Source organism: Biomphalaria glabrata, chromosome 11, assembly GCF_947242115.1.
Source record: "Biomphalaria glabrata chromosome 11, xgBioGlab47.1, whole genome shotgun sequence".
Lineage (NCBI taxonomy): Eukaryota > Metazoa > Mollusca > Gastropoda > Planorbidae > Biomphalaria > Biomphalaria glabrata.
The window spans coordinates 982568-1054656 of NC_074721.1; the positions used below are offsets into that span (position 1 = coordinate 982568).

At 37.2% G+C, this 72089-nt stretch overlaps 1 protein-coding gene and 1 non-coding gene across 2 annotated transcripts; one reads left to right on the plus strand and one right to left on the minus strand.

The window, feature by feature from the left end:
• Positions 1–4479: 4479 nt before the first annotated feature.
• LOC129929004 (paired box protein Pax-6-like) lies at positions 4480–60483 on the minus strand. Its single transcript, XM_056045697.1, has 3 exons — positions 60292–60483; positions 15780–17272; positions 4480–4795 (listed from the first exon to the last, which is right to left on the minus strand). Exons 2-3 carry the CDS (start codon positions 17173–17175, stop codon positions 4560–4562), a joined length of 1632 nt encoding a protein of 543 aa, XP_055901672.1. The 5' UTR covers positions 17176–17272; positions 60292–60483; the 3' UTR covers positions 4480–4559.
• Trnaa-agc (transfer RNA alanine (anticodon AGC)) lies at positions 33075–33147 on the plus strand. Its single transcript has one exon. It is a non-coding gene; the product is annotated as a tRNA-Ala (tRNA).
• Positions 60484–72089: the final 11606 nt, after the last annotated feature.

Sequence of the window (72089 nt, forward strand, 5' to 3'; positions counted from 1 at the left end):
CCCTGCCCGCTCCCATCCCCCGTCGTCCTTCGGGAGGTTTGGACTAGGAAGTAATTATCTTCAACTCTGAAGGAACATCCGAAACATGTAAAACATTTTACAAACAAACAAACAAACATTTTAGAGGCCGAACTATCCTTTTATGTTATCTAGCCAGGTTTTCTAAGGACGATGCTTTCTTAGTGCTTTCTCCACTGTAACTTGAAGAATGACTTCTGATAGTGAGTCATGTCTTACAATAGGACCAAACCAGCTCATGTTTCATCTCTTCCCAGTATTAGGTTCTTTCATTTTGCAAACGAGAGAGTTGACTTTTAAAGTATTGTTACGATCTTCTCTATCCAGGCCTTCTGCAAACATTGCTAAACACAATCAGCACATCTAATACAACAACTTGACAACAAGAGTTTCAATAAACAATGTGGCGTTTTAATTACAATTACATCGACAGCCAATTCAACACAATTGGCTACACTAACTTCAAATGCTTTCTTGTACTTAACAGCATTGCCTAACTAAACACTACAAGTCTCTCTAGCTCGTACAGCTACATTCTCGAGGACTCTCAAGGTACTGCACAGTCCTTACTTGTCCTTACTGGCTGCCTGGTCGTGCGGTTTGCGCGCTGGACTGTCGTTCGGATTTATCGACGGTCGAGGGTTCAAACCCTGCCCGCTCCCATCCCCCGTCGTCCTGCGGGAGGTTTGGACTAGGAAGTAAACTATCTTCAACTCTGAAGGAACATCCGAAACATGTAAAAACATTTTACAAAACAGTGTCCTACTGCTTTGCTGTCCTGGACTCAACTGTCCTTTTTTACACATTGTCTCTAGTCTCTTTCGCATGACCACAGCACGGGCCATAATTTCGTTTACTAGCAGTACTGCCCCTTGTTCAACAGCCCTTGACCTGTGTGATTAGTAGGCCGCACACACATTAACCCTTTCAGTCCGCCACTGGAGTTAAGTAAGTAAGTTCCCCTTTCAGACCTTGTGGTCTATAGGGCAGATGATGTAAAGATCATGTTTCTGTGGCCTACCGTTAACGAGGGTATCATGTGGGCAGCACAACGACCAACCGCCTTTACTTTTCCCCAACTAATGTCAGGTACCCATTAGAACTGGGTGGACTCAGAGGCGCCCAAGGATCCCGAAATAAAAATTCCAGTCTTCACCAGGATTTGAACCCGGGAACCCCGGTTCAGAAGCCAAGCGCTTTACCGCACAGCCACCGCGCCTCCGCCACTGGAGTTACTACAGTATAAACTCATTTGTCTTCTTTTCCTGGTACATGATACGGTGATACCCAGCATGTCTTTGTAGAATTTACTCGCTTGGGTTCTTCTTTCAGTCTCAGCCTTCAGTGCAAACATTTTTATTTAAAATTCTTCAAAATAAATTCTGAGGTTTCAGAGCAAACATTTTTATTTAAAATTCTTCAAAATAAATTCTGAGGTTTCAGAGCAAACATTTTTATTTAAAATTCTTCAAATAAATTCTGAGGTTTCAGAGCAAACATCTCCTCAGACTGTTGCTCAAATATTTTTATTATAAAAATGAGGATTATAACCAAGCAATTTTTATGTTTACCTTATACCTTAGCCTGTTGGATCGTTGGGGCACCACACAAGATCTGTTGACCGTTTTTTCTCCATTCCTCTACGTCTTTTTCTTTATCTTTCAATGGCAAGCTCGTCCAGTCATTTCTATATTACATTTATTTATAATGCCATTTCCTGGAATACAACATCTGTTTAAAGCTTTGTCTGTTGACAACGCTCATTGTGATAATCCATCAGATGATATCAACATTAAATATCAATATCACGCTACAGTGAATCCCTGGACACATTGGCATCATGGGAAATGAAAAGGCAGATAAGCTATCAAAGGCAGGTTCATCTATGGAACAACCAGATAGACCTGTAAACTACCTCACCGTAAGGTCAATGTTAGTCAACAATCACAAAGAGGAGTGGCTCAACCAATGGGCATCCGGAAACACAGGCAGAGCCATGTACAAAGAAATGACTACGCCGAACAAACTGGACAGTATTAACTTCCTCCCCCGCAAAGAACAATCTACAATTTTCCAACTAAGAACAGGACACACACAACTATTAAATTACCATATGAACAAAATAAACTCTACACAACTACCCCTTTGCAGACACTGCGCCCACCCTTATGAAACCGTAAACCAAATCCTCTTTGAATGCCCCTCCCTAATCCACCTTAGGCAGACCCTACTACCACTACAGCCCAACATAACCAGCACCCTGTACGGCAGTGCTGAACAGCTGAAGAAAACAGCACACTATTTTTCCTTGGCACAGTCTGCAAAAAGAGCTCACAGCTCAGCAGCAATAAAGTTGGCTAGAAGAAGAAGAAAGCTTTGTCTCTGCCCTTGAATTCCAGTTCATGATAACCTTTAATATAACAATAACAACAACAACAACAAAGAAATCAAGAAACAGGACACTCTCATTAAATTCTGTAATGTTGACATCAAAATATTTTCAGGACAAAATGTTTGACGTAAATTGCAACAATAAAAATACAAATTTAAAATAACTGAACAATTTTTTTTTCTGTATATGCTTTTCTTTTTTTTTTTTTTTTTTTTTTTTTTTTTTTAACTAGAGTTAAAACTATTGCACATTCTCATTGGCATTTATGGTAATTTCGGACATAAGGACTAGGGTCATGCCCCATGTAGTAGAAAGTAGACACATTCCATTCCTCTCTCTCTCTCTCTCTTTCTCTCTCTCTCAATATCTTTTTGTGCGTGTGTTTCCCTCTCTCTCTCTCTTAATGACGCTCTTCTACAGTGAAAACATAAAAAAGAAACAATTGTTTACTTATAGTCTACTAACAAATATTTGACCAAACTGTCCTTTCATAATAACCGTTAACATTTAGAGAGATTAACTAACAGTCTGACGCATCATAATAAATCTTTCCAATACTTGGCATCAGAGTAACCTTCGTGTTCTGATAATGCTAATAAATTTTTAGATTAGAATATGGCTAGGGGAGGTAATCAATTGTTAAATTTTATAAAAGTCTTGTACTATTACACTAAATCTAAGAATGTAACAGTTATAACTATTTACAAGCATACCGTCAGATCACTATACACTCTTACACATTGCTACACACACACACACATACACACACACAACATTCTTAATAGGACAAGTAACTAGACACTTTAACAAACCATTCTTACATAGCTCATTACACACTCTCTGACATTCGACATGTACTAGCTAATCTTAAATATACAGACGTTACTTAAAAAAAGAAGATGATTACGTCCTACGCGCCATGCATTTAGTCATGCATATTAACCAATGACTAAAATTTTGCCAAGTTACTGGTTTTCCTGGCTAGCTCAGGCAACCCACTCCATGCTCTAATAGCGCTAGGGAAGAAGGAGTATTTGTACAAATTTGTCCTAGCATATGGGACGAGGAATGTGCCTTTATCTATGAGTCTTATACCAATTGAACATAAGATGTAGAAGATAATCTTTGCTAGAATGATAACAAAACTATGGCCCCAAGTCGCCCCAAGACAATACTTCTGTATGTACGAAGCAAGAATGAGTTGTTTCATTTCAGGCCCGCCGCGGTGTTCATGTGTATGTGTTTGATATTTATAAGTAGAATTATTCCCCTTGGCAAGAGAGTACATTTAATATTGCTGTGTGTAACCCGTGTTATGTGTTATTAAAGAATCTGATGTATCCAGCGTCTAGTGTTAGCTTTGCATATTGAGTTCAATGTTCTTATTGTAATATTACGCTTAAAAGTGTCATTTTTAAACTAACAGCCAGAAATACATGTTGTAAAATGTTTTTGTAAAATGTTTGACATGTTTCGGATGTTCCTTCAGAGTTGAAGATAATTACTTCCTAGTCCAAACCTCCAGCAGGACGACGGGGGATGGGAGCGGGCAGGGCTTGAACCCTGGACCATCGATAAATCTGAACGACAGTCCAGCGCGCAAACCGCACGACCAGGCAGCCATCCATGTATTTGGGCTCCAGACGAGCACTTTACGAGGGACACGCTATAAAGAGAATCTTTCTTAACCGTTATCCCATTGTATACATGTTCTTACCCTGATATGACACTCACCCAGCGCCCCACGCAGTTCTAATAAATATAAGATTACTTTAAAATAAGCAAGCTATACAGGGTAAATCCATCTCTCATTCTTCTATTTTTCTTTTCTCACCACGAAAAACAATGTATGACATTTTAACTTAACAATATCAGAAATAAAAATGTGTGCTAGGATTCGGGGGTCAATGTCATCAACCTTTCACAACAAAATTTATTCATTCTGTGGTACTAGTTTTATTATTAATAAATTTAAAGGGACGCTTAAACGTGTTTTACAAAGTAAAGCAATGTAAAATCTGACTTGGCCATATTGAAGTTTATTTGATATCATACAATAAGTCCGTGACCTCGGAGTGAATGTCTGAGTACCCAATTTTAAAATCACTTCATTTTGTATTTCATCATTGGTTGTAGTTAATGACTATCATCAATACTTGTTGTCAATGCACGCCCCATTGAGTATCTGCAACTGGCGGCATTCTTTCTTCCATTTCATTCTCCGATTTTGAAACCAGATCTTGATCTGCCGCTCTGTCAGTGCCAAACTGTGGGCGATTTCGATCCGACGCCTCCTGGTCAAGTATCGATTGAAGTGAAATTCTTTTTCCAGCTCCAGTGTTTGGTATCGAGAGTATGTTTGCCTGCCTCTTTTCCTGTTTGGTCCTGAAGAGAAACAGACAAAAATTGTGTCGATAAATCATTAATATTCTAAAATGATGTGCTCGAATATCAAGTCATTACTGTACGACAAATTAATGATTCGCTACGGGAATACCTAATTTATTTTTCCCAAAGAGTTTTTGTGAGAGAAAGAGACAGACAGACAGACTGACAGACAGACAGAAACAGAGAGATAAAGACAAACTGACAGAATAAGTAGGAGAATGATTGAAAAATAATGTTCATAACCTCTCCACTAGCAGAGTGGTTACCGTGTTGGCTTGAGAAGCCTGAGAAGGCTTTAGCCCACGAGTTCGAATTTAGGTCGATCAACTTTTTTGTTATAAATAAATACTAAAAGCGATCACCCAGTTACTATGTTCTTTCTCCCCCGCCCCTTTTCCCTTTTTTTTTTTCCAAATGGTCCAGATAGGATCATAGCCAGAGGCGGACTGGGTGTCGAAATTGGCCCGGGCGTTTCTATACAATCCGGCCCATCTCTTGTATATCATATGATGGGCACCCAATTCTAAGCCTAACTGTCCTCTAAGTCATTATGTTAAGTTTGATAATGTATGCATGCATATAGTGAACTCTAAATCTTTATAGAAATATAGGCCTTATGTTGCTTTTTAATCGCTAAGTAGGTATAGGCCCTAAAAGGATGAAGCCTACTAGTAGCACTATCTACGGATAAAGGCTTTTACAATATTTCGGGAAATGTGTTAGATTAAAATAGTATTACACTGTGGAGTCTGTGAAATATTATTTTTCAACACAATTTTAACTTTCAGAGGGCCCTTTTATGAGGTTTTATAAAACCTTTAACAATTTGATGCGTGCCATGGTGGCATTCATGCGGCCATTTCGTGGCCCTACCAGCCCATTAGGGTACCGGCCCACCGGGCATTTGTCCGACTGCCCATATAGCCAGTCCGTCCCTGATCATAGCGTATTGAGAAAGCTAAAAGCATGAAATTGCGCTAAAAACTATTGTGTTTCTACTGGATCAGTTTCGAAACATACATGAATTTGTGTGTGTCTAAAGGACGTGTATACGATGTAACAAAAGTAATTGGAAATCTAAAATCTATCAAATCATTCTGTCTGTCTGTCTGTCTGTCTTGTACAACTATTTATGTTCCTAACAAAGCATAAATCCATTTTAAAATACTAATTAAATAGTGGAAATTAATTAATTTTGCTTGATAACGGAAAAGTGAATATAAATCTTACAGCATTGAGATATATGACTGTGAATGTGGAGTTATTCTCCTTAGATAAGAGCTGCTTTTTTTTTTAAAAGTATTTTTTTATATTTCACTTGTTTGAGGCCTCACTATCTATGGGGGCAGATGATGTCAAGCCGTGACCTCCGTGACCGGCGCCTGTCAAGCTCGCCAATGGTTAACAAATGTGTCACGTGGCCAGCACAATGACCAAACGTCTTTACTTCCCTTACGTAAATCTGGTACCCAGCAGAGTTGGGTAGACACCCTCAAAATCGGTTCGGGGTCAAAGCGCTTTATCACTCGGCCACCGTCCCCACATAGGGCACCGAATCATTATTTCTTTCATTAGGTTTTGGAGTCGGCATGACCTGGTCAAATTGATAGAAAATGTAAATATTTGCTTCTAGCACAGCAGAGTCGGTCTTAGGCAGGGTCGGTCTTAGGCAGAGTCGGTCTGAGGCATAGGCAAATGAAATTAAGAAACACAAAATAAATAAAGAGATAAAATTGTGAAATTTGGATCAGATCTCCAACATAGTAGAACACTATGACTATGTTTTTTTTTTTAATAGGAAACCTCAGAATTTGCGCTATTCAATTTTAGCTTTATCATCATAGGAATCCTTGGGCCTTAGGCCTCTTTTCTTTGCCTCTTTTTTTGGTTCTTTATGTGCCTCTTTTATGGGCCCTCTTGCTTTTTATATATATATATATATATATAGTTTTTTATTTGTAAGTTGTCATGATTCAGAAGTATTAAATCATAAACAATTGAAAAGTGATTAACCTAAACATATAATAATAGTAATAGAAATACTTTTTAATATCAAAGGCATACTGCCTAACTATTGAAACCACTAAAAATGATATAAGGATTGTGATGTTGCCTGTTCAGGCTGTCTTGAAGTCAACTATGGATATGGATGACTGTTGGATTTCAACCAAATTACTCTGCAAGCGTTTGAGTATAGATGTTCGGGTGTATTCCGTGTAGTTGAACAACAATACATACAAAAACAGGTACATCAGTTTTTAACTAGTGAAGAGATGTAGTCAACTCTGATGAACTATTCAACATGTATTTATTCTGATAAAAAGGCCACAGTAGAAGTCCCTGTCACTAAACACGTCGTTACCCTGGAGTATTCTATCGCTAACTGATTTTCCGGTCTCTAACCCAACATATCCCAAACGTCACTAGTCCCGTTCAATATGCGTCTCCTATGGTGCGTTGCTAAATAACTAACCTATATAAATAAGGTGTCTAACAGGATCCTCTACCCCAGAACAATCAACACAATATCAAATATCCCTGACCCCCAACACCCCATTTCTGGAATACTGCCTGAGTATTGTACAAGCATATGAAAATCAAACTAGATAATTCTCTACTCTAAAATCAATAATTATCCTAAATGTCAATTCTAATTGATTAGGATCAAACACTTTATTATTAGTTTGCTTCTAATAAGTCCCTTACAGTACTTTTAACTTTAAGGAATAATGGACATTCCAAATGCATATGTTTCTCATTATCAGCATTTTCAAGATGGCATAATTTACATTCATGGTCATTAGCCCGTTTTCTAACCATAGGGATCATCCCAAAGATAAGTCTATAACTTATCTCTCTAGCTTTTGGTGTGATATGTTTGCTGTGTATGTCCTTGAATTCTGTCACCCCAAGAACTCTCCCCCACTTAATCCTATTCACTAGGCTTTCATGTAACAGCTTTTTAAGTGTTGTGTTTGATTCTTTGGTTTTGTTGTGTATTAAATGTTCATTACCAGGTAAAATTCTTAAGATAGATTTGTCATTGTAATATGTATTCATCGATAAATAATATTCAGGTATTTGTTAATTTACTTGATTTAAATATAGACAAAGGATGGTTTTTAATAAATTGCATAATTTTAGTTTTTCGTTGTTTCTTTTTACTTTCATATAGGGCCTCCAAATTCATTTCGCATAAGGCCTCGAAGTATCTAAGACCAGCCCTGGGCACAGGAATTTAAATAATTCTAACATTATAAGACACAAGACAATGTGGTTGACAATACTATAGACATTGAAGCTTATAAGACACAAGGCAATGTGGTTGACAATACTATGGACATTGTGGCTTATAAGACACAAGACAATGTGGTTGACAATACTATAGACATTGTAGCTTATAAGACACAAGACAATGTGGTTGACAATACTATAGACATTGAAGCTTATAAGACACAAGGCAATGTGGTTGACAATACTATGGACATTGTGGCTTATAAGACACAAGACAATGTGGTTGACAATACTATAGACATTGTAGCTTATAAGACACAAGACAATGTGGTTGACAATACTATAGACATTGAAGCTTATAAGACACAAGGCAATGTGGTTGACAATACTATGGACATTGTGGCTTATAAGACACAAGACAATGTGGTTGACAATACTATAGACATTGTAGCTTATAAGACACAAGACAATGTGACTGACAATACTGTAGACATTGTAGCTTATAAGACACAAGGCAATGTGGTTGGCAATACTATAGACATTGTAGCTTATAAGACACAAGGCAATGTGGTTGACAATACTATAGACATTGTAGCTTATAAGACACAAGGCAATGTGACTGACAATACTATAGACATTGTAGCTTATAAGACACAAGACAATGTGACTGATAATACTATAGACATTGTAGCTTATAAGACACAAGGCAATGTGGTTGACAATACTATAGACATTGTAGCTTATAAGACACAAGACAATGCGGTTGACAATACTATAGACATTGTAGCTTATAAAACACTTCTTCTTCTTCTTCTTCTAGCCAGCTTTATTGCTGCTGAGCTGTGAGCTCTTTTGCAGACTGTGCCAAGGAAAAAAAGTGTGCTGTTTTCTTCAGTTGTTCAGCACTGCCGTACAGGGTGTTGGTTATGTTGGGCTGTAGTGGAAGTAGGGTCTGCCTAAAGTGGATTAGGGAGGGGCATTCAAAGAGGATATGGTTAACGGTTTCAAAGGGGTGGGCGCAGTGTCTGCAAAGGGGGAGTTGTGTGGAGTTTATTTTGTTCAGGTGGTAATTTAATAGTGGTGTGTGTCCTGTTCTTAGTTGGACAATTGTAGATTGTTCTTTGCGGGGGAGGAAGTTAATACTGTCCAGTTTGTTAGGCATAGTCATTTCTTTGCACATGGCTATGCCTGTGTTTCCTGATGCCCATTGGTCGAGCCACTCCTCTTTGTGATTGTAGACTAACATTGACCTTAGGGTGAGGTAGTTAACAGGTCTATCTGGTTGTTCCATAGATGGTTGACAATACTATAGACATTGCAGCTTATAAGACACAAGGCAATGTGGCTGACAGGGACAAGACACGATGTGATTGCCAAGACACGATGTGATTGCCAAGACACGATGTGATTGCCAAGACACGATGTGATTGACAAGACACGATGTGATTGACAAGACACGATGTGATTGACAAGACACGATGTGAGTGACAAGACACGATGTGATTGACAAGACACGATGTGATTGCCAAGACACGATGTGATTGCCAAGACACGATGTGAGTGACAAGACACGATGTGAGTGACAAGACACGATGTGATTGACAAGACACGATGTGATTGCCAAGACACGATGTGATTGCCAAGACACGATGTGATTGCCAAGACACGATGTGATTGACAAGACACGATGTGATTGACAAGACACGATGTGATTGCCAAGACACGATGTGATTGACAAGACACGATGTGATTGACAAGACACGATGTGAGTGACAAGACACGATGTGATTGACAAGACACGATGTGATTGCCAAGACACGATGTGATTGCCAAGACACGATGTGAGTGACAAGACACGATGTGATTGCCAAGACACGATGTGATTGCCAAGACACGATGTGATTGCCAAGACACGATGAGATTGACAAGACACGATGTGATTGACAAGACACGATGTGATTGCCAAGACACGATGTGATTGCCAAGACACGATGTGATTGCCAAGACACGATGTGATTGACAAGACACAAAACGATATGATAAAACTGTGATTTCTTGTTTGTTCTTTAAAAGTTCATTACACCTTAGCCTGCAGAACGGCAGAGTATGGAAGTGAGCAGGATTCAAACTTGGAACTATTGTGACGACAGTCTGAAGTACTAATTACTTGACCATTTACGGTATGGAAAATAACTCTGATACTGATACAAAAAAAAAAAACACGTCATCAATAGCTTTTTATTTTGTGTCTCAGAGGAACATTTTAAATCATAATTAATAGAACACTAATAACACTCTCAATGTGAACGTCTATATTTTTCTACCCTCTTTTGATAATGAAGTCATGATTCTAAACTCTAGAAACATGTCAAACTTTGAAACATTTCTTTAAAAAAAAAACATTTACAGTTAATTGTACCTTAAAGTCTTTTATAAAGCGAAATCTACTGTATATCTATATTCCGTCATAACTATTATAACCAATTAATGAACCTAACGTAAGTTTTTCTGGCAAGAGAAATAGTCGTGAATATTTATTTAAAGCTTTACGTCAGATTACTAGACAACATTAATAGCTACAACAATGTCTAGCACTTGGAGTGTGTTATCGAATCAAGGGAAGTAACTTACAATTTTACGAAGCATCTTATATATATTTGATTATGTCCCTTATACTACTGCTATTAAAAATGGTTTGTTCTAATCAGGGGTTCCAAACCTGTGGATCCCGACCCCCTTGGGGGTTGATTGACCATTTGCCAGGGGTCGCCTAAGACCGTCGAAAATATGGATTGGTATTGTCTATTCTTCTATTGCCGTATGTGTGTGTGTGTTGGGGGAAGGGGGGTCGCGGCAGAGTGCGGGATTGTAAAAAGGGGTAGCCGAGCTTAAAAGGTTGAAAACCGCTGCTCTAATGAAATGTCTTCCTAACGGAATTGGTTTTATCCTGATTTTCTTGATTCTCTAGGCGTTACTTGTATTAGAGGAGACTGCAGTGGTAACAAGTGTGAGAAGTACTTATAATAATAAAAACTTAAATTCTCTCTCTCTATGTTAGGCTGTCGGTCTGTTTGTGTTGTCTGTCAGTTCATCAAGCTAAACGCACCAAAATGCATTGACAAGTGTGCCTTCTAATATACGCTATATGCTATTCTCTTATATCCAAAAAAAAAAAAAGTTCATGTACAGTGTCCATACCGGGGGCTGATGTAAATATCGTACAAGTCTGATGACACTAAGTCATTTGTATCTTCGGTGTCTGTCTACTTATATCAAGACATTGATGCTGAACTCATGCTATTATATTATATTGTATTATATTATATTATATTATATTATATTATATTATATTATATTATATTATATTATATTATATTATATTATATTATATTATATTATATTATATTATATTATATTATATTATATTATATTATATTATATTATATTATATTATATTATATTAATACTACTGAGTATTATATTATATTATATTATATTAATACTACTGAGTGCTAAGGCGCTTGGCTTCCAAACCAGATGGGCCCGGGTTTGAATCCTTGGTGAAGACTTTTTACTTTCAGAATCCACCCATCTCTACCTTACATTAGTTGGGGAAAAAGTTAAGGCGGTTATTCGTTGTGCCAGATAAACAAGTAACCGTGTGGTCTGATTTTACTTTTTAAACACTTTTATATATTTTTTTTTAAATCTTTCTCTTGTGACACTTCAATAAATGTTTGGTAAACAATATTTTAAACGCACTTTTAAAAATTAACCAGTTCATAAAAGAAATCAATAAAATGAAGCTCATTTTGTTTGAACTCTAAAGTAATAACAAAATCAAATTCTATACAGGAATGCAGAAAATGTTAAAGTTCCAAATCTATTCGACAGAAAATTAGAGACTATTAGTACTACAAGAGTACTCAATCCATAGCACTGGTTCACTCCTATGTAATTACTAGCAAGATTAAAACGCATGACTAGATTGACCTAGGACTGGTTCACTTGTATGTAATTACTAGCAAGATTAAAACGCATGACTAGATTGACCTAGCACTGGTTCACTTGTATGTAATTACTAGCGAGATTAAAATGCATGACTAGATTGACCTAGCACTGGTTCACTTGTATGTAATTACTAGCAAGATTAAAATGCATGACTAGATTGACCTAGCACTGGTTCACTTGTATGTAATACTAGCAAGATTAAAACGCATGACTAGATTGACCTAGCACTGGTTCACTTGTATGTAATACTAGCAAGATTAAAACGCATGACTAGATTGACCTAGCACTGGTTAACTTGTATGTAATACTAGCAAGATTAAAATGCATGACTAGATTGACCTAGCACTGGTTCACTTGTATGTAATTACTAGCGAGATTAAAATGCATGACTAGATTGACCTAGCACTGGTTCACTTGTATGTAATACTAGCAAGATTAAAATGCATGACTAGATTGACCTAGCACTGGTTCACTTGTATGTAATACTAGCAAGATTAAAATGCATGACTAGATTGACCTAGCACTGGTTCACTTATGACTAGATTGACCTAGCACTGGTTCACTTGTATGTAATACTAGAAAGATTAAAATGCATGACTAGATTGACCTAGCACTGGTTCACTTGTATGTAATTACTAGCGAGATTAAAATGCATGACTAGATTGACCTAGCACTGGTTCACTTGTATGTAATACTAGCGAGATTAAAACGCATGACTAGATTGACCTAGCACTGGTTCACTTGTATGTAATTACTAGCGAGATTAAAACGCATGACTAGATTGACCTAGCACTGGTTCACTTGTATGTAATACTAGCAAGATTAAAACGCATGACTAGATTGACCTAGCACTGGTTCACTTGTATGTAATACTAGCAAGATTAAAACGCATGACTAGATTGACCTAGCACTGGTTAACTTGTATGTAATACTAGCAAGATTAAAATGCATGACTAGATTGACCTAGCACTGGTTCACTTGTATGTAATTACTAGCGAGATTAAAATGCATGACTAGATTGACCTAGCACTGGTTCACTTGTATGTAATACTAGCGAGATTAAAACGCATGACTAGATTGACCTAGCACTGGTTCACTTGTATGTAATTACTAGCGAGATTAAAACGCATGACTAGATTGACCTAGCACTGGTTCACTTGTATGTAATACTAGCAAGATTAAAATGCATGACTAGATTGACCTAGCACTGGTTCACTTGTATGTAATACTAGCAAGATTAAAATGCATGACTAGATTGACCTAGCACTGGTTCACTTATGACTAGATTGACCTAGCACTGGTTCACTTGTATGTAATACTAGAAAGATTAAAATGCATGACTAGATTGACCTAGCACTGGTTCACTTGTATGTAATTACTAGCGAGATTAAAATGCATGACTAGATTGACCTAGCACTGGTTCACTTGTATGTAATACTAGCGAGATTAAAACGCATGACTAGATTGACCTAGCACTGGTTCACTTGTATGTAATTACTAGCGAGATTAAAACGCATGACTAGATTGACCTAGCACTGGTTCACTTGTATGTAATACTAGCAAGATTAAAACGCATGACTAGATTGACCTAGCACTGGTTCACTTGTATGTAATACTAGCAAGATTAAAACGCATGACTAGATTGACCTAGCACTGGTTCAATTTTATGTAAAACTAGCGAGATTAAAACGCATGGCTAGATTGACCTAGCACTGGTTCACTTATGACTAGATTGACCTAGCACTGGTTCACTTATGACTAGATTGACCTAGCACTGGTTCACTTATGACTAGATTGACCTAGGGACACGAGCAGGAGATAAGCATCTTCCTTTTTGAATTAACGTCTGTATTTTATAAGATAAGATGATAAGATGCAAAATGAACTCTTCAATTTTAAGTGTTGCCTCTTGAACTTGGGCCTTCAAATATCAAAGAGTATTCATCATACTACAAGATTATTCAAGCTGGTCCATGTCAAAATCATAACTTAAACTGTTACATGAAAATGTTGATACACAAAACCTTATAGGCACTAAACATAAAACTCTCGCATACCAGTGCTGAATTCGGATTAAAAAGGTGAAATTAAGCCAGGACAATAACTTGATTACAAGGAAATAACGTTATACAGACATTACTTGAAATAGTTTCTATGTTATACTCTCGAAGCCTAAGTTATTACCAATATATAAAGATATTCCATTATTGGAAAACAAAACATGATAGCAGTATCTTTCATAATAACTACAATGAAGTAAAATCTTGTTAAGTCTTTTTATGTTTTTGTAGAAATCTACATTCTCGTTCTAGTCAAGGAATCACCATAAATATAATCATAGCACTTTTATTATTAGGATCAATCAGTGGCGTAGCTAGGGTGGGGGGAGGAGGCGGCGAATTTGAAAATCCCCCAGGTCACCACATCAGGTGGGTGTTTTTTACATTAAATATTACGCAAAGTTGAGGGCCCCCAAATGATAGAAAATTCTTAGCTGGAATCAATATAGAAATAAAAGAATTACATTTACAAACAATAAAACTGAAGAATTAGTGAGAAAAAATTACTTCAATGTAAAATTCCAGAACTAGATTGCAAAGGCTTAAATCAGCAAAAATAATCAGATGCATGAAAGTGTAGCGAACGTAATCAAATGTAGCCAACTTGAGCTCATGCATTACATTGTTGCAAATACATGAAAATGTATGACAATGTAACAAATGTAAGCAAAGATATGAAAATATAAATCTTTAGTGTTTTGATGTTTAAGAAGCAGTGAACCAGTGGCGTCGCTGGGGTATATAATGTCCCATGCGGCCCGCACCACCCGCACCTGGCTAGCTACGCTTCTGCACTGAACACAATGTGACGTTAAAATGAGCTGCAAATTGAAAGACACTTTGATCAAAACACTTCTCTAATATTTTCTATTGACATTTACTACAATTATCTGCAGTGGCGTAACTAGGAATTTAACATCATTTGGGGGCCCGGGGGGACTTAACCTCTTTGGGGGCCCCTGCATTTTGCATAATATTTAATATTTAATGTAAAAAAAAACACTCATTTGGGGGCCAACTCAAGTGGGGGCCTGGGCTGATTTTCAACTTCTCCCCATCCCTCCACCCACCCTTGCTACGCCTCTGATTATCTGCCATTTGTGCCGTGCAGGAGTAAGATCAAGACCGACTCAATCGCGTAGGTCACGGTGACATCTTATATTATAAATTGCAGACGCTACTTCAAAAGAGAAAATAATTACGTCCTACGCTGTCCCACGTGTTAATCTAGTCGCGTATGTTAATCAAACTCTGCTAAGTTATTGGTTTTCCTGGCTGCTTAAGGCAACCCGTTTCAGTAAACTTGCTAAGAAGGAACACTTGTAAGAATTAGTCCTATCAAATGGAATAAGACATTTGCCTTTATCTCTGTGTCTTTGTTTTATAACCAGGGCAAATAGCCAGACATTCTAAAATTCGTGTTTCATTATATTAAAACAATGAGTTTTGAATAAATACTTTCCGACTACGTAAAATACTTAATATTTCTCTCTTTTTTTTTTAAATGAAAATTTTGTTTGGCAAATTTTATATTTCCATACAAGTAATTAAAAAACTCAGGTAGTTTAAAAAAAAACAAAAAAAAACACCCACTTTTAATCTTGGTTTTTGATAATATTAAATTAAAACTTTTTTTTTTACTTAGTCTTAGGACTACGCCGTTTCCAATTCCTTACCATAAAGACTTTTCATCCATGGATATAGGGGCGTTGTAGTTTCTTCTTCTCTCAGACTTTCCAGTCTATCTTCGGAACCACTAGAAACAGAAGACTCGGTCTCACTACTTCCGGTATATCTTCCATTACTTCCGCCACGCTCGAGTCCCTCCCCAGCTATCAGGTCCCTGCGTGTCGTGTCATGTCCTTTGTTGGCCACTCTGCTGCTCAATGCCCGGGGTGAAAAAGGGACATTATCCTGGCTGGTTTCCTCCAAGCTTTCATCTTGACTAAAGTCTAATTTAAGTCTTCCGCCTTCGCCGTGGCGTCGGCGCCCGTGGGCAACGCTTGATGGTTTCTCCCCTTGGACGCTACGGTTGCCATAGTGATTCTTAAAATGAGTTGCTTTGTGAGTCCTATGGCTACCGGAAGCGAGCTCAGTTATATCGATGGTGGATCTTTGTTTACAACCTACCTTATTATTGGCTTGGCTCTTTCCTTTGTGATCAAAGCCACCGGTCCTACTATTATTGTGGACAATATTGTCAATATAGTTCTGGTTGTTTCTTTTTGCCCCAGCACTGACATCTGTAGAAACTCCCTCCCCGCCCATAGTTTCGTTGCTTTGTATTCGCTCATTCTTTAATCCTTCTTTAGCCCTCTTTGAATTAGCTGCTGGGGTGAAACGGGGCGAGCTGGGACCCGCGCGGCGGTTGGCTCTGTCCTCTGACGACAATTTATGGGGGGCTGTGTCAAGAAGGCAAGCAGTAAATTTTGGACCAGTGTCAAAAAGGGGAATGGAAGCCGCGGACCCCGGCCTCTTCTCATTAAAGCCAGAAGCTGAATCCAGCTCGTCGCGCGAGACCAGAGTAGGGGCGAGTGGGGTAGGGATACCACCATACACGACGTCCCTGGCGGTTGTTTGCCCTTTGCGTGACGCGTGACTCACTGGAGAGTAGACGGTGGGGCTTGCCAAAGGTGCTTGACCATACTGAGCTGGTGGGTGGTGCGGAAAGTGGCGGTGGGCTGTCGGCTGACCGCTGTGTCGAGGAGTGTAGGTTTGACCGCTGGAATCACCGGATCGCTGGTGCAGCGTCGAGGCGGGCGAAGAGATGGTCACTGTGTCCACGCGATCAAAAGCTGGAAATCGCGGCAAGAAAGTTGGGTCGTTGTTGTCAACAGATGCACTGCGAGGACAGTAAAATGATGAATAGACATCATAATGTAGGTTGCTGTTGTAGCCGCAGTTAGGGTATTGTTGCTGGTGTGGAGGATCGTACTGATTGTTGTCAAAAGTTGAAAAGGAATGATGCGACAAGGTAGAGAACTCACAGCTTTGGTCTCCTTTGGCGCTATGTAATAATGTATCAGGGCCAAATGTGCCGGTAATGCAAAACGGGCGTAACGAGGTTTCCATTGCAACAAGAATCTTTTCCTTTAGGCCATATTTGTCTCTTTATGATTGCCTCTTTTCACCTCTTCTAAAACACGAATCCCGTTGCTTCCTCTCATTACTGAAATAGAGAACAGAATATTTAATTATTATAACGAATAATTTAGTTCCAAACTTCTCAAGCACTCTGACTGCTAAAATCACAAAAACAAAAAGAGGAAAGTGGGGGGGGGGGGGGAGGTTAGTCCATCCATTTCAAATATAGAATAGTATATTTCATACTTGTATGACTCTCGACTAGAAAATTTCAAACAAACATGACTCTAGACTAATACATTTCATACATTCATGACTCTTGACTAGTGCATTTCATACAAACATGACACTTGACTAGTGTATTTCATACAAACATGACTCTCGACTAGAAAATTTCATATATACATGACTCTTGAATAGTGCGTTTCATACAAACATGACTATTGACTAGTGCATTTCATACATATATGACTCTTGACTAGTGCATTTCATACAAACATGACTATTGACTAGTGCATTTCATACAAACATGACTCTTGACTAGTACATTTCATACAAACATGACTATTGACTAGTGCATTTCATACAAACATGACTCTTGACTAGTACATTTCATACAAACATGACTCTTGACTAGTGCATTTCATACAAACATGACTATTGACTAGTGCATTTCATACAAACATGACTCTTGACTAGTACATTTCATACAAACATGACTCTCGACTAGTACATTTCATACAAACATGACTCTTGACTAGTACATTTCATACAAACATGACTCTTGGCTAGTACATTTCATTCATACAAGACTCTTGACTTTCAGAAATGATTGACAGGTGATGACTGAGTTCTCATTGAAGGTTTACTTTTTAAAAAAAATATACTAGAAACAGTTTCGAAATGACTAGATGTCCCATAACAATACAGTGGTAGAGAGAAATTAAATGGTTGAAAATCATGGCTGTCGTCTCATTAAGCTCTTTCTTACATTTAATGGGGTACTCTAGTTAAAACATTACTTGGTTTGAATGTGTTTATCCGGTTCTTATTATGTTGCTAGGACATTCTCTGTAAGTTTTTTTATTTAAAAACCTAAAAATAGTTCCCCAGATAATATCATTTAGAAGCAACGGGCTTGTAGTGTAACTTAAGGTATCATTTATATTTTTTGTTTGTTAAGTGTTTGCCAATGTAAATATTTGTCTGAATTTTATATATTGTTATAACCCTATTGGTGGCGCAAAAGGGTTAATGTGTGTGCGGCCTTGACACACACGACTCAGGCCAATCACACGGGTCAAGGGCTGTCGATAGACAAAGGACAGTACTGGTATGAAGTTATGAACTTTGCACGCAAATATGACGACTGTTATGGTCATCTGATCATAGGCCTGCGCAGACCAGAGACAGTGTGTAAGAAAGCGGCAGTTCAAGACCGGAGACCGGGACTGTTAGTCGGCCATGAAGTCGGTCCTGGTTGAGTCCTCAGGTGTCGATGTACGAGTCCAGAAAGAGAGACAGTAGAGTTTTGTACATTGATGTACAGAGTGACATTTTAGTTGTTGATGTGTTGCCGATTGTCTAGTATTGGCTGTTATCTACTTATTCACTCATTATTAAAGCACCAGATTAACCAGAGCTCTTGTTGTCAAGTTCTTGATGCGTTAGATTTGCTGTGTTGTGTTTAGCAGTGTTTAAAAGAAGGCCTGATTAGGAGAGATCGTAACAATATCTTCAATTACTTATGATATTTTTGCACGTATTTTTGGGGGCGAATTGCATATGCAAGTTTGACAGGCAAACATTTTACAAAGTACATGTGAGAAACATAAGTTCTAACAGGTCAGCAACTAAAAGGCTTTAATTCAGAATGGGCCACAGTGGAGTCTCTGTCGCTAAATGATGCTGTCGCCTCAAAGTTTCAATGCCAACTGATCGATATATACTGTTAAGACATCAGGATTTATTTCCGTTGTTGTATTGTCTGTCCCTAATTTGGTCCATTGTCATTGTAAAGACATGACAGGTAGTGATGACAGGAATAGGTTTTAGGTTCAATAAAAAAAAAGACACCCAACTTTTCTTCTTTTTTTTTTTAAAGGAAAAAAAAAAGAAAAAAAAAAGGGAGATGTAGAGAAGTTAGCAATAATAGGAAATTCCTCTAGTGACGTCACGGTACTAAAAAACATTACTCGGGTTAGCTTAGAGACCGAAATGACCGACAGTTGATTTGAAGACTTTCAATAGTAAAAACGTGATGAGTTATATCGTCGTGAACTTCTGGACTACTGCCCACTCCAATATATTAAAGTATCAAGTCCAGCGGTCTTGTTTGTTAGAGCTGTAGTGTGTGTGTGTATGTGGGTGGGTGTGGGCAGGGCCGGTCTTAGGCCACTGCAACCTATGCGGTCGCAGTGGGCCCCGCGCTTTTATAGGCCCCCGCACTAATTCTAGATGTAATTATTAAATAACAAAATATATACGAAAAATTCCTGGAAATCTCCGGGATTTATTAAAATCTCCTGAAAACTCATACAAATCTCCTAAAAAATAGACAAACTTGTCATTTGTGGGTGTCTTTCATTGCATAAAACGCCAATCCTACGCGACAAAAGAAAAAAAAAGGCATTGTCAGCTTTCATGTAATAAAATGTAATAATCGGGCGAATCGGAAGTTACAATACTTTATTTACTTTTATAGTCACTGGAATATAAATATGCCATAGGTTTGCAAGGTTCGTAAAGTAACGTTAATTTGATCGCAATTTTGTACTTAGTAAAGAATGAATAAAATTCAGTCGAATTTGTTTCTAATACAAAATCTTATTTTTCACTTATTATCCTTATTCCCACCCTGACTAAGCCCCGCGCAATCAGTTTCGCATAGGGCCCCGCAATTGTTAGGACCGGCCCTGGGTGTGGGTTTTTAATGTGTGGTTGTGGGTTTTTAATGTGTATGTGTGGGTGGGTGTGGGTGTGTGTAAGTTAGTTGTTTAATTAAACTATAATCTACTGGAGCTCGAAAAAAAAACCAACATAATCATGTTATTAAGGAAACTTATCAACACAACCAGTAGGCCTACCAGCGAAAAGCAATGCATAAACTATCTACCAAACCTCGCTATTTATGACGTCACTAAATGTCGCGTTCATGGTCTGTCAACTATGGTGCGTCGCTAAGCAGCTAAGTTTTACAAAGCTTATTTAAAAAATACCTGGCAGTTGAAAAAAAAAAAAAAAAAAGACAGAAAGGTCATGGTGTTAAAGGAATTTAGACAATCGACTCTCTCGACTGACCAAGTATCTTTGCACCCTGCTTGTTCCCCTTTCAGACCATGCGTTCTATAGGGCAGATGATGTAAAGGCCATCTGTTTCTGTGGCCCACAACGAGGGTGTCAAGTGATCAGCACAACGACCAACCGCCTTTACTTTCCCCCCCAATTATATCAGGTACGAGGCACCCATAAGAGCTGGGTGTTACTCTAGTCAAATGTGAATATTCGTTTGTCATGAATCTCACTGCTCTATTTTGTGTATGTTTCAGTCTCTTAATGTTTTCTAGAGTTGAGGGGGTCCCGAACAGAGGATGCATATTCTATTATCGGCCTAACTAAGGTTAAATAACATTTTAGTTTTATGTTTTTATTTGATATATAGAAATGTCTTTTAATAAACACTACTTCAGTTCATTTTGGTTTGATTGACACCAGACATAGAATTAAACACAACAAAACAACAGTTAAATCCAAGTTTAATATCAAGATAAATGCGAGCGTACTTTTCATGTGTATGTACATACTAAGCATCAACATAGTACTACGTGGGACTCGAGTCTGTAAATGTTTCGCTAATATGTGCTCACCTATTAGAACGGTCTCTATCCTTGTCACGTAACACAACTATATAACTGTTCTGTGTAAGGAGTGCTTACATGCATATAAACTGTTCTGTGTAAGGAGTGCTTACATGCATATAAACTGTTCTGTGTAAGGAGTGCTTACATGTATAGAACTATGTACATGTAAATAGTGCTTACATGTATAGAACTGTTTTGTGTAAGGAGTGCTTACATGCATATAAACTGTTCTGTGTAAATAGTGCTTACATGTATAGAACTAGGTACATGTAAATAGTGCTTACATGTATATAACTGTTCTGTGTAAGGAGTGCTTTAAACATGTATAGAACTCTGTACATGTAAATAGAGCTTACATGCATATAACTGTTCTGTACATGATAGAGCTATGTAGGATTACATGTAAAGAGTGCTTACATGTATATATCTTTTCTGCGTAAGGAGTGCTTACATGCATAGAACATTGTACATGAAAGGAGTGCTTACATGTATTTAACAGTTCTGTATAAGGAGTGGTTACATGCAGAGAACTATATATATATATATATATATATATATATATATATATATATATATATATATATATATATATATATATATATATATATATATATATATAGTGCTTACATGTATATAATTTTTCTGTGTAAGGAGTGCTTACATACATAGAAATATGTACATGTAAAAAGTGCTTACATTTATATAGCTGTTCTGTGTAAAGAGTGCTTACATGTATACTGTTATGTGTAAAGAGTGCTTACATGTATACTGTTATGTGTAAACAGTGCTTACTATGTACATGTAAGGAGTGCTTACGTGTGTGTCTACATTACATGAGCTAACACTCAGGTCAAATGAGGGGGAGGAAGAGGGGGGTCCTCCAGGAAAGTTCACAGCACTGTTTCAAGGGGGAGTCACTCTGGTCTTTTGAAGCCTCCGCTGGAAAACGTTTGTCTGTCCCCCTCCACCCAATTACTGCGAGTCCAGGCAATAAAACCCAGACGCGGTGGTCATGAATGTCAGAGCAGCCGTTGATTTAGGTGCCGCGCCACGTCCCCGCCCCCCCACGGGCTCTGGTAATGGGCCATCAAAACAAAGCGCTTGTTCAGTAGACTTCAATAGCATTTCAGTTTTAAAATCTTTCACTTTCCTCTTTACCCCCTTTACCCCCCCTTTTCTGATAATTTAAACTTTTCAAGAGACATAATAAAAACACATTCCCACGCACACATGCAGCACACACACACACGCAAAGCAATACGTCTGCGTCTTTTTATTAACCCCCCCCCTTCTCTTTCTTTCTCCTTTCTCTCTTCCCATTAACCTTTTAGATTATTTACTACACTGAGGGGCGGGGGGGGGGGAGCTGATACATTACCAGGTCCCTTCATAAACGCAGCCGCATTTTTATGTGCTAGTGTGTGTGTGTGAAATTGTTGTGTATATGTGTGTGTGCGTGCGTTATTTTTAGCCCCAGCATCCAATGTCCTGATCATAAGTTTATTCTACCTCCTAAGTAGCAACACGACTTGCCAGATAATTGTTCAGATTTGTGATTCGAAGCTGGAAGAGAAACCCAATTCTCTCATCTGGTCTCATTTCTTCAACTCTGTAAACACAGTCATGCAATATGGCTGTCCTTTTTTTTAGCAAAAATCACAATCAAGGGAGATAACTAGATCTACTTTTGTTCATCCTAAAAAAGTGCTGGCGTTGTTATCATCTTGGAGTATACCATGAATTATTTTTATAAAGATATTTATAGCACTGACGTAACGTCATAGTGTTGTTCTTTCAGGGATAGTGTAGTCATGCAGAAGTTATATTTGTGTGATTGACAGCGATTCCATTCAGGATAATAAGGGCTGGATTCCTAACAGAAGGTAAATCATTGTTCTTGTTTAGAGAGTATCACACAACATTCACGCAAGTGGAATAGTATATAGGGCGAAGTGATAATTTTCTTTGCGGATGTAATGTAAACAAAGCTTATTACAAAACAACAACTAATATCTGAAAAATTTTAGAGTTTTATTATTTTAAATTTGAATTTATGTTAGCTAGCCTTAACTCGTCTAGATTGGGCTCTTTGACATATAAGCTGCAGTTCTGCCACCTTTGTAGGTGTTTAGTCTATCGGAATTATAGTGCTTGCAAAATAACATTACTTTTAGTATTGTTTCTAGATCTTACAAGTTTGAAGCCCTTCATCTTATGATATATGGGTATTGGCTTAAGTTTAAGTCGCAATTTTCTGATTAACGCGTGCTATTAAAAATAGCTTAAACATTGTTACTAGATTTAGCAGATTTTGATTTCTCTTTCTTGTGTCTATCAATCCATGGCAACAATCACGTGCAAATCACGTGATAATGTGGTACAAACCATGTGACTTGTACAGCCCAAGGGATCGAAAAGGGATCGATCCCCTGCGAGCGCATTTAAGAAGAGTTCCACCACAACTTAGTTTTTATGAATACGTTCCGTGTCAATGTGTCAACAGGCTGTTCTAAAATACCATTTAAATATAGCGCGAGACAATGTCCATTGTAATATCAATGACTTCCTATGTCTAGAACTGAACACAAAATAAATGATTTTTTTTATGAAGGTACAACTAAAGAGTCGCTGAAACTCATCACAACATTGGCTATTTAAAGTCTGTTAAAGAAGTCTTCAAGAAATTATTAGATCTAGAAGAATTAACAGAAAACAAAAAAAAAAGTGATTTTTTTTTTCATGACATTTACAATGTGAGATTTTCATATATAGCGGAAAAACCTAGCTAGCTAGTTGTTTGGTTTTTTTTTTATGGTGTACCGGTGTGTAGGATACAGAAAGTGTTGATAAGCTAGGTTTTTTTTTTAAATAATAATATGATAATTATTTTCCCCACCACTTTTTAGCACTGCAGAATCAAATTTTCTAAGCGCTTTCGTTTGTAGTTGGCAACAGTGTAGTTCAATTTGGAGTCCTTGACATTGTTTCGTTGATCGGGAAACTCTTGAATAATTAGCAAGGAAAAAAAAAAAAAACCACAACAGTTTGTTAAATTAATGACTGCGTTCTTAAAAACTGAAGTCAACATGAAAGATTTTGATGAGCAGCTATCTGTAGGAAGGATGTCAACAAGTCTGTACATTAGAATACAAGCTTCATTTTTTTTACGCTAAATATTCTAAAAATTAAAATGAAAAGTATATTTTTTCTTCAAAATTCATTTAAATTTAACACATAGGCTTGATTTAGAGACATTGTATTTTTTTTTTTAAAACATATTTTAATAGTGGTTTGAAATATTATTGGCAAGGGGGAAGGAGGATGCAGAAATTCACACACTACTGCTCTGTAACTTACATTGGTTACATTTAAATATTTATTTTTTTAATTATGTAGCGCTATGAAAGGATTCTAAACTGCCATCTCCTCCTGTAGGGGGTTCGGGTGGGGTAGTGATCATATTCATTTATGAAGGAACTTTCGTTATATATATATATATATATATATATATATATATATATATATTATATATATATTATTTATTTATTTATATATAAATATAAACGAAATATACTTCATAAATTATATATAACTTATAAATATTTATTTATTAGAAATTATATATTAGAAATTATGTATATATATTTAAATTATAGATATATACCATAACAAAAGTGCATTTTTTTAATAAATGGGTGCTGGTACTCAGTGATGGATTGCCTAATATATATATATATATATTTTATATTAATTACCATATTGTTTCGACATGCTGGTTATACCTAATTTTGAAATCGGAATAGGACAACCTCTTCAACTTTATTCAGTAAAATATTCAATTTTAATGTCTATATTAACTCCGAAATTAACGTAGTCTTAAATATTAATTTAATTCAGGAACAATTTTTTTGTTCAGCCCTGTCGGTTGTTATTTGAAAGACATTGTACGCCTGTACGTCTATGTGAGTGACGGGGTTCTGCTTTACAAAGTTATCGCTTGTATCGGTCCTGTTAGTTGACCACCTTTGTCAGCGAGTGCACAGTTAAACAATAAAAAAAAATATTTTTTTTTCTAAAAACAAATCATTTATTAAGCGTTCTTGCTTCAATTAGTTTGGATCAGTTAAAATTATATTAAATTTGTAATAGATCTAGACTAACAATAAAAAAAAAGCATTTATAAAAATTAAAAATGAGGAATGACCTGAATTCGAACTCATTGTTCAAGCCTTCCCAGACTTCTCAAGCCAACACGGTAACCACTCTGCTAGTGGAGAGCTTAATATACAAGGAGATTGTAAAATTATCTATTATTTCATACTCTCGACCTATTTTTCAGGTTTTGTTCACTGGTCAGTCAAGTACCCATTTTTTCCCTTGTTCGAGATACCAAACAAAATAATTACTTTTAATTAACTAAATGGTTATTTTTTTTTATTGATTCTTGCGTTGTCAGGTAAAAGAAATAATAGTGCAAAATTTCAGCTTGATCCGAGATTGGCTGTGGGAGAAATAACGTGTACACACTTTTTACCAGACAGACAGTGTGATATGACTTGAAGTCAGAAAGTATCAATCAGAAATGAGGATAGTAACATATTATTACAGAGCAGTCCTAAGTGAAACTGGCAATGGTGTTGTAGAAGTGAAGAAGTTCATAAACCTTTTGGACTTTCGACAGTGCCATTCATGAAACAACTAGGTCATCTCTTTTTACTTTTAAGTAGTGCATTAGCAATGGTTTAACTCTTTCTCTCCGTAATTTTTTACCACATTCTGGTGGAATCAACGTTGGTATCGTTAGTTAGGAGAGAAAGAGTTAATACGTTTTGGTCGTTTTTTAAAAAAAAACAAAACAACAACAAAAACAACAACAACAACAAACGAAGATTAGTGTGTCCTAGCCTACGCCTCCTAGAGAACAGCGAAAAAAAAAAGGGGGGGGGGGGACCGCGGGCGTGGTTCGAACTCTGGTTCATCGTGAAGACAGCCCAGACTGCATACCTCAAGACCAGCCACCGTGTTAATACAACTTTGCATGATTCAATGTGAAGTCAATTTAAGTCCTTTGCATTGTATGATGCTATGTGGATATTTCTTGTTTTGAAACACGACAATCGAGGCGTTTCCACAGTTTCTAGGCGTTGCTTTGAATACAGAACGAGCCGAGGGTCGACGTCACAGAAACTATCATAGAAACATCTAGATCGAATTGTTGACATTTTTATTTGAACTGGAAATTTAAACAATCTGGAGTTCACTTTCATCTCCCAGGCAGTCCAAGAACGGACTCGCCCCCCCGTCTCTCCCTGCCCGTCTAATCCCGCCTCTTCACATCCTTGCCCTCTATCTGGAGAACTCGGGGAAAGATAACCAGTTGTTGGCCGTTTCTCTGAGTTGTAGGGGGGCGAACACAGGGCGTGGGAGGAAGAGTTGCCCTTTCATGTGTCTGTGTTGGGGTGGTGGGGAGTAGTAGGGATGTAAGGGGAAGAGGAAGGGGGAGAAAAGAGAGCTGTAGTTGATAACGACTTTTTTTTTCATTCACACACACACACACACATGTAAAGAGATAGGTGTATATAAAAATGTATATGAACTCAAGAGTGATACAAGAAACTTCGATAATGGTCAAATTATTTTCACCTTTACTTGTTGTTAATTTTATTTTTAAACTCGAAATTAATTCAACCATATTTAGACACGTATTGGTAGTATTCTGCTATTTCTAGTAACAATTTCAACCAAAATTATAATATTAGGCTCAACATTCAATGTCTGACATGTCGATACAATTTATTTTAACAATCCGTCAGAAGGTGGTATAATATGTTACTGCGGTTACAGTGTGTTACAAGGTAAGATAATGGCTAACTTGGCGTTACATGGTGTGTAAAAAGGTATGCCAATGACATTTCTAGTCACACTTGCAGATACAGTTATCAGGATAAGTGCATCAGAATCACAATCTTCAAGGCGTAGCTACCTCTCTGAAATCAATCTCTCGTTTCTTAAAAATGTTCCTTCTAAAGAGAAGATGCTTACATCATGGGCATATCCATATGTTAGTCAAATCGTATGTGGGAAGCGTGGTCGAGAGGCCAAGTGCGCTTGAACTTGGCTTGGCTTGGCTACCTAGAAGGGGGCTCGAGGTTCGACACCCGACTCGGGCAGAGTTGTGTTTATTGAGCGCCCAAAGGCAGCACGGAAAACCAACTCCTAGATACCCCCTCCCCCCACCGGTCCACAAATAAGATTGGACCAAAGCCCTCTGAGCATGCTATAAGCATGAAAGTAGCGCTATATAAAAGCTATAATAATAATTGTAACTAGAGACTTAAGCTGTGGTACGTCATTGGCTTTCCTGGCTGATTCAGGCAACCTTTTTCGAGCTCTAACGGCAATAGGGAAGAAAGAGCACTTGTAAGAATTTTTCTTAGTAAATAAAATAAGTATTATTGTTCTCATTTTGTTAAGATATTTGTATCTAATGTCAACATAATGACGAAGTAACGAAGCCTGTATTAAGTACTTTGAACCACCGTTGGCCATAAGTTCTCTACCCCCCCCCCTCCCACACACCCACACATGTAACAGATTGATTTGAATAGGACAACAATTTATAGCTGACACATTCAACAATTGAAACATTTGTCAAAGCCAAAAACAATCAATTAGTTCTATTTGTACACTAGTTTCTACACATTCAACAATTGAAACATTTGTCAAAGTCAAAAAACAATCAATTAGTTGTATTAGTACACTAGCAAATAGTGTTGGTAGATGTGACGATCACACTTGCCGGGGATTATATTATCAAACTTGACAATTCAATGAAATGAAGAAAGAAACATCTCTCTGTATTTTCTTAAAACTTCTTTAATAATACTTCAACTTTCACATCAAATTAACTTCTTAATTCAATAACAACTTGACACTTCATAAATAAAACTTAAAGATACATAAAACTTCACTTAGTATAACTTCAACTACCAAAACATTACTTAATGGACCCGCTAATATCACAAAACTTATTACTAATCGAGGACTGAGCGAGGACCATCGCTCTACAAGAACTACTACTATGCGAGGACCCCGTCTAACTGACTTTCCCCTTATTTATACTTTCTTTGATCGTACGTTCCAGAATCATGGAAACTTCTCAGATAATTATTTTAGTAACTTTGACCTTCTAGAAGCTGACGTGTGCTATTTTTTCCTTAACCCCTTTCTTTGATTGGATACCTAAAATTAACTTGTTTACGCTGGACACTTGCACTGGTTTGAACTTGCTTCTAGAAACTGGTCGAAATAGGTCACAGACTCGACTCGTGACAGTAGACAACTAGACCGCTGTAAGCGTTATATATCTTAATTAATAAAACCTGAAATAACTTAAATAACTTCCTTGTGAACAATACAATACTTTTATTATAATATATACAAAATAAAGTTAATATGAGATAAAATGTAATAGACTTTAGTAATAATATTTTAAAACAGAATCTCACTACAATAATAGAATCTTTCAGTCTCACGTTCTGGAGTCGTCTGTCCAAATAACGACAGTGCCACCTATATTGCGTCATTCACAACCAATCGCTAACATTTTCACCGTCACCACACAAACACATCCCATAACACAGTCCTTCAAAATGATCCCAAAACATTGTTTACAAATGAAATTAGCAATTAAAAAAATTACCCACCTCCGGAAAAATGTTTTACTTTGATTTAAACTAGAAAATAGGTCAATGTCAACTTAATTTACATAGTATACATATATGTGTTTATGTGTGAACGTGGGTGTAAATAGTAAAAAAAAAAAACACCTTTCAGACCTTGTAATCTATAATGGGGAAATGATATATACATGATCTATTTCTATAGTCGACGGTTAAGTTGGGTTTCATGTGGCCAGCACAACGACCAACCACCTTTACTTCTCCTAGCTATGTCAAGTATCCCGTTAGAGTAGGGTGAATACAGGGGCGTGGTCAACATCTCGAATAATGGGATCCCAGTCTTCACACGGACTCAGACTCGAGAGTTTTGTTTTGGAAGCTCATATAAATGGTATGCACTCACTGGTCACTTTAGAAAAATGATTGTCTGTATATTTGTACCATCTATTCATAGCTTGTGTGCTTGTATTTAAGGAATTAATTTGATAATTGTGCGTTCATTTCTTGGTGAGCTAAGTATGCATGTGTGTTAACTTAACATACATTTATATATGTATGATTGATTCTTTTTCCCGAGTTTGTTTGAAGATCAGGGAGAATGTTTTTCAAACCATTTGGCACCCAGTAAAATCATCCAAGGGCGCTAGGGAACGTTAGCTAGCCGTCGTATTGATTAAAGAACCCCTGGTGTTGTATAGGTCATCAAAATATCGATAGTACTAGGGAGGCTAACAGGATGAAAGAGAGAGAGAGAGTGGGCTAAATGGTAACTTTTCCAACCTGTAAACTATACTCACAGACCACCAGCGCGGGTGAGCTTTACTATACTCTATAAAGAAAATTTTCCTAGCAAGTTCAATGTCTTTAGATCAGTGCTTTATTATTTTTTTTTTTTGTTATTACCATTTATCTGTGAGCGTACCAGTTGGCAAGGACCAGGCTCTAACAAGTTTTATATTAATTTTAAATATGGTAGAATTTAGTCAGTAATTAACTTGTTTCTTTAGGTAAATTTTTTTTCTATTTAGTCATTCGATCAAAATACAGAAACAAGTTATAACATGTGCACGCCTGTTTTAAAAAAAATTTTTACACTCAATTTCTTATAGCACTAAAGGTTAGAATGTAAGCTTTTAACAATTTGCATATTATTTTACTGGGCCAAACAAGAAAAGGTGAAAGTAAGTTTAGACCATTTGAACCTAAGTAACGCAGCCAACATTAAGAACAAAACACTGAAATAAAAAGTAGCAGTGTGGAAGGGAAGTGTAAAAAAAAACACACATTTATCTCAAATTAGAGACTAGACGTAATCAATGATTTACGATTCCAGTACTTCGCTCTACTTTCAGAGATGTGCTTCAGAAGTACTATATAGTCAGCAATGAAACCTTCTGAAACTCCCATCACAAAAGTCTATGAAGGATGAAATCATTAACATTATTTGCGCTGTACAACAATCTGTACCCAATCTTATCTTCTTATCTTTTCTTATATAATACAGACGTTACTTCAAAAAAGATGATTACGTCCAACGCGTCATGCATTTAGTCATGCATGCTAAGAAGTGATTGAAGTGTAATAAAACCATCAGTATCAACATAGTAACATTTCAAAATGAAACTATCTCAAAGCCGATATATAATCGTCTGCGATTATTTGTTTAAAATATGTAGTTTGAGCTTTGATCTGGAACATTCTATGGAATGGGGAAAAATATTGGCAATATCTTTGTCACAAAGTATGCTACAACCAAAAAACTACGTGGAAAGAAATTAACAAAACTTTGACTTAGTGTTTCTTACATTTTCTTTAGACATTTTGACAATCAATTCGTATTTTAAAAAATTGTATTTATTAATTAATTGCTAGATCTATTATTTTTACTTTTTTTTTTCCTTAATTCATATTTTCCAGATTTTTAAATTACATTTCTCTTCATTTTAAAATGATTCACAAAATTCACTTTCCGTCGAGTCGACATCATTTTGAGTTTTTGTTGAATTTGCAACACATGACACATTACACACGACACATTACACACGACACATTACACACGACACATTACACATGACATAGAATGCTCGCACGATGTCAGGGACAGTCTGGCTATATCTTGACCTAGGTCTCATCCCCATCAGAAATTGTTATATTACTTTATTTCACAATTTTGTGAATATTTCCTTGTTTACAAAAACTTGCTCATCTAATCCGAATCTGTATTTCTATTTAAAATTCAGATCAACGAGAAGGTCTCGACGCTTCGAAACATGAAATTTCCATGGGCCACGAGAAATTGTGATTACGTTTTAAAATCGATTTAATAAGTTAACTAGAGTCGTGTAAGTAAAAGTATATACTAACATCCTAGCAAAGTACCGTAGACTCACGTAGACAAAGTACCGTAGACTGACGTAACAAAGTACCGTAGACTTAGGTAACAAGTACCGTAGACTTAGGTAACAAAGTACCGTAGCCTTAGGTAACAAAGTACCGTAGACTTAGGTAACAAAGTACCGTAGACTTAAGTAACAAAGTAACAAAGTACCGTAGACTTAGGTAACAAAGTACCGTAGACTTAGGTAACAAAGTACCGTAGACTTAGGTAACAAAGTGCCGTAGACTTAGGTAACAAAGTGCCGTAGACTTAGGTAACAAAGTGCCGTAGACTGTCGTAACAAAGTACCGTAGACTGTCGTAACAAAGTACCGTAGCCTTAGGTAACAAAGTACCGTAGACTAACGTAGACAAAGTACCGTAGACTGTCGTAACAAAGTACCGTAGACTCACGTAGACAAAGTGCCGTAGACTGTCGTAACAAAGTACCGTAGACTGTCGTAACAAAGTACCGTAAACTTAGGTAACAAAGTACCGTAGACTGTCGTAACAAAGTACCGTAGCCTTAGGTAACAAAGTACCGTAGACTCACGTAGACAAAGTACCGTAGACTCACGTAGACAAAGTTGATTGTTTACGATTGGTAAAAATGAGGTCCACTAGTAAATGTAGTTAAATTAGACAATTCTCAATTCATCTTGACAATCAGGCGCGGACTAGGTGTAAGAGTCGGCCCTGGTGTTACCAAACACACACATCACATATCTTCATAATATTAAACAAGCGTGAACTTATGACCTTATTCTAGCAAAAGGTCACATGGGAACTCGTTACTAAAAATAGGTTTTACATTGTTCTACACACTTGAGATTTCATGAGCTAGAATGCTTACTTGCTGGCACATTGTTTATGATTTGTGGTCTATTCAATGTGTTACATAACCTCATTATAAACAGCACACAACAAGACCTCTTCCAAGTCTTCTTGTTTTAAAATGCTTTTATGTGTAAAAACTTTTATGACGAGTTAGTTGCGTAGACTATTAACCAGTAGTGTAGCAAAGCAGGTACCGTCTTATATATCAGGGACGTAGCTAGAAATTTTCCATCGTTTGGGGTCCGGGGGGGGGGCTTGACCTCCTTAGGGGGCCCCTGCATTTTGCATTACATTTAATTTTTAATGCAAAAACACTCATTTGCCGACCCCCCCCTCTAATGAGGGCCCTGAGGGATTTTCAAATTCTCCCCCTCCCCCTAGCTACGCCATTGTATCAAACAGTAATTTACTAACGATATAGGAAATGTAGTCCCTGATTATTTGAAGCTAAACAAACTTATGTGACAATTCTATCAATTTATCAATATTTTTTTTTTATTTGGGCTCAATTGGTCATGGGTTGTGGCGCGGGAAAGTTGCTATTTGGAAATTCGTTACCAACTCGAATTTGATAGAATCTTACAAAATGGAGGACCTTTTGTGTGTGTGTATTTTTTTTTTAAACTAACTTGGTGTGTGTATGGAATCGAAGCGCGCAGAAACACAGTAGAATGATTTAGGTTAATCCATGATTACAGAAAATGTGCTGAAGACCTATACAAACACATTGAGGGTGGCCCAAGACGCTCCGTGGACCTCTTTCCTTTTATGAGAGAATATTATAAAACGGATAATGGGACTGACTGGGAATCAAAGTGGCCCGTTGGGCGGCAGCCCTAACAGCCATTGAGTGGGCATATGCCCTTAAGGTTAGTACGCCCTTGTAGATAATAGCCAGGAAGTTAAGGTGACCAAAAATTATCGAACAAGTTGTGCGATTCTAGCTTGATTTCAAACAAGAGTAGCCAGAAACTTTAGATTTAGATCTATGACCTAATTAGTGGATGTGAACAGGAGCAAAATGAACTGTTTCGTATACTAAACGTGGTGGACATATCAGATGACGGAACATATAAAGAAATTTAAAAAAACTTTACTTTATACATGAAAAAAATCAAAAGAAATATTACATGGGGCTGTAGCTCAAGTGGTAGAGCGCTCGCTTAGCATGTGAGAGGTACAGGGATCGATACCCTGCTGCTCCAAATTTTTTTTTTTGACATTTTCATGTAATAGAGTTGTTCGTAATTAAACGATTGAAATTTGTATTTAATTCTTGCGATGACGTTATACGAACGTGGACATCTGGTTTAAAGAAAAACGACGGCTGGTGGAGTTTGTGATTGATTTGATTAGGTTTTGGACTACACGTACTGAGCTCTATTGAAATCAAAGGAGCTAAACTAGTTTGTCCTCGACTTTTCAGACATTTGAAAACATTACGTTAATAAAATATCAGAAACTCTGTGGCTATCTAGTCCATGTTTTACATTTCAACAATAGAAAAAAAATGTTTTTATTACACTGTGTTTGTCAATTTGGCCTATTATTTGATCAAATGATATGTACAGATTTGATGAGATATACATTATACTATAAATGGTTATCGCCTGATCTATTTTAATATAATATTATTTTTTTTTCTTTTAATATTATAGTAAGCTAATCTATCCTCCATCTTTCTCCATTCCATTTCTCCATCTGGAGAAAGACGGTCGACAAATCTTGCCTGGTGCCCCAACGGTCCAACAGACTAAGGGATAGGTAAGGGTAAAGGGTAAAATCTATCCTAGGCAATTTGTTATTGAAAACAACGCCAACAGCATGGAGATTCAATCCTCCTACTCACGACATTTGCGTTATGAGGGTGACGAAGAATTATCACAACGCCAACAGCATGGAGATTCAATCCTCCTACTCACGACATTTGCGTTATGAGGGTGACGAAGAATTATCACATTTTCATTTGACTGTTCTACTGAGAGTGGGTCCGTTGCTATCCAGATTCCGAACTACAATTAATATTTTAAACAAAAGAAAAAAGTTATGATATTGATGTATTGTTATATACATAAAACCCAATTCTGCAGGTTTTAAGATCTCTGTAAAAAATATAAGCAATATATATGATTACTTGTACATAAATTAGTGACAGGGAACTACTTAAAAGAGTTTTTGTTATTGCTATAATTTTAATTGGCAAACTTTCACCCTCCCCTTATTTTTTTCGTAGCCTAACTCGGCAAGTTTCCTCCCTTTGAAGTCAACCTATAGGCCTACTAGCCGGTCGCGTACTGTTTAGGCATTAAGTAGTGTGATAAATAGTATTTAACCCTTAAAACGCGTGTGGTAGCTTAGCCTCTAAACGTCAGAATTGTAATTCCATTTTGTATGCAATCATTGTAAAACGGCTCAGCACTTTAAGGGTTAAAATTACAAACGTCAATTACATATCAATAAAAGTATAAGCAAATAACAATAGAAACTAATCAATACAACAATATCCATTCTGCATCGCAAAAAGATTTTTTGCCAAATCAGAAACATGTTGTTGTTTTTTTCTATCTATTCTGTGTAATCTAGATGAGTTATAAAGTGTGCTAGATGTGGTGTAGATGTGGATTAGTTGTGGTCTAGGTCAGGTTTAGATTATTATTAAGATCATAGACGACATAATTACGACATAATTAAGAATAACGAAGCTCAACACGTCCAGATGAGATATAGATGTGCTGTTGATGTGTTATAGATACAATGTCGCTGTGTATGTAAATGTGGTTTAACTGTGTAGGTATGGTCTAGGTGAAGTCTAGATGTGGTCTTGTTGTAGTGTAGGTATGGTCTAGGTGAAGTCTAGATGTGGTCTTGTGGTGTAGGTATGGTCTACGTGAAGTCTAGATGTGGTCTTGTTGTGGTGTAGGTATGGTCTAGGTGAAGTCTAGATGTGGACTAGTTGTGGCGTAGGTATGGTCTAGGTGAAGTCTAGATGTGGTCTAGGTATGGCGTAGGTATGGTCTAGGTGAAGTCTAGATGTGGTCTTGTTGTGGTGAAGGTATGGTCTAGGTGAAGTCTAGATGTGGTCTAGCTGTGGCGTAGGTATGGTCTAGGTGAAGTCTAGATGTGGTCTAGTTGTGGTGTAGGGGTTATGTGTTTCAATTAAAAATATTTTCGTCCTGTTTTAAGAGGTAAAAAAAGTTATGTCTACAGCAACATAAAATCTTTTACAAACCCTACCATACAAGTTCTGTCAAGCAAACTCTGTCATACAAACCCTGCCGAGCAGACCATTAACCATTGTTAACAATGTCTTATCTCTATCATAATATATTCTTGTGACGTTATATATGGATTTATGTCTAAACTATTTCTTGCTCTGATTTTGTAACTCCACTAAGACTAGTAGACATTTTATCTTGATATCGACTCTATTTTGTATTGATATTTAAAAAAAAATGCTTCCTTCAGAGTTTGAATCTTCTTTCTAGTCTAAACCTCCCTCCGGACGACGGGGGGATGGTAGCGGTCAGGAAATGAACCCTGGACTATGCTGGACAATCGATCCATCAAAAACGATCAACAGTCCAGCTCGCACACCGCTGGACCAGGCAGCCATATTATTGCCGAAATTTCGTCTTGTTAATTTCAGTCACATTTATATAAAAATAAAAACACATGGTTATAAATATTGATTTATGCCTGATTGATTGTCATAGTAATTACAGGACAAAAACAAGTCTTAAAAAGCTACCATGTTCTCTATGCTCATTCCCATTGATCTCAGACAACATGTTTCGCTACATTCAAGGAGATAATTAAGACCTATCTGTTCCAAACGTTTTAAAATTAGTTTGCCATTTTAACTCTAGAGTTTATGTTTGTAATGTTATCACAGCGCCTTGAGCCTACATTTTGTTTGTTATCAGCGCTTTTATAAATTAAATTATATTTCCATTATTATTGTACGGTCAAAGTTTTTCATACAATATAATGATACAATTTATTTAATGTTAAAATTATTTCAACCTGCAAGTCTTAATTAACTGTTCTTACGTTACATAATTATTTGAATTAGTAACTTGGCTTCACCAATTTTTAAGCCTAAATAATTTATACAAATATTATTTCTATCAACTAAAATAAGAAAGCACATGCAAATTAAACATCTGACTTCAAATTAATTTATTTAAATTTAACCCAGGCCTAATTCGGCTAACTAAATTATTATTTTTTTTTTTGCGTATTCTTAGCAAACAAAATACAAATGTCGTGACACCTTAATGTGGCTTTCAGTTTTTGCGGTATCTGTAATACCTAATCGTGTTAACTCTTAAACCATCAATTTGAACAGCAATACTTTCTTTGTCCCCGAATATCGGAATACAATAATAATAAAAGGAGATGTATCCCAAGATAACTGTTTACGACACCAGTTAAGCCTGTGTTCTTTCATCGGATTATTGACTACACTTAATGTTGAACTATAATTGATGTAACATTTTGTGTGTGTGTGTGTGACTTGGATCTGAAGTCTAAGACTTATTAGTCAAGTCAATAATAGGTTGCAGAACAGTCAAAGTCATAGCCAGCATTTAGTTCGTTTCGCTAGCTCAGATTTTGTCCCCCCCCCCCTTTTAGTCCTATTTTTAACTCAATCCCAAGCGCGAGGAGTGGGTGGAGTAGTCTACCTGCCAATCATACAAATGTCCGCCCACTTTTTTCTTTCTTTATGAAGAGAGTCAAGCGTCCTCTGCAAAGTACTTTTCCATTGGTCTAGGCGGTTAAGACAGCAGACGTGAGGAAGGAAAACGGTTATGAATCTGCAAGGCTAAAAAAAGTCGAGTTGTTTATTTTTGTTTAACTTCTTTCAGAGTTTAAGTCGCAACCAGAGTACTAACTATATAGAACTATCAGTATTCCGTAATACTATATTACTTCACGATAATTCATTTTAAAGTCGCTAGGAACTATTACTTAGATCTATCTGGTTACCAAATTGTTCAAACTGTTTTTACTAAGCAATTTCGAAACAAAAAATAAATAAATAAAATAAATAGATAAAACGTGTTCTAGAGTTGAGCTTAAGAGTTTAAAGTAATGCTGTGACATTGAGCGCGTACTTTTCGTGACTATTAAAACTATTTTGACTAATGACAGTAAATAGTTTGTATGATTTATATTCCAATTATAGTTTGGTTAGGAAGACTTACTTCGAACATTTTAGATCAATGTTTATAGTTCACTATTTGTAGGCCATAGTTGAGTCGGATGCTGTCAAATAAGCCAAGTTGATGTAGCCACAATAGATGTAGTAAAAGTTGGTATATTTATACGCAGGGGCGTAGCAAGAAATTTGTCATCATTTTGGGGGCCCGGGGGGTTGATCTCTTTGAGGGCCCCTGAATTTTCATTCATATTTAATTTTAAAAACATTTATTTGAGGCCCCCCCCCTCAAGTGGTGGCCCGGGGGATTTTCAAATTCTCCCCCTCCTTCCCCCTACCCTAGCTACGCCGCTGATTATACGTGCACGTTGATCAAACTGGAGTTGATGTAACTTTCAGTAAAAAGAGTTACACAGTACAACAAAATCAGTGTCAGTATTCTTTTTTAATGTCTATAGTTACGAAATCAAGATGGCGGTATACGCTCTGGACTGTCGTTCGGAAGTCTTGATGGTCCCGGGTTCGAACCGTCGTCCGGCGGGAGGTTCGGGCTAGAATGTAATTATCTTCAGTATCTATAGAAACATCGAAAACATGTAAAACAAACAAACAAAAAAAAAACTACAAACAAACAAAAACTACAAACAAACAAAAACTACAAAAAAGAAAAAAAGTAACAGCCGATATGAATGTTTGTAAAATGTTTTACTTATTTCGGATGTTCCTTCAGAGTTGAAGATAGTTTACTTCCTAGTCCAAACCTCCCGCAGGACGACGGGGGATGGGAGCGGGCAGGATTTGAACCTGATTCCTCAAATCTCTCCAAAAACATTAAAGCAAACTGTAAGTATTCTAAAGTAGCACAGAGACCATAGCGCACCGAGGTGTTACTTTGTTTTTTAAAATTGATATTACCTTGTACACTCAAAGTTAACCAATGAAATAAAAGTACTCATGTAAAATTAAACAAGCTAATAAACACCAATATATAACCCGAAAAATATCACATTTATTTAAATAGTTTTTTAACCACTAGTACATAATACTGTTATTAAACAATTATTAAAAAAAAATTGGGGGATGCAGTGTATGGACTCATATGGAAATATATCTCTGGTCTAGATACCATTTCTCATGGCTGTCTGGTCGTGTGGTTCGCGCGCTGTACTGTCGTTTGGATTTATCGATGGTCCCGGGTTCAAATTCAGATACGCCTAGGGTGAAGAGAGGAGGCGAGCAGAAGATGCGAGGGGGAGGGGGGAGGGGGGAGGAGGCATGGGGGAGAAATTAAATCGTCCTCCCATTCTCCTAGAACCTAAACAGACGTCTGTGAAATTCTAGAGTTTACAGGTGTCATAGGCTATCTGTATCACTTAGACTCTGTGCTGGTGGTAGTGCGTGTGTGTCATAGGCTATCTGTATCACTTAGACTCTGTGCTGGTGGTAGTGCGTGTGTGTCAGAGGCGTATCTGTATGACTTAGACTCTGTGCTGGTGGTAGTGCGTGTGTGTCATAGGCGTATCTTTATCACTAAGACTGTGTGCTGGTGGTAGTGTGTGTGTGTGTGTCATAGGCGTATCTGTATGACTTAGGCTCTGTGCTGGTGGTAGTGTGTGTGTGTCATAGGTGTATCTGTATCACTTAGTCTCTGTGCTGGTGGTAGTGCGTGTGTGTCATAGGCGTATCTTTATCACTTAGACCCTGTGCTGGTGGTAGTGCGTGTGTGTCATAGGCGTATCTTTATCACTTAGACTCTGTGCTGGTGGTGGTGCGTGTGTGTCATAGGCGTATCTGTATCACTTAGACTCTGTGCTGGTGGTAGTGCGTGTGTGTCATAGGCGTATCTGTATCACTTAGACTCTGTACTGGTTGTCGTGCGTTTATGTCATAGGCGTATCTGTATCACTTAGACTCTGTGCTGGTTGTAGTGCGTGTGTGTCATAGGCGTATCTGTATCACTTAGACTCTGTGTTGTGGGGGCTGGGGTGGGTAGGGAGAAGCAAAGAAATAAAAGACATTCTAATTTTTTAGAGGAATTGTGTCCCTTGATCCGATTCATTTAGTATCAAGTGCACCTGTTTGCTAAACTACATCTGCTCCTAAACACATGCACCATTAATACGCGCCATTCTAATCCATACCCGTTCACCCCCATTCACAATAACCACTAAAATCTAGCAATAAAAGCTGCGTTGTTTCTTCATGATCACTGATATAGAAATTACTTATGTCTTGGTTCAGGACGCCAATAAGCAGTGCTGGATTCAAGTCAGTCGAGGCCCGGTCAGGATTCGTATTGAGGCACCATACCACCTTCATATTTCAATGCTCTTAATTGTATCAATACATCCAAAATCATGTCAGATTTGTGAAGAAAGAAACAGCATAGCCGACGGATACATTGACTCTCCTTTTCATTTTTTTTTTTTTTACATATATTTGTATTTTTCTTGCATGTTTGTCAACAACAGAATTTTCGGCATTTCCAAATCGTCATCAAATTTTGCATACAAGCTCTTGCTCGATAACACATACATCGATAAAAAAAACAACAACAAACAAACACAAAAAAAAAAACAACAACAAACAAACACAAAAAAAAAACAACAACAAACAAACAATTAGCTTATCAATTAGTCGTATTAAATTGATTTGGCTTTATATAGAAAATGTACTCAGCTAAGGGGAGATAAGCATTGTGTCGTGAATTAGGTCTAAATGTCTAAACTAAGAATAGACTATAGAACGTCTATGTTATAACTACAGCCCCACTGTCATGCTCGGCCATCAAGACTAAGGTCTGTTTACCTCTCGAGTAGAACGCAAACAAACACCATTCTTTACATTTTTTATTTTTAAGTTCTACTATATAAATAATTTTAAGACTAAGACTAAGACTGCTTTATTGATCCTTATGGAAATTTGTTGTGATTACAAGGTCTCTTTTCTTATATAAAGACAGCACAACAGAAACATACACATAAATACAACAGACATATCTTATAATAATGTAACGGCAATATTTTCGATTCCAAAGATTAAGGATGAGTCAAGAGTCACATGAATACGTAGACCCAGTCGCAACCTGCGTAATATTTGCCTTGAAAATGTAGAAGTTAACTCATTGACTGCGGAGTTTTTTCTTCAAAAAATGCTACTTTCTTAGAAAATTGTTTTATTCCTAGTATGATTAAAACACAAATGTGTCATATAAGTACCAATGATGCTATAGTAACATTTTTTTTGGTATCAAATTAAAGGTAAATGAATAGAAATTTTGAAAATGTAAACAGCTTTCCATTTAAATATAAGAAATCAAATTATAATAAATTATAATGTAAATAATATGACCTTATACCGTAAAAAACGGATGCCAGCTTGAGTACTTATGTAGGCAAGAAAGAAAAAGGGCCGGCGATTTGGTTAGGGAGTTGTGGGGGGGGGGGTGGGTGGGGGCGTGAATCATTGTCGTAAATGTCTCATAGGGAAACTTTCTATTGAGCGCATGGGTAGCTGAAGGACAAAGCAAGCTTTTGTTATGCTTACGTTCAAAGAATCCACGCTGTCAGGCGGCAAGCAACAGCCCAACGGAAGTATACAATGGCTTGACAATGCATTCTTAAAGCCTTAAGACAAAAAGAATATTAAATACACCTTGTCACGCAATCTGCACATTACAGGGGTCAACAAGAGCAGACGGACATATAGTTCCTAGGAATAGAGAGTATTTATAACTAAAACACGTTGGGTTGTAGAACTTTGTTTTTACATCATCTATTGATCAAAGACCTTCCTTCAGGGAAAAGTACCCAGGAAAAAGAAGAAGAGGCAGACAGGGAAAGCGATGGGAGGACAACATAAAAGAATGGACAGGCCTGTCATTGAAAGAGGTTCTAACTAAGGCAAAAGGCAGAGTGGAATGGAGAAAGACGTTAAACGAATCTTGCATGGTGCCCCAACTGTCCAATAGACTAAGGGATAGGTAAAAAGGTATATGTAAGCAATCAAACATGTACCTTCTCTGATGAGAGTAATTTGTATGAGCATTGCGGAAGAAACTAGTCAGTAAAGAGAAATTAGGTCGAAATTTGGTTTAACCCCGACACTGATACTCGACACCAAGTGTTCTCAGATTGGGGTGTCTATCTTAACTCGCAATCTGTCTCCGCCACCATCCCCCCCCTCCCCCGTACTCGTTGGCACTCCTCTGCCATCCCCGTATTCCATCATATAGACAATACGGCTAAGGGCGCACAACTCAACGACGCGTATTTACATACAAAGAGGCAACAGAACAAAAGCCCCAGGTGTCTGTTACCCCCTAGAAGCACGCCGTTCACACATGAATCCACCTGGTGGGTCTGAACTCTAGGCTGTACAGTGAACAGCACATTGATTTGTACAGCCTGAACCTTTGCATGTAAATGAAAGGGGAAATAGATAGGTGCAGATATAAATACCAATCTGGCTAAATGTTTTAAACCCAGATAAGCTTAACATCAAATACATTTAGATTCATCAGTCACTAAACCAATTATATATCGGTAAAAATTTACGTTATATTCTAAAATCTTTATGGACTGTAATATACAGCCAAACTCTGTCGCGGTCATTTCAGACAGATTTGCGACATATCCTACTTTGTTAGATAGTTTCTTCTTACAAATTAGTATCGACAGTTGAAAAACTAATTAAGAATGGAGTTTATATAAATCCGTGTGTCAAAAGCATCGTTAGCATTAATTATAACAAAAACCTTAGAACATATTAAGTACAAAGCTCAAATTGTACTTATTGGTTGTGCAAAAAAAAAAAAACTATTCAATTAATTAAATTAGTTTTCTTCCTCTATAAAGAAGAAGTATATTCACCAAAGCTTTCACTTGCTTTTTGATACCACAACCTCCTAGTTAAAAACAGGAATAAGTTAAACCAGATTTTCTTTGTCTCTCCATTGTGTATCCTCCATATTTCTCTCTATCGTTTCTTTTTCTTTCTCTCTGCTCTTTCCTAAACTTCTTTCTCCTATTTTCTCTCTCTCTCTCTCCCTCTCTCTCTCTCCCTCTCTCTCTATCCCCCTCTCTCTCTCTCTCTCTCTCTCTCCCTCTCTCTCTCTCTCTCCCTCTCTCTCTCCCTCCCTCCCTCTCTCTCCCTCTCTCTCTCTCTCCCTCTCTCTCTCTCTCCCTCTCTCTCTCTCTCCCTCTCTCTCTCTCTCCCTCTCTCTCCCTCTCTCTCTCTCCCTCTCTCTCTCTCCCTCTCTCTCTCTCTCTCTCTCTGTTTGGCTTTGATGAAAAGGCATGCAATCTGTTATCAGCTATCTCTGCAGCTAAGCAGCCAAGCGAGTCGTCTCGGTCTGGCTAGGTGTGGGAAGTACGCCAGTTAATGTCCGATGGTACCACAGATAGCCACCGGGTGAACTAGGGAAAGGTAATTGTTAGGGCCGATGAGCAAAAGGTGACCTATTACAACTTTGTATAAGTGTTTGGTGTGGAATATAGTTTAGAAAAAACGTTTGTAGACCAATTTTAGAACGAACAAAGCACTATATATATATATATATATATATATATATATATATATATTGCCTCAATCAAACTATAGCAGTATAACTATATCACGAGGTCTACAGTGATTGCAAAGACCTTCCTTCAAGGAACAGTACCAGGGAAAAGAAGAAGAGGCAGACAGAGAAAGCGAAGAGAAAACAACACCAAAGCAGGGACGGTCACCGAATGAGATTTTATGCAATGCAAAAGACAGAGAGGAATGGAAAACAACGGTCGACAAATCGCGTGTGGTGCCCAAACATTCCAACAAACTAAAGGATAGGTGAAGATGAATATCAATGTCCTGGAAATAGATTCGTTTTCTTATGTCACATAGATAGATGTAGAGACTTTGTCACTACTATAAAATGTATGATTGCTTTATATAATAAATAAATAAATAAGCGGGTATTTCAAAAACGGCTCCAAAGATTTTTCAATAAATTTAACAGTTTATGCATATTTAGGGGGGGGGGGGAATTGTCAACACAGTGAATACTCTGGCTTGACCGTTCTAATTTGTTCAAAGTGAATCATCTAAAAATTTAATTTGACTTACACCCTTTTATCAATTCAAAATGTTCCGAGTGAGGTAGAAAAACTAAGATTTTTTTTTGGCACGGCTTCAGCGGAAATTCCCGCACTCGTCTCAAATGTTTGTTTGTATTCAGTAAGGAGTTCACTAAATAGACGCCAATGAACATTTTGCGGACCATCTAAGACTTGTTGAACAGCAAGTGAACAATCAAAGAATGTTTTGAAATATAGAGATGTAAAATACTAGAATAGATCGATACTCTAGATTTATGATTGGGCAAAGCTCATTGGAAAGACTTCTTAAAATACTAGATCGATACTCTAGATTAATGATTGGGCAAAGCTCATTGGAAAGACTTCTTAAAATACTAGATCGATACTCTAGATTAATGATTGGGCAAAGCTCATTGGAAAGACTTCTTAAAATACTAGATCGATACTCTAGATTAATGATTGGGCAAAGCTCATTGGAAAGACCTCTTAAAATACTAGATCGATACTCTAGATTTATGATTGGGCAAAGCTCATTGGAAAGACTTCTTGCCATTTTGAAGCATTACAAATTGGAGAGAACAAGAAATCCTTGACCACTATCAGTTTAATAATGAAGGGACTAATTTTAAAAACAACAACGTATTTCTTTAAATATTACTTACAGTCGTAAGTTAGATCAACACCGTTTACAGTTGGAGGTTTTAATGAGGGTCAATTCTAACAATGCTTTACAATCCGTTTGTTGGCCAATCATCTATGGCAGTGTTGCCTGAACTTTGGTATTCGGGCCATATCTGGCCAGTGAAAGTACCTAGTGAAACATCAGAGTCTCGGTTCCAGCGGACTCGACGCTGCAATCAAATTTATTTGGACTCGAGGTCGAAAATACTTAGGCACCACTGACCTATGAAAACAAACATTCAAAATCCTTTCAAAGTCAATTCAATTTTTATCATCGGAATAGAGCGCAAATCTATTCGCATTTGCTATATCTACTTTTTTTTGCTTTACATTTTTGTCTAGTCGAATAAAAAAATCTATAACAATTAACCGCCACATTTTATTTTGGTTTAGTTTTTTTTTTTTTTTTAATTTTATCATTAGAATTGTCTTAAAATTTCCCATTTACTTTGTAAAGATGAAGCTACAGACGAACCGGACTTGTCACGACCTGTCAGTCGTCAAACGAGGACTGCCCACACGTGACAGGCGGCCCGAAGTGACGTTCAGATTGGACCAAATAAGCCTAACCATAAACAAAACCTTGCGCTGGATGTGAATAAATATGCAAAGGAAAGCACAATGGGGGATCCCATTTATCAGCCCCAAATAGCTAGTCAGCAGACGTGAGCGTCAGCCAGCGTCCTGTGTCCATCCATCAACACGTAGACCTGTTATGACCAAGTCTTTTAGTGCTCTGTGGTTCTGCAGGGAGATGGATGTATGACGCAAGCAAGGCAGCCATGTTTTTTTCTTTCGGACCTACGTTTGTATATGTCAAGAGTTTTAATGACATCAGGGCTGTGGCGGAGCCAGTGGTGACATTGAAAGAGAAGTGAGGGACTTTGGTGGAGTCCGCAAGTTGACCTTGAGATACCAGGGAAATAAAACATGGAACGTCTCAACGTTATGACCTTTAAATCAAGCGGGTCCCCCCCCCCCAATTCCTATAATTAAGTTACACTCTCTTCATGAGCGGACGGACAAAGTCGGAAGAAAAAGGCTAGTTCTTCTTCTTGAAACTGTCAGGTAGAGTTGAGCCTTCGGCTCTTGGAGCTCCAGGCCAGCAAAAGTGAACAAGAGCTCCCTTTCACCGGCTTGAATGAGAACAGTGTACACTGTCCTCTCTGGCAGGGTGTCAGACTCGCGGCCAGAGAGCGCGTGCACAGGGATACCTGCCATTTTCCTTCTCTATACCAGGCTAACTGTGCAGGACACGTCATTGAGGAACGGCGCCTGGATTGTAACAAGGTTGTGGGAGCTTTTTTACAACTCCGCGTAGTGCGATGAGGATGCTCTAGCACCCCTTTAGGCGCCCCCACGGGAGTCTTGTTTCGCTACCCTTTAGCCTAATCGTTTCCTCCTACGATCGTTTCCACCCGGGCGCCACTATGAGGCAGGGTAGCATGCCCGGGTGAAAAAGGCTAAGACAGATGGAAGTCTGGAAATTCCAGGCTCTGGCAGAGAAGTCGATTGAGTGAAGGGCCAATGACGAAGGATGTCCGAATAAAATGCGAAATCATAAAATAGGAATTGATTAGAATTTAATAATAATAATTATTATTATAATCTTTATTATCTATAATATAGTATAACTAGACCACAAATCACTAGCCGCAGCAGAGTCAATAAAAGGATACCTCTAAAAGTCGCATGATGGAAAGTCCGCACACTGCAGGACAGCAACAAAAGTGGACCGAAATAAAAGTGGCCTATTTAGAGTTAAACCTAGATCTAACTAAAGTCTAGAAACTATTATATTAGATGTAGATCTATATATTATAAAAGTAAATTCAAGAGCTCAATAAGTTTATTAATTATTGTACGTTAGTATAGTTAATATCCCCCGTATAGGGCCTCATGTTGCCTATCCAATCACAGTTTATACACAGCGCATGTTAGATGTGCTCTACATGTGAATGGAACTATTAAAATGTATATATTATATATATATAATATATATAATTGGAATGAACTTATTTGATACATTAAAATATAAAGTCGTAATTCTGAACTCCATTAAAAATGTAAAAGACAGAAGTTATTGATAATTCATTTCGTTTAGATTTTTCTAAGCCAAATACTATGGACAGACGCATAACTTAGAAATTGAGCCGTCAACTTTGGCGTTCCATCTGACTGGAGACAAAGTTTTTTTTCCAATGGCAGCGTCTCGTGCAGATGATAAAACCAATCACAGAGGTCCAAACTAGGTCACAATGAGAGCAGATACGAAGGTGCACATTTTCGCTTTCTCAACACAATTAACGCTGTCTTGAAATTTAGGAGTTCAGGTCCATTATCCTCCCATCTGAAGGAACGAACCAGGGAACGAACCAGTGGCCGAACGAGGGAACGAACCAGTGAACGAACCAGGGAACGAACAAGTGGCCGAACCAGTGAACGAACCAAGGAACGAACCAGGGAACGAACCAAGGAACGAACCAGGGAACGAATATTTGAACTTCCGATTCACAACAAATCCGCCTAGAAGCAACGCAGTGCCAAGAGACCAAACCACTAGACCAGGGGTTCTCAACCTGAGGGTAGCGACCCCCTTGAGGTCGCCTAAGACCATCGAAACTATGGATTGTTATTGTCTATTCTTCTATTGCTGTATGCGTGTGTGCGGTGGGGGTCGCGGCAGAGTGGGGGATTGTAAAAAGGGGTCGCCGAGCTTAAAAGGTTGAGAACCGCTGCACTAGACCGTACAGCCTGGTATGGATGGTGCCATAGTCAGTGCAGTATTTGATTCAACGTTTTCTGTCGTCAAGAATATAGTCCCTAGTGCTACTTGTATGTATTTCAAATGTATGCAGCATTCTAAAAAAAAATCCTTGTGGAAAAAAGGGCTTTTAGTATTTTGATAGACTCAACTAATCTACGCATTATTCAGGGTTTATTTAGCCAGATTGGATATTATGACTTTCTTTTTACAAAGCTTATATCAACTCACTGTGCCTGTCTGGTAAAAATTGTGTATACGTATTACGTAATCTTTTCAACAAATCTTGGATCAAGTTGAAATTGTGTGCAGTTATTTCTTGCAACTGACTAAACAAGAATCAATTTTTAAAAAAAATTAAAAATTGAGTTAATTAACTATTGGTAATTAATTATTTTGTTTGGCTTGGAACAAGTGAAAGAAATTGTGCTTGACAGATGTGGGGGTATAAGGTGAATTATATATATATATACATATATATATATATATAGGTATATATATATATATAGGTATATATATATATATATATAGGTATATATATATATATATATATAGGTATATATATATATATATATATATATATATATGTATATAAATATATATATATATATATATACATATATATATATGTATATATATATATGTATGTATATATAGGTATATATATATATATATATGTATATATAGGTATATATATATATATATATATATATATATATATATATATATATATATATATATATATATATATATATATATATATATTGTTACGTATCTCTCCTACTATCCAGGCTCTCTTCCAACTGCACCACACGACACAACGAACTCAAAGAACCTTACAACTCAGGGCTCCAAAGTAACAGTCAGTTTAATTTCAAATACATCGCAATGGGCAACAACATTAACACTGTCTTTACAAAAACCTAGTCTCTGGTCCGCACTGACTTCACACACCGTGCTGGTTCTCGCCTCGTACTGGTCACATTGCGAGGTAACGTGAAGTGAAGTGATTCTGACACACTCGCTCTTATATAGTGTCTCTACTGGCCTACTCGAACCTTCTTGACCACTCCAGTTGATCACTTTCGCCCGTGACTTGCGTCCGTAATATTTACTACACTGGTCCTTGCCGTACTGGCGTGTACTGTCACTGGTCACAGTTGACCGCTCGTACTGCTCTGGACTGTGGCGATTTGGGTAGGCTAAAAATACAGAGCACTACTCCCATCTGTGTCACCACCAGGTTTACAACAATATATATATATATATATATATATATATATATATATATATATATATATATATATATATATATATATATATATATATATATATATATATATATATATATATATATATATATATATTATAGCTTTTATATAGCGCTACTTTCATGCTTATAGCATGCTCAGAGCGCATTTGGTCCTATCTCATTTGTGGACCAGTGTGAGGGAGGGGGTATCTAGGAGTTGGTTTTCCGTGCTGCCTCGAGCCCCCTTCTAGGTAGCCAAGCCAAGCCAAGTTCAAGCGCACTTGGCCTCTCGACCACGCTTCCCATCAAAGAGGCTTGAGCCCTGAGTTCGATCTCAAATCGTACACATTTTGTTTTCACATCCCTTTAAAAAGTGATGAACACAGATAGCCTCTTCACTTCCCCCTCCCTTTTCCCAACTGGTCCAGACGAGCAGGGCCGGCCTTAGGCATAGGCAAACTGGCCAGCCGCTAAACAAAAACAATTGGTAATTGCACACATTTATTATTGTTTGTCTAGATCAGGGGTTCTCAACCTGTGGGTCGCGACCCCTTGCGGGCTCGATTGACGATTTGTCAGGGGTCGCCTAAGACCATCGAAAATATGGATTGTATTTAGTGTATTCTTCTATTGCTGTGTAAGTTATGGGGGGGGGGTCGGGGCCGAGTGGGGGATAGAAAAAAAGGGGTCGCCGAGCTTAAATGGTTGAGAACCGCTGGTCTAGATGTATTATAAATTTAATCACATGACTGATCCAAACTAATTGATATAATTACGCTTACTTAACATAAGCTTTTGTTGTTTTTTTAAAGGTATTTCGTATGTTTTTTTCTTGTAAAGCATGCCATTGTCAAGGGATTTATCGCTTGAAGGAAATTGGGGCTGTGGTATGAGCCACTTGGATGTCAATTTTTTAAGGCGTGTGAGTATAGACCAGGGGTTCTCAACCTGTGGGTCGCGACCCCTTTTGGGGGTCGATTGACGATTTGCTAGGGCTCGCCAAAGACCATCGAAAAAAATGGATTGTTTTTGTCTATTCTTCTACTGCTGTGTGGGTGGGGGTCGCCGCAGAGTGGAGGATTGTAAAAAGGGGTCGCCGAGCTTAAAAGGTTGAGAACCGCTGGTATAGACTAATGTTTATTTATGGACTGAGAAACAATTGATGGGGAATACTGGCGGGTATGTATATTATTATTAATTAATACGCGCAGTTATTTTTTTTTCCAATTTTTTTTTTACAGTACTGGAGAGTGACATTGCCAACAACACATAAGACACTAAAATAGACACTTCATAGAATCCTAAATGCTGCTGGCAAAATCATTGGCAAAAAACAAACCCCATTTGGGCAGTTGTTTGAGACAAACATCTATAAAAAAGCTAACAAGATCCTCGAAATAAAGAATCACCCTTTGTATCAGGATTTTGTGATTTTACCATCACAAAAGAGATACAAGACACCGATAGCAAAGACAAACAGACACAAACACTCTTTTGTTCCCCTGGCAATCAAATCATTAAATAAGAACAATCTGGTATAAACTTTGTCACATGTAAATTATGAGTGAGTCTGGTGTGAATGTACATTTTGGTTTCTTATAGTTATAATGTTTTTTGTTTGGTGTAATGCACAAATTGTAAGACAAATTTCCTTACGGATAATAAAGATTGTTATTATTATTATTATTATTATTATTATTACGCAACAGCTCACATTAAATTGTTCGTAAACTGTCCAAACTTGACGATCACTGGGTTGTCCATTGTCCTGTGCTGTAGACAAACTAAGTTTTTGGGATTCTTTCGGAAGGATCAGTCCTTATTTCCTATGGAAGCCCAAAGATTCCAAGAAATATAAATGGTTATTCAGTACTGAAGAGATTACCTTGCCAACAACACATAAGACACTAACATAAGTTTACGGTGTACACAACAGTTCACGTTAAAATTGTTCATAAACTGTCCAAACTTGACGATCACTGGGTTGTCCATTGTCCTTTGCTGTAGACAAACGAAGTTATTGGGATTCTTTCGCAAGGATCTGTCCTTATTTCCTATGGAAGCTCAAAGGTTCCAAGCAGTATAAATATTTTTGATGGAGCGATTCCTGAAACTGATTTTTTTTTAAATAGGAAACCTCAGAATTTGCGCTATTAAATTTTAGCTTTATCATCTTAGGAATCCTTGGGCCTCTTTTTTTTATTCAGTACTGAAGACATTACATTGCCAACAAACACATAAGACACTAACATAAGTTTACGTTTTTTTTAAAAAGGAAACCTCAGAATTTGCGCTATTCAGTTTTAGCTTTATCATAATAGGAATCCTTTGGGCCTTAGGCCTCTTTTCTTTGCCTCTTTTTTGGGCTTATTTTTTTTAATGTTTTTATTAGTAAGTTATCATAAAGTAGCATATACGAACAAACTATAGCTAGATAGAAATAGTTATTTGAATATCACTACACTGATATTAAAAAGGTAAAAATGATTTTGAATAAAAATGTGCATTCTCATTTAAAAAGTATTACAAGCATTAATTCAAAATGTTTTATGTGGGCTACGATAAGCTCCCTTGATACCACAACCTTTCCCATTGTGACGCCTACAAAGAGTTCAATTGTTGTTTTCGATGTTCAACTGAGGCTGCTGGCTACCTTAAGGCAGCAATAAAATGTCATATACATTGCCTCTCTTCTCTTGACCGAATAAGAGATTAATCAGAAAGCACCTAACATACATAAGAAGCATGTATTACTAAGCCGCCAATGTTAATGTTGTGTTTAGACAACTATAATGTGATCAGTTTACGGTTTGTTTGTTTTTTTTAAATTAAAAAAATATATATTTTATTCGTTCATAAATACATGATGTGGTGATCTCCTATTAATTAATGGAACATTATAGAAATTTGTTATTTGAATATCACTACACTGATATTAAAAAGGTGAAAATGATTTTGAATAAAAATGTGCCTTTCACTCAGCACCCTCTTAACATCTTTTTTTCCCAAAGCTTATATCAACTCACTCTGTGTCTGGTAAAAAGTGTGTACACGTTATTTCTCCCAGTCGTATTCTCCGATGAAGTTGAAACTTCCAACTATTATCTATTGGCATAGACAAGACATGAATCAATAAAAAAAAAAAATAAGGAACCAAATACCTAATTAATTACTGGTAAATAATTATTTCGTTTGACCACAACAAGGGAAACTAATCCTTTAGTATTTGTTAATACGTTTAAGTTTGTTTTGGTTTAGTCCCCTTAAATAATTGTTAACCCTTAAAGTGCTGAGCTGTTTTACAATAAGGGCATACAAAATGGAATTACAATTCTGATGTTTAGAGGCTAAACCAACCACACGCGTTTTAAGGGTTAAGGCTGTTTCTCCCTCACGTATTCACCGATCAAGTTGATACTTTATCCTATCTTATATAATACAGACGTTACTTCCAAAAAGAAGATGATTACGTAATACGCGTCATGCATTTAGTCATGCATATTAACCAATGACTTTAAACAATTATCTTTTGTACCTAAAACAACATGAATAAATTTAAAAAAAAATACAACTGTTCAATTATTTTGTTGGTAATTATATTGTTTGATATCGATTAAGGAAAATAACTTCTACATTATTGATAGATATAAATTTAAGAGCGGGGGTTCTTCCCCTTTAGATAAGCTTTGTTTAAACAATAGGATTCTTTTCTTTTTTTTCTTAGATTTCCCTTAGTTTTAAACCTGTAGACAAACTTTTCAACTACGGACACAGTGTACGGGCGATCTTATTACTTGACGTTTATATTGAATTCTGAGGATTGGATGCTGGATGGCCCTCGCTGGATAGAGCCCGTTTAATAGCGAGACAATGCAGCGATTGTTCTTCGGCGTCCTCCTCAGGAGGTGACAAGCGGCGAACCATCCCCCCCTCGGCTTCCTCCTCCTTGTCAGCCATTGTTCCGATGACTGGTAGAAAAAAAAATGTCTCTGTAGGTGTTTCGGCTCAGTACAAATTGCTCGGAATCAAATTTCGGATCAAGTCCGGAGGAAGACGCCGCGTGAGTAGTTAAAACGTCAAAAACTTTCCAGTTCGTAAAAGAGACGGGGAGGGGGCGACGGGCGAACTGAAAATTCAATACTATCTCCAGCGAATACGCCCGACCTCCTTTCCCCCCAAGCGCCACCCCAGTTTTCATTGTCAGGATTTGTTTCTGTTGGTCAGGTGTTAGTCTACAGTTACACGACTTAAGACAATGACCGCTGGAAAGCGTAGCTGGACACCGGAGTGCTTTCTTTCAGTCCAACCTGTTCCTCCTCTTACCCCCCCCCCCCGAACTGAACTATAAAAGCTCTGCGGGAGATGTCCATCTAATGTTTCCATTAGTTCCATCCCTCCCGTACGCACAGCTTGAAAGACTTGAACCCTATCCACCCTAGATTAGTGTCACAGGTATGCCATTGAATATAGTGCACACATATTATCAAGCTTACAAACACCAAGACCGTTCACACTTGTGTTGATCTAATGTAACATATAAATATTTCATAAAGTAACAATACGAATATTTATAATGCGTTCAACAGACATACTCTACGGACGTCAAACACGACGACATTCTGTACGAACGTCAAACACGACGACATACTCTACAGACGTCAAACACGACGACATTCTGTACAGACGTCAAACACGACGACATTCAGTATGGACGTCAAACACGACGACATTCTGTACAGACGTCAAACACGACGACATTCTGTACAGACGTCAAACACTACGACATTCTGTACAGACGTCAAACACGACGACATTCTGTACAGACGTCAAACACGACGACATTCTGTACAGACGTCAAACACGACGACATTCAGTATGGACGTCAAACATGACGGCATTCAGTATTGACGTCAAACATGACGACATTCTGTAAGGACGCCAAACACGACGACATTCTGTACGGACGTCAAACACGACGACATTCAGTATGGACGTCAAACATGACGGCATTCAGTATTGACGTCAAACATGACAACATTCTGTAAGGACGCCAAACACGACGACATTCAGTATGGACGTCAAACATGACGACATACTGTACGGACGTCAAACACTACGACATTCGGCTTCTGGATTAATCGCTTGGCGTTCGTACCTGGAGCTCTGGGTTCAAATCTCGGTGAAGTCTGGTCTTTTGAATTTCGGGATTTTTAGCGCGCCCCCGAGTCCACTCAACTCTAATGGGTACTTGACTTTAGTTTGGGAAAGTAAAGTTGTGCAGGCCACATGACACCCTGCTCATTAACAGTTGGCCAAAGAAACAGATGCCTATGGAAGGCAAGGTCTGAATGGGAAATCTTTAGTACTTTACCCCCCCCCCACCCCAGAAACAAACAATAGTATAGTTCTGCATCACATGCTGGAAAACAAAATGGATGCTGCCATTTATAATGGAAAGTATGCAGACGTTATGTCACGAGCCAGTATTTATGTGAAGACGCTCTAAATACGTCACGAGGCTCTAAAAATTTTGCATGTCATTCAAAATGTGTACTTATACTTTTTTTTTTTTAAAGACCCCATTGACTGGTTCTTTTTCTTAGTAACAATACATTGTCTGAAAGGGAGCATAGAGCCGTGAGAATCATAACTAACGAATATTCACTAAATTTAGAAAGCCTTCAGGATAGAAGATTTAAAAGTAAAGTAACAATTATACATAAAACACTGAACCATAATCTTCAAATACAAAATCCAATAAATACTCAGAAAGACACAAAGACAAAGGCACATATTTCTTGTTCCATATGCTAGGACAAACTTATACAAATGATCATTCTTCTCTAGTGCTATTAGAGCAGCGGTTCTCAACCTTGTAAGCTCGGCGACCCCTTTTTGCAATCCCCTACTCTGCCGCGACCACCCCCCCTCACACACACATACAGCAATAGAAGAGTATAGACAATACCAATCCATATTTTCGATGGTCTTAGGCGACCCCTGGCAAATGGTCAATCGACCCCCAAGGGGGTCGCGATCCACAGGTTGAGAACCCCTGTATAAGAGCATGGAGTGGGTTGCCTGAGCCAGCCAGGAAAACCAATGACTTGGCAGAATCTAAAGTCATTTAAGTCATTCATTTACATGCATGACTAGATTGACTTAGGGACACGCATAGGACGTAATCATCTTCTTTTTTGAAGTAACGTCTGTTTTTTATAAGATAAAATATAATATACCACATTAATATTCCAGTTCACCGGTGACCAGTACTGGATTTACATATAGGCAACACAAGCTATACCTTAGGGCCCACGGTTGCTCCCCAAATAATGGTTCCAGAGGAAGAGTACAGGATCAAGAAAAACGAAAAATACTTAAAACAACAACAACAACAACAAAAATCAACAAAACAACAACAACAAAACAACAACAACAACAACAACAACAACAAAAAACAACAAAAAAACAAAAACAAAAACAACAACAAAACAAAAACAAAAACAAAAACAAAACAACAACTACAAAAAACAACAACAAAACAACAACAACAAAACAACAACAACAAAAAAAAAACAACAACAAAACAACAAAACAACAACAACAACAACAACACAACAACAACAACAAAACAACAACAACAACAACAAAAACAACAACAAAAACAACAACTACAAAAACAACAACAAAACAACAACAACAAAAACAACAACAAAACAACAACAACAAAAAAACAACAACAACAACAAAAACAACAACAAAACAACAACTACAAAAACAACAACAAAACAACAACAACAAAAACAACAACAAAACAACAACAACAAAAAAAACAACAACAACAACAAAAAACGTATACAAAGTATAATTGTATAAATAAGTTATGGATCAGGGGGTTAGTTACCAAACAAAATAATTAATTACCAATAGTCAATTAGCTAATTGATTAACATTTTTATTGATTCTTGTGTTGTCAGGTAAAAGAAAGAAGTGTGCAAAATTTTAGTTTGATCTGAGATATGGTGTCATAGAAATAACGTGTACAAACTTTGTACCAGACAGACAGACAGAGTGAGTTGATATAAGCTTTGTAAAAAAAATTGCTTTATTTTGACTACAAGACCCTAACCCTTTGAACTATAAAATCACGTCTTATATAAATAGTACCTTAGATAAAATATTTAAAAACATTCTGACCAAAAGTACGGTTGGATGAATTGGTACAAAACCCATCTTCGAGTTCATGATCAATGAGATTGTTGTAATCTTCGTCTCCAAATAAGGAGCTATATTGATATAATGCCATTACGAGATAGATTTCTTTTTAAAAATGCAGTGAAGTGATAAAGTATTAATGACTGTCTGGCTGACCTCCATGTAGTGAGTACTAAATGACCTCAGCGACCACAATGCCAGCTCAAAGTAGATTGACGTTGATATATTGACTGATGGACTTGGTTAATATTTTATAAACTTGTCTAGTAAGAATGTTGAGAAATGGAAGGGAATATGATAGATCGATGAATTGAATTGAGATGAGTTACATGTTATCACAATGCAAATAAAAAAGTTTGCTTTATAAACTAAAACTAATTAAAACCGTAAGTTATAATGTATTGATGAATTATGCGTCAGAGTTCATTTACTTGGGCTTAATGAAATATACAGATCGTTATCAGTAATTGATGAGCTGAATAATATAGTCATCAGAAAGCTGCCAGGGCATCGAGTCATGACGTTACGTAATGGCATTCAAAGAACATACCTTCAGACACCAGAAATATTAAATGCTGTTTTCTCTCACATCGTAGCGAAAAGGATCGGATTTAACTATTCTTATGGCGTGTGTGTGTGGGTGTGTTTCTATGGTGACGGTGGGAAGAGGTTAGCGATTGGTTGTGAATGATGCAACATAGGTGGCACTGTCGTCAAGTCGTCTTAGTTAGGGGAGACGACCCCCAGAACGTAAAACTGAAATGTTTTGTTATTGTAGTGATTTTATCACATTTCAACTCGATTTTGTGTATGTTATAAAGTGAAATTTAGTTTCTTCTAGGGGGGCACCGGATAGTACTTTTTGATATCCGACCGGGGCCGGATATGACCGGATAGTAAAATTTGATATTCGGCCGGGGCCGGAGCCGGATACCTAAGTGTCTTGTAAATATCTTGTATTGCTGAACATTTTACGAAACTGTTAAATAACATACCTATATTGTTTTTTTTTTCCTTTTATATACCTTATTGTTTTAAACTCAGTTACTGATTGATTTATTCAAACTTAACGGTATTTCTTCACAAAAGGAAGTTATTTGAAGTTTTTTTTAGTTACGATACATTTCACCTAAAACGGTTTAGTTGTCCACCTGCAGTCTGATGCTACAAGTCAAAGACCGGTAACAAAACCTATGTGCAACACAAGCTATAGTCTAGGGCCCCTAGAAATATGTAGCACTGACATATGATATCTGGACTTAAAAAGGGACTTAAAAGCCTCCATAGTTCAAAAAGGTTTCGGTCCTAAATCTGGCACTAGTGGCGCGTGACTTTGAAAGTTAAGAGATGAAAAAAAACAACAACTCGTAGAGATCGAAATAATAGTAACCTTGTTTGTTTGTTTGTTTGACATGTTTCGGATGTTCCTTCAGAGTTGAAGATAATTTACTTCCTAGTCCAAACCTCCCGCAGGGGGGATGACAGCGGGCTGGGTTTGAACCTAGGGCCAATCGTCATAGAAGGCCTCACCACTGACTTGAAGACGTCACAACCTGTGGGTAGTTTAGACCAATAGCTCGTTGCCACGTCACAGGTCAGACATTACGACTTGTTTCAGGCAATAAACAATTAAATAAACACCAGCACCACCAAACCAGCTTCTCATAGAGACATGATCAATGCATTGGCCCAAATAATTGCTCATAGTTTCTTAAATTTATATATATATATACAACAAAGAAGTAATATTATGTTGTTATTTATCTGTTTAAATATTTGTCCTCTCTTTTTAATTATTCTATTCTGTCTGTCTGTCGATCTCTCTCTTACTCCCTCTCTCTTTCTCCCTCTCTCTTTCTCCCTCTCTCTTTCTCCCTCACATACACTGCCTCTGTCTTCAGTCTTTCTCTTTCTATTTCTCTGCTAATATTTTATACTCTTTTTTCTAATCTCTTTCTCTTTCTGCCGATCTTTGTGCACGACACTCGTTCTCTATTTCTGTCGGTCTTTCTCTTTCTGTTTATCTCTCTCTCTTTCTCTCTCTCTCTCTCTCTGTCTTTCATTCTCTTCCTGCTATAGTTCACCATCACAGCCTGACAAGTCTTGAAATAGAAACTTCTTGTCTATGACGTTGTCAAGTACTCTCCAAGAAGTAGGCGCTGGGAGGAGGGGAGAGTTAATTTGTTTCTACATGCTCTCTCTTTGTTTCTTTCCTTTACAGTAGGATTACATTTCACTCACCTCCCGTCCTCACAAACCCTCCCCCACCCTTCACTCCTCATTACTTGTTCCCTTCTCCTAAGCGTTCGTCTGTTCCTTATAAAAACGAAAATTACCGGAAAACATTTTTCGGCGATTTGCTTGTCATTAAAAAGTCTACTTTCTATTTCCCCCCAAGACGGAGATAAGGGGATAGATGGAGATTTTGGTGAAGCAGTTGAAGAGGTAAGAGCCCGGGCTTGGTCACGTGATATGATAGCGATGATTATCAAGAACCCGAACAGCAGACGAGAGTGGCGTGCTGCTTGTCAAACCATGTCTCAACAATGACCGGAACCTGTTTTTTTTGTGGATGCTGGGTTTTGTCTCCTGGTTCCAACTCCCGAGTCAGGTATTTGGTGAATGTTCGTTTGTTAATTGGGTTCGGTATTGAAAAATTAACTCTTGAACAATGACCATTGTTCAGTTTTGAATACAATGTTGTGAATAATGGATGGCTGCCTAATCGTGTGGTATGCGCTTCGGGCTGTCTTCTCGACGGTCCCGTTTCAAACCTTGCCCACTGCCATCTTCCCCCCCACCCCACCTCTCTTCCGCCATTCTGCAGGAAGTTTGGGCTTGGACTTAATAATCTCCACGTCTGAAGAAGGCCTGAAACTAACAAGTCGATTCAAAGATGTTCTACAATATGTACAATACAGATACTAATACTTTACCAAACACACGGACGAAGTATAATGCTAAGACATAAAATAGAGCAGGGAGATTCATAACAAACGAATATTCACATTTGACTAAAGTAACATCTTTAGTAAAATCACTAAATTTAGAACACCTTCAGGACAGAAGACTCAAAAGTAAAGTAGCAATTATACATAAAACACTGAACCATAATCTTCAAATACAAAAACAAAAATCTAAAAACATGCTCAGAAAGACACAAAGATAAAGGCACATTCCTCGTACCATATGCTAGGACAAATTTGTACAAATACTCCTTCTTCCCTAGTGCTATTAGAGCATGGAATGGGTTGCCTGAGCTAGCCAGGAAAAAACAATGACTTCGCAGAATTTTACTCATTGATTAACATGCATGACTAGATTGACCTACGAACACGCTTAGGACGTAATCATCTTCTTTTTTGAAGTAACGTCTCTATTTTATAAGATAAGATATGATAAGACACGAATTATTGATAGCTTAGGCTTCTTACTATTTGTCTTGCCACCGACAAACACGTGAAAAGTCAAACAAACTAGTACCGGTACTGACAAATAATAACCTAAAACTCAATTCTGAAAATACAAAACAATTAGAAATTAAAGCAGAGGGAGGGAGAGAGAGAGATAGGGGAGGGATAGAGAGACAACTGGAGAGAGGAAGAGAGAGAGAGAGAGAGTGGGAGAGAAATGAACTACACCTCAGTGGGAAGCTGCTTCGTGTAACAAAAACATAATAATGTTGAACAACAATTCCAACGTCTGTGAATAGAGCCACGGTGATGGTAATATTCACTTACAGACAGAGAGAAAAGTAGACAGCGAGACAGGGGAAAAGAAGAACGAGGGAATGAGCGAAGGAGATGGAGTAAGAGAAAGGGAAATAGAAAGAGAGAAAAGAATAAAGAGTGACAGTAAGGTTTTTTTTTTTCTGCTTAAGTTTAAAACGTGTTTAGATTTTAAAAAAAAAGACATTTTCTCAAAACTATTATGGCGAAGATCTGAAGGGAACGAAAAAAAGTGAATAAGACCCTATAAACCAGCGGTTCTCAACCTTTTAAGCTCGGCGACCCCTTTTTATAATCCCCAGCTCTGCCGCGACCCCCCCCCCCCCAACCGCACACACATACAGCAATAGAAGAATAGACAAAAACAGTCCACATATTTTCGATGGTCTCAGGCGACCCCTGGCAAATCGTCAAACGACCCCCCCCCAAGGGGTCGCGACCCACAGGTTGAGAACCCCTCCTATAAACAATTGTACAAACTTTAAGTCACAGGCGACGTAGCAAAGAAATGGGAACTATCAAAACACTACATGTGCTGTTGTCAGACTGTGCACGCTACCTAGGATCGTTAAGAACTAACGTAGGCCACTTTTTAAAATTTGTTTTTGCTGGTCAATTTCAATAAATTAAAGACCAGCATCTACAAAAAGTGTTACAGACTATTTTTAGCATTTCTTTTTATGTAAACTTTATTATTTATGTGTGCGATTTTCAAATTTGATCAATATAACAAATGAATAATACTAATTAAAAAAAAAACAGAAAAGAAAGAAATAATAAAAAAAATATTAACTAAAAATAAAATTAAATAAAAAAACAAAAAAAAAGACACTTCGTACTCATGAGGGGAGATAAGTTAAAATAAAGTTGGGTTGACATAAAACATTAGGCTACATAATTTAGGGCTTCGGGTTCAAATCCCGCTGGAGACTAGCCTTTTTCAATTTGAAATTGAATTCTAGCTGAGTTGTTTGCTGAGCGCCTTAGGGTAGTATGGACACCTTCTTCCAGCTAGCCCCCTCCCCTTCGCCACTGTGTAAGTCAAAGTAGCATGTAAACCAGACCGCAATTAGCATGTAGTAAGAGCAGCGAATAGGCTGAAGCAAAGCGTACTGAGTATGTTAAAGTTGCATAGTAAAAAAAATAGCAGTAACTATAGAGAGAAGAATATATAGCGAGAGAGAAAGAGAGAAAAAAAGAAAGATAAAAAGAGAAAGAGAAAGAGAGAAAGAGAGAGAAAGAGTGAGAAAGAGAATGAGAAAGGTAGATAGACAGACAGACAGACAGACAGACAGACAGACAGACAGATAGATAGATAGATAGATAGATAGATAGATAGATAGATAGATAAATAGATATTACAACAACGAAAAATAGCAAATATGCCGAAAGATTATAATTGTTATAAAAACAATATACATTATAATTGTAGTAAAAACAAATGAATTTTAATAATATACTGTGCACTTACCTAGACAAACACGCACATTTCATTTCCCCCCGAACAGATTTTGAATTATTGACCTTCTGTTCAAGTACACGAAAGTTGGACTTTTTAAGTTAAACCGGAAAGGAATAGGTTTAATCTCAAATATTGAATTTATTTCGTCAATACAGCGGCTTCTTGGACTAAATTCTCTCTACTCTCTTAGCAAACCAGCACGAAAAAAAAAAAGATTCGGAGACATTCGTAACTTAATGTTCATTCACCTACCACGATTCTCGTATTTCATTAGCTTGTGATTGGTGGGTTTAAGGTCACGTGGGGGTGACAATGACGAATAGCGAAATCGGGATCGTGTGATATAATTTTAGGCTTTTCCTTTAACATTTCATTTTTGGGAGGGGAGTACCCGGGGGGGCTTTCTCAGGGCGCTAGATAGAGTTGAGCACAGCACTAGTCACAATGGTCCCTGACATCTTGTAGGGGTTCGTGTGTGAGATATGTTAAATTGACCAGACTCTTGCCAGACTTATTTATGTCTGTGGAGTCAATGTGTGACAAGTCAGGCCAGTCCAAGTCTTTTTTTTCTTTTTCTGGTACTTAAATCTATTACTATTTTTTAATCTACAACTTTTTTATTTTTATTTATTTCAGTTTTGCATTAGCTTAAAGACGTTACCGATTACATGACCCATGTGTAGACTTTTCGGGGGCCGCATCTGAGTTTGTGTTAAACACAAACTCTCTTTTTTAAATTAAATTTTCGCACGCTAGTAACGTAATTGACACATGTGTAGACTTTTCGGGGGCCGCATCTGAGTTTGTGTTTAACACAAACTCTCTTTTTTTTAATTAAATTTTCGCACGCTAATAACGTAATTGACACATGTGTAGACATTTCGGGGGCCGCATCTGAGTTTGTGTTTAACACAAACTCTCTTTTTTAAATTAAATTTTCGCACGCTAATAACGTAATTGACACATGTGTAGACTTTTCGGGGGCCGCATCTGAGTTTAAACACAAAACTCTCTTTTTTTAAATTAAATTTTCGCACGCTAATAACGTAGACTTTTAGTGGTTAATGGACTGTAGTTGTGTAAAGTATCATTCAATGACTAATAACAGCCAGAACCGGCGCTAGGCTCCCAATTTAGATCAAGGATCACTATCAGGCATGGCTCTTGTCACGGGCTTTTAAAGATGTAGGACTTAAAGGGTTAACGTATTTTGTGTAGGCCTATCGTAGGATTGACGTGACTTTAATTAACCCACAAGCACCTATTGCGTTTGAGTTTCTTCCTATGCATGTTGTATAAGAAATACTTTGGTATAATGATCTAATTAACAGTGATAGTTGTTATTGTAAAAAAAAAAAAAAAAGAAGAGGGGGCCTCGCAATCATTCATTAAATTGGGCTCCGCAATTCGTAAAGCCGGCCCTAATATCAGCAACATCGGAGTGTTGTCTAGTTAGTATGGACCATGTAAAGTTGCTTCCTAGAGAGTACTAGGTATGGACTTTAGTCTTCTGGTTAGCATTTACTTTATTTGGTTCTCCCGGTAGAGTGTTGGATGGTGTATCGGCAATTGTTAAAACTAAAAGTTAATCAGATTAATCTGCTGCATACACTTTGATTTTTTTAATAGAAAAAGAAGAATAAGCGATATGTAGATATGTGGGGGGCGATGAAAGAGAAATAAATAATGTAAAAAAAAAAAAAAATAATCTAGATACTGAGCTAATCACAAACGTCACGATGTTACACTTACTGCAAGTTTATGCAAATTTCATTAACCTATCCACGCAATGTAATCGGAGGATACCCCTACCAGCCAAACTCTAATTCCGGCTCTGATGGAACCATTGGGCTACTAGCCTATTTATTAAATGAAGGACCCTCCTCCTAATTGGCCTCCCCTACCCATGATTGCTCAGAGTGATTTAAAATATGTATCACGCTTGAAAGGTCATGGCTGCATTAAATAGGTCTAGACATGCATGACGTATTGGACATGCCATCTTGGTCTACCTTGTGCTGAAAGGTCAACAGAGTCCATATAGGTAGAGATAATGCACTAATTAACTTTGATAGGCTGAGATCATTCGGTACTCAATCCATATTTTACACCTCATTCACAAATTATTAATGTAACAAGGCGTAGGTTGGAACCAAGAGATTCTCAATAGGGAGAAATGCTATTATACATTAGTTTCTGTCATAAGGTTATATGTTTCTGTCATAAGGGTATATGTTTCTGCCATAAGGGTATATGTTTCTGTCATATGGTTATATGTTTCTGTCATAAGGTTACATGTTTCTGTCATAAGGTTACATGTTTCTGTCATAAGGTTATATGTTTCTGTCATAAGGTTATATGTTTCTGACATAAGGTTATATGTTTCTGTCATAGTGTTATATGTTTCTGCCATAAGGTTATATGTTTCTGTCATAGTGTTATATGTTTCTGTCATAGTGTTATATGTTTCTGACATAAGGTTATATGTTTCTGTCATAGTGTTATATGTTTCTGCCATAAGGTTATATGTTTCTGTCATAGTGTTATATGTTTCTGTCATAGTGTTATATGTTTCTGACATAAGGTTATATGTTTCTGTCATAGTGTTATATGTTTCTGCCATAAGGTTATATGTTTCTGTCATAGTGTTATATGTTTCTGTCATAGTGTTATATGTTTCTGACATAAGGTTATATGTTTCTGTTATAGTGTTATATGTTTCTGACATAAGGTTATATGTTTCTGTCATAGTGTTATGTGTTTCTGCCATAAGGTTATATGTTTCTGCCATAAGGTTATATGTTTCTGTCATAGTGTTATATGTTTCTGACATAAGGTTATATGTTTCTGACATAATGTTATATGTTTCTGTTATAGTGTTATATGTTTCTGCCATAAGGTTATATGTTTCTGTCATAGTGTTATATGTTTCTGCCTTAAGGTTATATGTTTCTGTCATAGTGTAATATGTTTCTGTTATAGTGTTATATGTTTCTGTCATAAGGTTATATGTTTCTGTTATAATGTTATATTGTAACATTATTTTCTGAAGATCATTTTCTTAACAATCTTTAAGTGTTGAATCAGACCGTTGATCCAAGCTCGCTTATAGAGATGGGCGTCTACAATGTCTGGTCTGAGTTCCCAATTTCTCTCTAACAAAATCTCCCTCTGACCAGATTCTGTTTTAAGCATCTCATTGCCACGTCACAGGTCTGTGGCAACGAGCTAGTGATCTAAGCTGCCCACAGGTTGTGACGTTGCAGATCAGTGTTGGTCTATAACCAATGGTGTCGACTGAACCCAACTTGAGCTATACTTATATACTGTGAGAACACATGTCCAAGAAGACAATACATACGACAGACAAAGTTCACGTCCTCAAACTTCAGGTCATTAGAAAGGTCAATGTCATTGGTCAACCATGTCACTTGCTAGGACTCCGAATCACATGCTAAATGTGTATTGTTTGTCACAAGTATAGGAACTCGGTTAGACTATATCAACGCCACCCTTCGATCAGGAACCATTAAAATGACCAAGATGCCTGCGTGTAGTCGCTGAATGAACTCTTCATGTTGTGTCTGTTCTATTTATGTGTATGTTTCTGTTGTGTTGTTTTTATATGAGAAAAGAGTCCTAGTAATCACAACAAATTTCCCTAAGGATCAATAAAGTAGTCTTAGTCTTAACCTGCAGAAATTGTCCTAACGGGCTCAAGATAAGCAAAAAACAAAGTCTCCTCACGCCGTAATTAAAATGACTGAATGTTTTACATAAACTTACAAGAGACATTTGAAACACATTTTTTGCTATCTTTGTTTATCCTACTCACTACAAAGTCAATTGTAATCTTGAGTCTAGAGCTAAGTTTCCGAGAACGAACTTCTGAAATGATTAGCAAATTTATTTAAGAGTCTGTATCCATTAGAAGGGGATATAAAAATTAAGATTTCGTAAAGGTTATTGTACAGTCTGCACAATAGTGTAATGAATGTGTTACAGAAAATCAAACATTTAGAGGAAATAACGAATTTTGTGTGGATGTATTATTATTATATTAATTCATGTATCTTAACTAGTTAATAATTACCGTAATATTAGAAAAAAAAAACAATTTAAAAAAAAAAATCCAAATAGAGAACTTTCACATTGTTTCAAAATTTGTTATTATTATTATTATTACTATTATGTGAAAAATTCAACAATATATATTATCTGGTCGAGCTTCGTTATTATTATAATTTTTTAAATCTAATAGAATTTAATGAAACGGTATACTAACAATTTAAGAGTTACCTCCCTTTAATAGGAACACTACTATAATAAAATACTCAAAAAAAGATACCAAGATAAAGGCACATTTCTTATTCCGCATGCTAGGATAAAGTTGTACAAGTGCTCCTTCTTTTCTAGTGCTGTTAGAGCATGGAATGGGTTGCCTGAATCAGGCAGGAAAACCAACGACTCCCCAGAGTTTAACTCACTGATTAACACGAATGACAAGATTGTTTTATATAAAGCGTAGGACGTAGAAATAAGAAACACAGCAATAAGATCGATCTAAGATTTTACGCATTTGATAAAGATACTAGAAATATAATTTAAGAGCAAGAAATATTTAATGGCTTAAGTACAATATTTTGGAGTTTAAATTAGTCCACACATTTATTTTCTCTTACAAAAGCCCGTTGGGGTTCATGTTGGTTGTAGGCCCGGGCCGAGTGAACCCCTTCGCGCCAGGATTGCTACCCCATTGTTTAGAGAAAATTCTAGCTTGGTAATATAGATCTAGTCATGGTAACACTGAAAGACAGTGTCTGTACTAGAATACAGTATCTAGAAGTATGGTATAGACGCTTCTAGTTTGTTTATCTGGATCCAGACCAATATACTATAAGACAGTAGTTGAGATTAACACAGACTTAAAACGCAAAATACCTATTTGTTATAATAAATGAAAAACTGTCATGGAATCCACATATTGATGAAACTATCAAAAAATCAAACAAAGCGTTAGGGTTTAATACAAGAAATTTCTATAAATCAAATAAGAACATAAAACTATAATGTTATTTAACCTTGGTTAAGACAGTAATAAAATATACATCCTCTGTTTGAGACCCCCTCAACTCAAGAAAATATTAAGAAACTGGAACAGACACAAAATAGAGCAGTAAGACTCATAACAAACGAATATTCACATGACTAGAGTAACACCTTTAGTGAAATCACTAAATTTAGAAAGCCTTCAGGATAGAAGACTCAAAAGTAAAGTAGCAATTATACATAAAACACTGAACCATAATCTTCAAATACAAAAATAAAATCTAATAAAATACTCAGAAAGACACAAAGATAAAGGCACATTCCTAGTCCCATATGCTAGGACAAATTAGTACATATGCTCCTTCTTCCCTAGTGCTATTAGAGCATAGAATGGGTTGCCTGAGCTAGCCAGGAAAACCAGTGACTTGGAAGAATTTAGGTCATTGGTTAATATGTATGACTAAATGCATTTTGCGTATGACGTAACCATCTTCTTTTTTGAAGTAACGTCTGTATTATATAAGATAAGATAAGATTTCTTCATTTGAGTGCATCCGATATGTATGTGAACATTCATGTATTCAACTCTTTAGTGAACATAATTGTGAATTTTTATTGGTATGTTTTCAATGCATAATTACATATCCAGACCAAATTTAATTGTAAGATGATTATAATTTGAAAAATTGTAATGATCAAACAAAGAGTTTTCCATGTGTAGCTAATTAGCTAGTATTTTTTTCTTTTACCAAAGATGTACATTAATTTTTAAATTTCTCGTCAAATCATTGGAGCGTTTTTCAAGATCCGTGTCCGTAGTCCAGGTTCCAGCTTTTCGATTCCTGAATGTGTGAAGCTGATAAGAGAAATTGCAAAAAAAAAATCTTGATGGTGTCATTTTATTTATTGTTTGCATCAGTTGGCGTACTTTTGTAAACATGTGTCGAGAGAATGTATAACATGTGTCGAGAGAATGTATAACATGTGTTGAGAGAATGTATAACATGTGTCGAGAGAATGTATAACATGTGTCCAGAGAATGTATAACATGTGTCGAGAGAATGTATAACATGTGTCGAGAGAATGTATAAAATGTGTCGAGAGAATGTATAACATGTGTCGAGAGAATGTATAACATGTGTCGAGAGAATGTATAACATGTGCCGAGAGAATGTATAGCATGTGTCGAGAGAATGTATAACATGTGTCGAGAGAATGTATAGCATGTGTCGAGAGAATGTATAACATGTGTTGAGAGAATGTATAACATGTGTCGAGAGAATGTATAACATGTGTCGAGAGAATGTATAACATGTGTTGAGAGAATGTATAACATGTGTCCAGAGAATGTATACCATGTGTCGAGAGAATGTATTCATATAATGTAAGAAATGTGAACAGTTAGCTCATTTAGTGTGTTTAGGTCTACTGTAACCAATATTTGGTGTTTTAATGTGCTTAAAACACTCTCATTGCCGCTGGAATGGAGGAGACGCCCATGCAACTGAGCTTCTGGTATCTTTCAAGAATATTGTTGAGATCCGAATGGAAAGGTCTTGTTTATTTTAATTCTTTGAATAAAGAACAAGGCGCAGTATTATGGTGAAGCCGAGAGGACAGGAACGAGCTGGGAATCCATTAAGAAACTAACAAGAGACCGTGGAGAGTGGAGTGTTTTTTTACTGAGGCCCTATGTTTTATAAGGAACGCAAAGGAAAAATGAGGATGATGATGATGAACAAGAGTACAGTGGGGCAGTTTGAAATGTGTAACGGATGCATGTGTAATAATTAATAATACTTGAAGTATTTCTAACTATCTTGTTAATTCTAGATGCGTGCGTACCTTGTAGGATGTATTACAGACGTTTAAAACTTGAACATCACGTTACAAAGAATGAACAGGTACTAACAGGATCAAAGGCTCAATAACCAAGTTCACTCAAGATGAACAATATAAACAATCTTTAATACAAAATGGGCCACAGTCAAGTCCGTCACTAACAACGATGTTACCTCTTTGAAAGTCTAGCAATAACTTATTTTAAAAGTCTACACTAATCTCTAACCCCAACGTCTGTGTCGTCACTATCAAATGTGCGTTGACTTTCGGTCTAATATAGTGCGTAACTAAACTAACTAACCTAGGTATCTAACATAGGACAAGGATCAACAAGCTTCTCCCTCCAGATCAGCGGTTCTCAACTTTTAAGCTCGGCGACCCCTCTTTACAATTTCACACACTGCCGCGACCCTCCCCCCCCCCCGCTCAGATACACAACAATTGAAGAATAGACAAAACTATTCATTTTTTCCCATGGTCTCTGGCGACCCCTGGCAAATCGTCAATCGACCCCCAAGGAGGTCGCGACCCACAGGTTGAGAACCCCTGCTCCAGATCAACACCCTAACGTATTAACCATCTAGATCTCAGTTCAACCCAGCTTTTATTTAGCTAAATCTCAGTTAAACCAATCATGAAAATGAATGAAGCCTCTAATTAAACATCTAAAAAAAACTAAGCCTCAAATAAACCATGACTCTGAAAAACCAAGCCCCTTTAGAAACATGTTCAATTACACCACAGCTCAACATATCACAAGTTCAACTATTTTAAGTTTTTTTTTAAAACCTCAGTTAAACTATCCCTCAGTTAAACCAAGCCTCTGATAAACCATCTCTCCAATAAACCATCCTGCAGTTCAATCACACTAAACGAGTTTCGCCACTGGAAAGAAAAATTGATTTTGGTTTTCTTCCATTTAAGGTGATGTACGGCCGACAACTCCTAGGGTTGTCAACATAATCGGATTATCTTAGCATGGCGGTGACGTCAAGCGCCTCCCGATTCTGAAATCGCTTTCCACTTCTTGAGAACATTTCGGACTCGATTTCTTCAATAACTAATATGATTTTTTTTTCCTGGCCCAAGTTTCATGGCTGCTGGTCCCTGTCACTTCCGTACTTCAAACTCTGTATATTTTTTGTTTAATAATTTCCTAGTTCTCCAGAATGTTGTCCAGAGCCTGCAAGACTGGTGAAGCAGTGTCTGTCAGCAGGAAATATGTATCATACAGCATTCATAACAATTTAAAGTCTTGTTGACTTGATTTGGAAGAAATATAGGGTTGAGGCACTACAACCCTGGCAATTTACATCTAGGACACACATTTTTTTTGAATGAGATGTTTTCATCTCTGTGTTCTAGATCAAAAGTATCGAAAAAACTATAATCGGAATAACTGAACAGTCGGACAGGAAGAGAGAGGTGTAGAGGCGTAGGGGGGGGGGGGAAGAAAGGAAAGAGAGAAAGTGAGAGAGGGGTGGGGGAAGAAGGAGAAATGGTAGAATGATTTAGTTTTTGTTGTTGTTTTTTTACAAAAAGAAAGAAAGAAAGTTAAAAAAAAACTTGCGTATGTTTGTGTGTGTGTGAGAGAGAGAGAGAGAGAGAGAGAGAGAGAGAGAGAGAGAGAGAGAGAAAGAGAGAGAGAGAGAGAGAGTAGAGAGAGAGAGAGAGAAACAGTCGGACAGGAAGAGAGAGATGTAGAAATATTTTACTAAAAAAAATAAAAATAAAAGTTTAAAAATGCTGTAACCATGTTTTGTATGTGTATGTAGCCTAATTAAACAATCCTAAGTTATTAGATTTTTACTAAATGAATGCATTTCACTCAAGTTTAAAACTTATTTCATTAAAAAAAAAATAACTGAAAGGATTGTGTTAAAAATGTCTAATGCTGGTTTGTTTTAGACCTTCGTAGCTCCCGATAAACATTTGGACTAGTGATATTGGCTCTCGTGTACAATGTTTCTTACGACAAAGCAAATTTCTATTGTTTCGGTTTATCATTTATTATTGGATAAAGAAAAACATAATTTTAAAGATAAGATAAGATAACTTGATAATTTGATCCAAACAAGCTGTAGGGGCCAACATCTCTTCGAAATGATAAATTATTTAGGGCATTTTCGTGATATGGATTGTTTGTGGGCATGGGCGCCGCAGGTTTTTTTGCAGGGGGGGTGGTGGTTGCAAGTGGCCACTCATGGCTCAAATTCGTAACTGCAACTTTCTTATTACAAAGAATATTAAAGAAAAGAAATGGTGCACCACGACACCCATACCTATGCGATATTTAAATACTTGTTTCATTTGGGCAGTTGTTTGAGACAAACATCTATAAAAAAAGCTAACAAGATCCTCGAAATAAAGAATCACCCTTTGTGTCAGGATTTTGTGATTTTATCATCACAAAAGAGATACAAGACACCGATAGCAAAGACAAACAGACACAAACACTCTTTTGTTCCCCTGGCAATCAAATCATTAGATAAGAACAATCTGGTATAAACTTTGTCACATGTAAATTATGAGTGAGTCTGGTGTGAATGTACACTTTGGTTTCTTATAGTTATAATGTTTTTTGTTTGGTGTTATGCACACATTGTAAGACACATTTTCATACGGATAATACAGATTATTATTATGTTAGAAATGAACGAGTAGTCATTCTCTGGCGCTGCCAGGGTCGAGTTTCGCTAAAGAGAAACAAAATTCATCGTAGTCCCTTTAACAGTTTCCACTGAGGAATTTTCTGGTGATGTGGCAGGTCTGCAGCAGTACCGCCCTCTGACAGGCAACGAAGATGTTCCTAGGAATGTTAAGGGCCTTGAAGGTGTCTGTGAGGTCAGTTGTTATTATCCCCTCGGTTGATATAACAATGGGGTATATTGTTATTTTGGACAATTTCCATAGACGCTTAATCTCCAAGCCTAGGTTCCCATATTTTCTTTGTTTTTCTATCTCAGATTTTCTTAAATTATGAGACAGTGGTATTATTATTATGTTAGAAATGAACGAGTAGTCATTCTCTGGCGCTGCCAGGGTTGACAACAACTAACATGTGAACAAATTATTTACTGTACACTTTGGTCAGTTTATCCGTGCGGCTCATGCATCCCAACAGTTGATCAAACAAAAAATGGAAACGCTGCCAAAACTGTCAATAACTTGACTAGTGAATTGCTCCTCGTCGCGATGACTGCATTTATGAAGTGCTGATATTCTTCATAATGTCGCAGCTCTTGCAACATTTTAGGATGTAGACAAAACAAGTTGAACTGAGCAAAATTATTGCTTGAAAAGCGAAACGTTAATGAAGAAACTAACGATCAAAGTGACGCAATGTAAAGCCGTGTTTTGTAATAACTCCCGAAATCCAAACATATGTTTTTTTTTGTCAGTGTGTCTATCGACTACAATTTCTCGGTAGAACCAACTCAATACCCCGTTTGCCTGCCAGCAGTCTCGCCTACTCCAAGATGCCATCCTTGAAGTGTTCCTCAACATGGCCAGGTTGGTATTTATGTCATTAATGTGACTGCTGATGTGCCGCTAAGCAGACACTTATGCTTAGATGGACAGACTGCAACATCACAGAAACTGGTTCATGAAAAGATGAATAATTGACAATTAAAAGACAAATCAGAAACACATGAGAAGCAGGTACTGATTACACTTATGCAGTTTGTCAGGTTTCACTTAAAGCCGTTATGTTAGAAATACGCCAAACAGTCAAAGATCTTCTCAAAGTTTTGACTTAAAGAGCGAATGAATTTGTATTTCTCAGTCCATTTTGTCTAACACAAAAGAGGTAAATTTAGCATCAACACTCGCTCTTGGTACTGTTATGGAAGAAATAGATAATCTTCTTCTAATAGATATTATTTCAGACTAGACCTAGCTAATAGATATAATTTCAAACTAGACCTAGCTAATAGTTATAATTTCAGACTAGACCTAGCTAATAGATATAATTTCAGACTAGACCTAGCTAATAGATATTATTTCAAACTAGACCTAGCTAATAGATATTATTTCAAACTAGACCTAGCTAATAGATATTATTTCAAACTAGACCTAGCTAATAGATATTATTTCTAAGCCACCAACTACGCTGTTTTCCCCCCTCTTGCATGTATCTTTATCATATCCAACTCTAAATATCGACACTTTCGATGCTTCCATTCCCTTCTTCATCGACCCTCGTTCCGCAACCCACCGCTCCCGGGCCCCCACCCCTCTCTCGGGCACGCACCACCAGCGAGCTTTACGTGTGCCCGTATCGTGAGTAGTAATCCCAGGCTAGAACTCAACTCTACCCCGACAACATGGGAAAGTCACATAAACAACCAGATGCCAATTCTCGGGGCGTCTGCTTCCCCCCCCCCCCCTCTCTCTCTCTCTCTCTCTCTCTTTCCCTGGCCGCTCATACACCCGCCACTGAACGAGAGAAACACGAAACTAATATGGGGACTTCCTTTAAGCTGGACGGGCATTATACAGCAGTCCTGTACTCCGAGTAGCGGTCCTATACCCCGAGTAGCAGTCCTATACTCCGAGTAGCGGTCCTGTACTCCGAGTAGCAGTCCTGTACTCCGAGTAGCAGTCCTATACTCCGAGTAGCAGTCCTATACTCCGAGTAGCAGTCCTGTATTTTGAGTAGCAGTCCTGTACTCCGAGTAGCACTCCTATACTCCGAGTAGCAGTCCTATACTCCGAGTAGCAGTCCTGTATTTTGAGTAGCAGTCGTATACTCCGTATATAGCAGAGTTTTATCATTGTTTAACATGCTTGACTATATTTATCAAGATTCGTCAAACGGCTTTGATTTCTATAATAAGCATAGATACATACACACATACATACTCCTTACAATGTGCTTTATATACTAGATGGTTGTTCTACCTGTATAAATT

Coding starts and splice junctions, on each gene's coding strand:
- LOC129929004 (XM_056045697.1), bottom strand. CDS start 17,175: ATGGAAACCTCGTTACGCCCGTTTTGCATTACCGGCACATTTGGCCCT. Junction 4,796..15,779: donor ATGGATGAAAAGTCTTTATG/GTAAGGAATTGG, acceptor GTTTCTCTTCAG/GACCAAACAGGAAAAGAGGC.